General features: G+C 43.5%; 1 protein-coding gene across 1 annotated transcript; it reads right to left on the bottom strand.

Moving 5' to 3' along the window:
* Nucleotides 1–4,885: 4,885 nt before the first annotated feature.
* On the bottom strand, nucleotides 4,886–35,539 carry COL8A1 (collagen type VIII alpha 1 chain). Its single transcript, XM_056858260.1, has 3 exons — nucleotides 35,447–35,539; nucleotides 9,445–9,763; nucleotides 4,886–6,994 (listed from the first exon to the last, which is right to left on the bottom strand). The coding sequence occupies exons 2-3, from the start codon at nucleotides 9,758–9,760 to the stop codon at nucleotides 5,088–5,090; spliced, it is 2,223 nt and encodes a 740-aa protein (XP_056714238.1). The 5' UTR covers nucleotides 9,761–9,763; nucleotides 35,447–35,539; the 3' UTR covers nucleotides 4,886–5,087.
* Between the last annotated feature and the right edge of the window lie 36,550 nt (nucleotides 35,540–72,089).

Here is a 72,089-nt window from a genome sequence, read left to right on the forward strand (position 1 = left end):
ATTAGTCCATGCTTTCAGTTTTATCATGTTTATACTGGCTAAGTGCCACAAATAAATTATACATCTATCTATCTACCTTAAAGGGAAGTAAAATGGAAGGTGCAATGTTTCTTGAGTAATAAAAATTAAAGAGAATTACCAATATTCCTCAATCTTTTAAAAAAGGAAGTTGTTGCTAAAATCCTTCTCTTTTTATAAAGAATGTGGTGTAGTGGTTAGAGTGCCATACTGGGATTCAAAAATCCCCCCTCTGCCATGGAGGCTTGCTGGGTGACCTTGGGCAAGTCACCCAATCTCAGCCTAACCTACCTGGGAGGGACTGTGGCTCAGTGGTAGAGCATCCGCTTGGCATGCAAAAGGTCCCAGTTAAATGGACTAGGCAAGTAGGTGATGTGTAGGTGATGTGAAAGACCTCTGCCTGAGACCCTGGAGAGCCGCTGCTGGTCTGAGTAGACAATACTGACTTTGATAGACCTTGATGGTCTGATTCAGTACAAGGCAGCTTCATGTGTTCATGTGTACCTCACAGGGGCTTTTTTGAGGATAAAGTGGAAGAGAAGAGAATGATGTAAGCTGCTTTGGGTCCCCATTGGAGAGAAAGTCAGGGTATAAATGAAGTTTTTAAAAAGTCAATAAAATCTGTCATTTACTGATAAAGATGATTGAACATGCTGTAGTCGTTTGAGTGCTGGAGTAGGATGAGGAATACCCAGATTTGAATCTGCACTCTACCTTGGAAACTCGCTGGGTGACCCTCACCTTCATCTATCTCACTGGGTTGTTGTGAGGATCAGATGGACGAGAGGAGAACACTGTAAGCCTCTTTGAGTGAAAAGGTGGTGTATAAATGAAATAAACATGCTGCAGTGCAAACAGCCTTATGGCACAAGCATTTTCCACAGGTGCTCCTAAAATCTTAGGAATTACCAATTGATGTCAAGATCTACCAAGTTATTGATATTAACTTTGCCACGTAGTTTCCCTTATTGTCAAGGCAAGTTTAACAAAAGCTCCTCTGTTTATGCTTTCAAAGTGAAAGCAAACAAGATTGAATTCTACCTATCCATTGCTGCTGCTAAGAATGAGTCATCATCACTGTGGGACTTTCTGTGTGAAAACAGGATGTAAGGGAGCCAGCTATGGGTTCCCAAGTGCAAGGGGGTACTTTACTTGAACGCATATCCTGTGGATCTCAAGATGACCAAAAAGAAATTCTTTTTTACACAATGAGTGATTAAAACGTGGAATTCGCTGTTAGAGGATGTAGTGATGGCCACAGGCAGACAGATTCATGGAGGACAAGTCTATCAGTGGCTACTTGTCATGGTGACTCCACATTCACAGGCAGGAAACCTCTCAGTAGCAGTGCCAGGAGGCAAAACCAGTGGAAAACCTTGGCCTCTGTGCCCTGTTGTTGGCCTGCCAGATACTGTATGTGAAGTGTCTTGCCCAATAGTCAAGTGTTTCTGGTATGGTAGATTTTCCTTGCAGTACCCATTATGCTGGGCCTGTTCCCTGTTTGTTCATAAATAGCTGGGAAGCAGTGGCAGCTCCTATACAAGAGATGAGCAGATGGTAGAGAGGGTGTAGCAGTGGAACAACCATCTCGTCCATTCCTTCATCCAATCCCCAACACTGTTTATTCTCACAGGGATACCAGCTCGTCTAGACTTTCACATTTGGCCACCTTGAGCCAAAAAGGGAAAGGTATGGTAGAAATATTGTCGAAGGCTTTCACGGTCAGAGTTCATTGATTCTTGTAGGTTATCCGGGCTGTGTAACCGTGGTCTTGGAATTTTCTTTCCTGACGTTTCGCCAGCAACTGTGGCAGGCATCTTCAGAGGAGTATCACTGAAGGACAGTGTTACTACTCTGAAGATGCCTGCCACAGTTGCTGGCGAAACGTCAGGAAAGAAAATTCCAAGACCACGGTTACACAGCCCGGATAACCTACAAGAATCTATGGTAGAAATATATGGTAGAAATATTTCAATAAATTAAAATAAATTTCTGCTGACCTCCCAGTCCTCTCCAGTAAGGAAAACCCCATTGCCAGAAGTTCCAAGTTCTACAGAGCCTAGCAGAGATTTAATTTCTATCTCCACAGCATCTCAAGAATAGATCAAGCTCTGGAATTGCTCCAAAGAAATCATGAGAAAGCCATGTTGCTGTGTTGCAGCAAAAACAGCCTTAGTGTGACTTAAAGATTAATTATGTAATAGAAGCACAAGCTTTTGTGGATTTAATCCTGTTTTGTTAGATACCATTACATCTGGTGAAGAGGGTTTTAGCCCACAGAAAGCATATTCTTCAATAAACCTTAGTCTTTAAGGTGCCACAAGACTCCTTTCTGTTTTCTTTCATAGTAGTGATGGTCAACAGACCATTCCCTTCATTAAGGGTTAAAATATCCCTGACCATTCTGTGACATCATAGCAACTCTGCCAGTGGTTGCCTTGAGGCATTATTCTAATGTGGGAGAAAACAGTGAGAAACAGCCTTGGATACCCAGATGTTGTTTTTCATAGAATGACAAGAAATAAATATGCTTAAACATTTTAAAAAGACATTTAATAAGTTCTTTTAAAATCAGTACAAAAAATTAAATACAAAAATTATTTGCTATTTTTCATCTCTCTCATATATATCCTAGCAACTGATCCAAGGAAGCCCTGGTTCATAAATGGACCATTGCTCTCAATGCTCTATAAAATATTTGATTCCTAGCACCATATCTCAGGCATTGCAGTCTTCTGCTGATGTTATACTGCGTTAAACTCTGTATTTAAATAAAAGAAATGCAAGTTTCAGTCCATATCGAGGCTGGCTTGAAGAGACTTGAAGTTTCCGTTAAATATGGGAGCCACACTTAAAATGTTTTGGAACTTGTAACAATATCGAAATTAACAAACAAAAAAAAGGTGTGATGTGCAGTATACTGTTGTTTCAAAATAATCTTTGTAACTCCTTTTTCCCTATGACATTAGCAACATTGTTGGAGATAGGCTACAATCCAACAAACAGTAGGACATGCTTAGACCCCTTGATTCAGCTGACTCCAATCTAACTAGGAGGAAAACACGCATAGAAGCAGGCTTTTGTGCAGGTATTAGTACTTGTAAAACTTTTGTGCAAACAGGTACTGCATAGGCAAGAATTGGCTCCCGTTCATTGCTGCTCGGAGCAATGTTGAATCTTATTTTATGGGGCAAGGCATTTACGGGGGGCGTATCCCTTCTCCAGTCTTTTCCCAATGGCCATCCTTTCCCCCTGTTCCGTAAGTGGGAAGGGATTGCCCTTGAGGAAATCACAAGGGTGGGATGTTGGTTTTGCAAGATTCTGGGTGAGTGCTACATTCCTCACTGAGGGTTTCCTGGGTATCCCAGGACTTATGTTGATGTCCTAAGTAGCTACCAGCATTACCCTATTATTTTGGGTCAGCTATGCGCATGTAGAGAAATGATGATAGTGCCAATCAGTCATTTAGTGGGAGGGAACAGAAATGAATTCCTCTGCCATCTGTCAAATGGCAGATCTGCATGGTTATCACTTGTTGGTCAGGGTTATGTTTTCATAGCCATAGCTGTGGTATGTGTATCCATGTTGAATAAGAGCAATGGCTTTAAATAATGCTGGATTTTGGCTGTAGTATTTTGTAACTGCCACATACAGAATAATCTGTAGTCTGCACATGCTCATAGGCAAATGTAATTAGGAATGAAATTTAAATACTAAGGGTTTGAAACTGGTTTCTACACTAACACTGCAATCCTAAACAGAGTTACACCCTTCTACATCCAATCAATTGGAAAGGCATAACTCTGTTTAGGGCTGCACTGTACGGCTGAAGTCCCATGTACACCTGCCTGGGAATAACTTCTCAGTAAGCTTGGGCTATGAATGGTGTTGCATTTATGCAGCTAATTTGCATGGCACTGCAGACAAAACATAGGCAAATGCACCATTATGGATTATTACTAGCCATCTTATCCTTTTCATAAGTGGACATAGAAGATATTAGAGGAATAAGCAGCTTTGGTTTCAAGCATATCAAAGAACCATGGGTGCTTTCTTCTAAATCCAACAAAAAATGACTTATTTCAAGAGCCTGGAGAGTAATGGCCAAGCTATGTCGTAGTGGGGCTCGCAAAGAGAGAGAGAGAGAGCACGCGGTCCAGCCAAAGTTAAGCACTTTTGTATCCCATTGGTTTCAAAGGCAGTTATCCATGCATGGATCTCTCTCCAGTTAAAATCAATGGAACCCAAAAGTTAAAAGAACATAACTGTGGCTAGAACACGCCCAGAATTCAGTGTTTGTTTGGGCCATATCTTGACCCAAATATTATGCCTTAGTTACAGAAGCCTTACTGTTCCCAGTATCCATTTCCAGGGATGGTTACTGCCTTCATATAACTGATTTCATGTGCAATCATAAACTGTGTTATACTAAATCCAGTGTAACACAGTTTAGGATGGCAATGTTAATTACTTTGGCATCAAGGTATCCAAAAAGTTGTTGATTTTCTGTGTACCCATACATCTACCTGGCTGCCTAAAAATATTCCAGAAGCTAGGAAGATGAGCTAGTGCTTGCTGGAAAAAGCTTTGGGAGAGTTTTCCTTTGACCTTAGTACTGTTCTTTATCAACCCGTTGCATGAAAAGAAAATGACTTTTGGCATGGAGAAATTTGTTTTATCTTGCAAGACTGTGGACTGTACTTTTAAGCCTGCATTTTAAAATTATTTCTAGAAAACAGTACTGTAGCACCTTCTCTTGCTTCTTTTTTCAAACCTTCCTAGAAAGCAAACAGTAGAGGGGAAAGATGAAAACCTGCTGTGAACCTTAGCACGGTGTTACCCTTAATGAAATGGAGCAGGCAAATATCAAAATATTCTATGTACAGCAAACAGCTTCCCATTGGGTTTATTACCACCTTTTCGTTTTATCACAAGCTGTACATAATGTTTAAAACTGTAATTTTATTGTACACGATGTTCCCAAACAGTCATTAAATGCGTCTTTCAATGGTATAGATTTGAAGCATGAGAGGGGGAAAAAGAGGTTTCGTTTTGTCTGAAAGTTCAGTTTACATGGGATACAACAAATATCCTGAAAAAGATGAATGAACATATTGCCCAGCATAGAGTCCTGCTGCCTGTTCAGATGGCATTTGGATATACACTCTGTCACCCTGCATCAGCTGAATGACGGCACTCCCTGAAGCTTGGTCCAGGAAGCCTTTCTTGTATTCATCGTAGGTGTACATCAACGGATCGTTGTTTTTGAACAAAGCCACCCAGACATTCCCTCCTTTACAGTGAACATGGTAGGCAAAGTAGTAAATCCCAGGGATTTCACAGGTGAAGATGCCAGTCTGTGGATTATAATTCTGCCTGCCATTATACAGAAGCCTGTCAAACATCACAGGCACCCCAACTCGTGGGAAAGGAGTGGTGAGCTCGGCTGTGAAAGCTGGCATCTCGTAGGCCGCACCACCGTTTTTGCCTTTCTTCCCCATGTAGCCATGTGGAGTCTTTACTCCATCGATGCCTGGGCCCATCTCAGGCAAATATTGTCCAATTGCTGGTGGTGTGGGTTGGATTATTAGTGGGGGGCCAGGGGGACCAGGAGGCCCTGGAGGTCCCTGGGTGCCTGGTTGGCCAGGTAAACCAACCATTCCAGGCTTCCCAGGAGGCCCTTGTACCCCTGCAATACCAGGTTTCCCCATTCCTGGAAACCCTGGCGGACCTTGTACACCTCGTTCACCTTTAGGCCCAGGAAGTCCAGGAGGTCCAATTGGGCCACTGGGTCCTGCTATGCCTGGGATTCCAGAAGGGCCTTGATGCCCTTGAGCTCCTGGGATCCCAGGCTCTCCTTTGGGCCCCATAGGTCCATGAGCACCAGGCAGACCAGGCAAGCCTTTGTGGCCAGCTTCTCCTTTTGGTCCAATTGGGCCTGGTAATCCTCGTAGACCTGGAGGTCCAACCTCCCCAGGAAAGCCGGGTTTTCCTGGGAAACCCTGTAAGCCAAGTTCACCTTTTGGACCAAATGGCCCTTGTGGCCCAACAAGTCCAGCTTCTCCTTTAGGGCCTGGGAACCCCATAGCACCTGGGGGACCCATGAGTCCTGGCAACCCTGGCTGGCCTGGCTCTCCTGGTGGCCCACCCATGCCAGGTGGCCCCATGTGCCCCTTTTCACCCTTAGGCCCAAGTGGCCCTGGAATACCACCCATGCCACGGTCACCTTTAGGTCCAGGGAAACCTGGCTTTCCAATCCCAGGTAGTCCAGGAGGACCCGGTAAACCTGGCAAACCTTGCTCACCTTTCCCACCAGGAAATCCTGGTTGACCTGGGATTCCATCTTGGCCTGGCTTTCCTATACCTGGAAGGCCAGGAGGACCTTGAATTCCAGAGGCTCCACCTAACCCTTGAGGCCCTGGCTTCCCTGGAAGCCCAGGTTTGCCTGCAGGTCCCTGTGGGCCTGGAAAACCAATCAGTCCTGGCTTGCCTATTCCTGGAAGTCCAACAGGACCTGGAGGACCGGGTAAACCAGGTGGACCTTTTAACCCTGGCAGTCCTGGAATCCCAATGCCTTTATCTCCTTTTGGACCAGCGGGACCTTGTAATCCAGGCTGACTTTTCATTCCTGGCTCACCCTTTGGTCCTGGTTGCCCTGGCAAACCTCGATCACCTGGTTTTCCTATTCCAGGTAGTCCATGGGGTCCTGGTGGACCTTGGGGCCCTGGAATACCCATAGGTCCAATCTCTCCCTTTGGCCCCATCTCGCCTCTTGGTCCAGGAGGCCCCATTGATCCTGGTTTTCCGGGCATTCCAGGCATTCCTGGTTTTCCAATCCCTGGATATCCTTGTGGACCTGGTTTTCCTTTGGCTCCTGGCACTCCATGTCCTGGTATCCCTGGAGGTCCAGTAGGCCCTCTTGGTCCAGGCTCCCCAGGAGGACCACGCTCACCTCTCAAACCAGCTGATGGGATTTCTGTTTCAGAAAGGAAAGAGAGAAAGACAGAGAGAGAAATATGTGAGATGTAATTGAAATCACTTGGGTGCTTGCAAACAGAATGGCTTGATTGAGATATTGACTGGGTTTGCTGGAAGTGCAGAAAATGCCAACTGGCGTTTCTGGATAGCAACATATTTCCAAAGCACTGCCACATTGCCATGTCAATAGCTTCACTTCCCATTTCATATCCCAAATATATTTTCCTAACATATTCTTCATATGGGAGGATGCCGCCTTTAAAATGCATGGACCTAACAGTGCAATCCTAAGAACAGCTTCCTGGGCGTGAGCACCATTGAGTAGACTTGAGTAGGATTCTGAGTATACCTGCTTAGCACTGTGAAATGGACTCCTTTACCATTATTGATGACTAAATCTATAAGATGTAAACCTGATTGACAAGTATGATTCCTTGGTAGAAATAGTTATCTAAGGCAAAGAGGCAACATTATTGAATCATGGAAATTCCTTTTATTGCTTATTCCAAGATATTAAAGGCAGGTTCCAAAGAATAAGGAGCCCCGTGGCACAGAGTGGTAAGCTGCAGTACTGCAGTCAAAAGCTCTGCTCACGACCTGAGTTCGATCCCGACGGAAGTTGGTTTCAGGTAGCCGGCTCAAGGTTGACTCAGCCTTCCATCCTTCCGAGGATGGTAAAATGAGTACCCAGCTTGCTGGGGGTAAAGGGAAGATGACTGGGGAAGGCAATGGCAAACCACCTGGTAAACAAAGTCTGCCTAGTAAACGTCAGGATGTGACATCACCCCATGGGTCAGGAATGATCCGGTGCTTGCACAGGGGACCTTTTTCCAAAGCATAAGACAGAAAATAACAGAATTTTTAGGCAGAGTCACACAACAGGCTATTTCAGAAATTTGCAGAGTATGCAGATCATAACTCACATCAAATACAATTTCATATGTTACCACCACCGCCCGGGAGACCTCAACTAGATCTCCGAATTCTAAACAATTCTAGGCTCCTTTTATACATTTTGACATGGGAAAGCTAATCCTGTGGTTGTACTTATGACATCTTCTCAGGGGTCCTTCTTCTTTCCCAAAGCAATGTAATCCTTTCCACCTGTTTCACACTTCCCCAGGCGCCTCTATATAGCCAAAGGCAGAGTTGGCTGATAGGGCATAATCCTATCTTCAATGTCAGACCCATCACTCACAGCAAGGTGAGAGAGGCTTAGAGAAGGTGTTTGAGGCAGCTTGTAAAGGAGTCCAATGCAAGCCAAGCACCCACCCCCCCATCTGGATTTTAAAACGGCCACTTTCTGGCTTTGTAATCAGTATGTTGTTACTTTGGTCAAGGCTATTGGCTTTCAGCCCAGGCTTTTCTCTAACCAGCTCTCGGTGACATTATTGCATAAGGTTTTTTCTACTTGCCATTCACTGAGAGGAAATCTAGCTTTTAATTAACATACATTGCATGAATATAATCTTAATAAGTCTAAAAAATGGCTAAAATGTGGCTAGCCCACTACAACTGCTCTGTATGTTTTTATGTATTTCAAAACCTAGAAAAGTCAACCAAAATCTAAGAAATTGTTGATTGGGTCATGAGAGGAGTTTGGACTCCCTTCTTCGAACTGTGTAGATGGCACAGCCACTTGGGCACGGGGACAGTTATTATTGTGCACCTTCTCCACAAACAGATATGAAAACAGGAATGGCAGAATCAGGCAGCCTCCTCTAGCAATTACCCATAGGGAGGCTGGTTGCAGCAATTATTCTGCTTTGAGAACAATGGTGCAAAATGCTGATAAATCAAACTGACCTATACAAACGTTTAAAGTTTTGGCTTTTGAAGAACAGAGCTATGAATCAATGGTAAGATGTTTCAGCATAGAATTTCCAGTACACTGTGCAGCAGTTCTTAGTAGAGGAGCACGGCTTAAAAGTAACCATGTAGTTCTCTATTAATTCATTCATTTATCCAGTATTGAGTATCCTTCCCCAGTAAAGTTCCGTGAACTCTTTACCTTAGGATTTATTTTAAATGACTGATCCTGACAATCACTGACCTTGATTTTGTAAAACTGAGGGATAAGTAAATATTAGCCTCTTGTTTTTATAGTCTGTGTTTCAAATGCACCTATTTAAAGTACTTGATTAACCAGTCCATCAGCTGGCGAATTAAATGTAAATACATTTAAATGAAAAATTTCCATTAAAAATCTGAAAGGAAGAGAGTGTCCTGAAGGGAAGAAAACGCAGTAAAAGCAATTCCTCACAGTAAGAAAGAAATGTGATCTTTTATCTGTCTGACATATACAAAAGATCGAACCAAACCCAACTGTTTTAAAAAACGAAACCAATTAAAGGCTCATCTAGGTTTTAATAAGATATTTTGACATGGTACATGTATACTGGAGTAGGAGAGGGTGAGAAGGAAGGATGCATTTCTTGGCAATATTACCTTTCTGTTTCTTTAAAATCCTCTCCTTGCCAAGCATAGGTAGTGGTGGGATTTCTTTCAAAAACTGAGGCACATATTCTTTCCCATACGGTATGGGTGGTGGTCCCTCCTTGCCCATGCGCTGCAGTGGAATGCCATCTTTGCCCATTGGCATGTGAGGTACTTGTCCTTGTTGTCCAAGGGCTTGGTACTGTGGGACTTGGGGAGGTAGCTGCTTGATCCCATAATAAGCACCAGCTTGAGTTGATCTCAGTAGCCCAATGTAAATGGTTACAACCACCACCAACAGCCAGGTTGGTGCTAGCAGCACAGCCATATCCTGCAAAAAAAGAAAAGAAAAAAGAACCTATGTTGCAAGAATAAATATGGCATATGCGGTCATCCATGGAACAAATCAGCCAAGAGGAAAACACTAATCTGGTAAATTGATGTTTCTTTCCAGTAAACAGGTGTTTTAAAAGGTAAAGATAGTCCCCTGTGCAAGCACCGGGTCATTACTGACCCATGGGGTGATGTCACATCACAAAATTTACTAGGCAGTGTTTACAGGGTGGTTTGCCATTGCCTTCCCCAGTTATCTAAACTTTACTCCCAGCAAGCTGGGTACTCATTTTACCAACTTTGGAAGGATGGAAGGCTACTTGAACTAGCTACTTGAAACTGACTTCTGTCAGGATCGAACTCAGGTTGTGAGCAGAGCTTGGACTGCAGTACTGCAGCTTACCACTCTGTGTAAGAGGTGTTCTGCAAGAATGGAAATTCTGGAGCGTTGTTATGGTGAGCTATCTTGCCCAAAACTGATACAGCTGTTCCTTTCGGCAACAGATTCTCATTTGTACATCCCAATCTGAATGTGGGAGGGGGTCCTATTTTTCCTTTTATCGGGGGTGGAAATTTTAAAAGATGTATGGTTGCATGCCACCTAATTGTCCTGGCATACATTTCAGGAAAAGCTGGTATAAGTTGCACTACATTTTAAATAGAATCCTATTAAGGACTGGTTGTAAGGAATGGGGATTCTCATTCGACTAACATTTGCTTTCCCATGAACAGACAATGCTAGGACCAGTGAACCTGTTCATGAGTAAGCACTAGCCTGCTACTCACAATGACAACTTGCAGTGCAATTCTAAGCAGAGTTAACCCCTTCTAGACTTCAATGGACTCAGAAGAATGTATCACTGCTTAGGATGGAACTTTTGGCGTGCTTCCTTGAGAGCAAGGAAGGTTTCAGCCCAATGTTTTAAACCAGCGGTTCCCAAACGTTTTGGGCCACCACCTCCTTGGTTCCACAAACTCAACCCCAGCGCCCCCTGCCCTATCCAACAACACAGTTGAAGGGGCCCACCTCTAGTGCCCCCCTGCTGTCCCCTTGCCTCTTAGTGCCCCCCTAGGTAAACCCACCGCCCCCAGGGGGTGGTACTGCCCACTTTGGGAACCACCATTTTAAACCAACCTTTCCCAGTCAATAGATTCCAGCTTTCCATCAGTAACAGGCTTGCGCTGTCATAGAAGGAAATTGCAAGCCCTGTTGGTGTCTTCTATTACTAGTTAAATCTGTATGGCTCCTGCTCTTTCTTGAAGAAGCTCAACATAACACACATTTAGTTACCTCTTTTTAAAATTGTTTTTCTATTGTGTCAATGTTATTTTGCTCATGTGCATTTCCGCGCAGCTCTTTGGGAGGTGAAGCCCCTCCCTCAAATCATTTACTGACACAATCTGACCATCTATGATCCCAGGTAGAATCAACCTCACATATTGTATAGATGCAAAAGCCCCCACAAGACAAAGTAATTAAACCTCACCACTGCAAGGAAACAAAAGTCCACTAACATAGCTACCGTGAAGGTGCAAAGCTGTTTGGTAGCTGTTTGAGGTGGTCAATGGATAGTAGAACAGATTGCATGTTTAACTCACAGGTGATTGTAGATGTCAAGCAAACCATGTTCAACTGTTAAATGTGTTTGCAGCAAAATTTTAGGCAGCCTGAAAAGAAATATTCTTAAAAATCTGCCCCTAAACTGCTGCAAACAAAGCTAGGGAATAAAAAAACCTGGAACTAATTCATGTATGAAAGGTAAATATAAAATAACAAGCAGGAAATCTGCAAGGATTTGCAGGAGTTTCTTCATTTTCTCCTGTATTCTCTTCCTCACTCTATTTCTTATTTCTCTCCTCTGGGCAGAACCCAATCCTCTCTCCCTTTCCTGCTTCCTTTTCTCCTTCCCACTCATCAACCAACCTTTTTTTATCTGCCCCTTCAGTCTTAGCTTTATTATTTATTCATTTATCCCTCACCTTTCTCCTCAATGGGGACCCAAAGCAGCTAACATGATTTCCCTCTCCTCCATTTTATCATCACAACAACCCTGTGAGGTAGGTTAGGTTGAGAGAGTGACTGGCCCAAGGTCACCCAGCAAGTTTGCATGGCAGAGTGGGGATTTGAACCTGGGTCTCCCAGATCCTAATCTGATATTCTCACTACTATACTACACTGTCTCTCAGGTCTTCCTCTTTCCTCTCTCCTGTGTTAGCCGAATTGCTCCTTTAAATGGGGAAATTAGCTGAGCAATCGGTAACTATATATTTTTATAGCAGGGTCGCACTCAACTATAAAGACAGACAATGGATTCCAAATTAAATAATGTTTATGTCTTTCTCATTCAATTAAGTGATGCACACAAACATACAGAGAGTCTAAGAATATCAAGAGAGGAGTACGAGCACAGTTGCCAACGTGACAGGAGATCGTTGGTTGGGTATATTTACCATATCTAGATGAGGTGTTGTCCAAATTCACGTAGACTAAGACAGATTGAAAAGTAAAAGCCGAGATGGGGGCAGGGGATCCCGTAGACTTGACCAGCAAGATGGGAGGGAATGTGGTTAGGCTGCGCAAAACCAAACCAACAGAGTAACGGCAAAGGTGCCAGGAAAGACCTAAGGTTGAGATCCAAGAGAGCGATATGGGCTGGGGGCACCCCAGATATACTATTTTTCTGGGGGAGGGGAGAGGGGTTTCACTCCTCCTAGGTTCCCAGGTGGCAAAAGGTGACAAAGGATTAAGCTGTGGCTACCGGGGTGAGGTAGTGAGAATTTGGAAACCTATTCTAATTCCGATGGCTTCTGCAACCCGTGATGAACTGGAATTTCTCTGCTGATGAGATTAACATACTGGAACAATGAGTGCGATCTGTGCAAACTTTCTGAGATCGCTGCTGCTGAACTGGAGGAACGACTCATCCTGATATCTGGATTGCTGCTGACGGCCCATTAAGCGGTGGATGTTGCAAGAGGGGGGGTGTTTGGCACTGACTACGTGACACACTGCTTCTCATGACATGGCTGTGGCTGGAACAGAGTCTGTACAGGAACATGGCTTCCCTCAGGTTCACCGGAGGCTGCCCCTGCATCTGCTTCCTGGCTGCTAACTGCACAGCGCTCGCAGGAACGGCCGAGTCCCTAACGACGGAGTGCGCAGCGACCGTCCCGTAGCATTTGGGGCGCGCGCGCGGCCAGTACAGTAGTCAAGTGCCTGCATAGCGGGTTGCCAGGTCCCGTCCGGGAGGTTTAGGTAGGCCCGCATGCTATCACCTGGCAACCTCTCCCTGGGAAAAGGCTAGCCAAAGTCATGTAATAGCAAGTTACTCGAGTGAGCTTTGTGGTGGCCACAAGTTACACAAGTTGTATGGAGGCTGCTGCTGAACACAAGCAAGTTGTGTGGCATGAAGCACAGCCATTGCTTCACCTGGATGAGTTGTGCAAATTGTATGGTAGCAAGATGCCCAGTAGTTGCTACTGGAAAGAAGCTGTCCCTTTCCCCTGCTTCTTACTGTCAGAAACCAAGGTTTGAAGGCTGGCAATATTACTGTGGTTCCCTAGCAACCTCCACAATGGCTGCTGAGATCTCTGAGGGCATCAGTTTCTTAAAGGTATTGGTGGTGCTTCTATTCGTTTGGGATGTGTTAACCATCCACGCTTGTTTTGTTGGTTTTTAGATTTCAGATTTTTCTGCAAACTGAGGCAATGTTGAAAATCATCTATATTGATATTGAAACAAATAAACCAGAACTCACAGTATGCTTTGTAGACATTTGAGGAACTTAAGGAATCCTGTAAACTCAAGGTTTCCCTTATTGCTTTCTCTGTTCTGTTTTACATTTACAATCGTTTTTACTCTGAAGAAAAAGTAATCTGGTTTGAATCAGACTATTCAGTGTATTATTTTGTGAAACGCTGACTAAGCCTACTTGCCGAAAGCTACAGTTGACTGCAGGATGGGGATTAACTGTTGTGCTAGTGTTTCAAGTATGTGAACGATCCACTGAAATACCTTGACATTTGAAAGGATAATTAACAATTTCAACAGGAACATTTTCAGATTAACAGAGTAGGTTTAGCTGGACAATCATTTCAAATATGTCAGAAGCACATTTAACCTTTTAACCTGCATTTTATGGGTTTTTTAAAATTTATGTAGTTCATTAATGCCCTGCCTTTTTTTTTTTGGCCAACATTGGCACCTAACACAGTTTACAACGCTGTAACAACAGTTTAAAACAAAATTATTACATTAAAGAGAACAGATTCCTCCCCCTCAAAAAACTGAAATGAGCCCAGGCTGTTCCTCTCCATCTTCACAGCACTGTGGGAGGGCTGTGGGGACAAAGGTGCCTTCCATCATCTGTGCCACTGGTTCTCAAACCATAGCTATCTGAGAACTCCCCATTTAGATTTACTCCCCCCCCCCAGACTCTCCATTCAGATCATACTACAGATTCTGTATTTGGGAACCAATTCCCGAACACAAGAACACAAGCAGGCATTGTTCCTTGTTACTTCTTCCTCAAAATACCTTTCACCTAGGAAAACACCCTGACCCGTATCTTATCCTTAGGACTCCATTCTTAAATCTAACATATATCACGATGTTCTGAAATGCTTAAGTATGGTGCTAGATAAAAGCCATTTAATATTATTCTTGTGCATGATTGTCTGTTGTGGTCCCATGGTTTTATGGGCTGATATCCTGCCATAAAATACTTTCTTACCCACTTCTTTCTAAAGCTAGCAAAACATGGAATTGGCATGTCTTCTGCTCCCTTTGATGCAGCACCCACTGTGTTTTCTTAATCCTCACTTTCATGCTGCTTTATGGCTGATCTTCCTTCAGGAAAGCAAAGCAATTTTGACATTTGCATCTTGCTCCTGAATCTGGGCCATGTACAGTATTTCAGTGCACTGTACTTTGATGGCCATGTCCAAGAGAAGGGAAAGGGCAATGGGCCCTCTTATTTTCTTTGCTTTGTATTAATTTTATAGCTCGTTAGAAAACCCACATCCCAATCCAAGGGGAAATATTCAAGCCATGAAAAATGCCTTTACAATATTTGTTTTGAAAAAGTCTCCAGCCATTTAAGACCATTTTGATGGGAAAGTGGAAGGGTTTTTTTTCCCATTGCAAAGCAGGAATCTGGTCTTGTGCATGTACTCCCTCCAAAACTGGAAGAATGTGTGTGTCATGGGCCCTGCCTTGGGAGCTGAGGAACTGCTTTTAACCACAACACCACACTGGTTCAGTAGAGACTTGGAAGCCCTTCACATATACTATCTCACAAATCTGCTATAAGATAGATCAGTATTATCATCATCCCTGTACTGAAGCTGTGGATGCAGCTGAGAGATGCTGGCTTGCTTACAGCTGTTGCATGGTAGGAACCTCATGAAGCTTCCTTCAAAGTTCAGGTATGACTAAGCCACTCATTTTGACATTTTTTGTCTTGGTCCATGTCTGTGGCTATACTCTGCCCTTCGGTTTCCCCTTTCCCCTTGCTACTCTTACGCTTCAGTTTCCCTGGAGTGGTGAGGAATAAGGACAGGACATCAAAGGTGAAAGACATAGCAGATATGGGCCCAGCAGACACACTGTCCAACCAGAACAACCAGAACAATTTGTGCTATATTGTGTCATAGGTTGCCAACCAGCCTGGATGTCTGGTCCTTTTAATGGAGGTTTCTATTAAAGGCACTTTACATCTCATGTAATGCGGGAATGGGAATACGCCATATTTTTTTTACAGAAATGAAGCAGCAGGCAAAAGGAACATAAGCCCATGCTCTTAGCTCATTGCGTATAGCTTGTAATGTTCTCTAAGCAAGCAAACTTGTCAATTTCTGGGTGGATATCAGTAAGTAAGGTAGAGGCTGGAAGAAAAATGGTGAAATGAATGAACCTAGTACAAGATTCATGTTTGGGTGTGCAAGACAGAGCACTTACTGTTTCTGTTTAAAAACACACACACACACACACCCGCATTAAGGTCCCAGAAGCAGGAAAAGACTTAATGTCACCTAGAGATGCAAAGGCATGCAAAAGAAACATGGGAAAATTAGAGAGGGCTTCCCCCACTTTTTTTCTCCAAGACCTTTTTTCTATTTGTTTCAATAGGAAAAGTGCTGTCCTAAGAAGACTTACATCCTCCTAAATTGATTGAACTCAGTGGGCTTAGAATGGTGTAACATTTTCTTAGGATGGCACCATTACAGCTAGAAATACGTTGGAGGAGCTTTCTCTCCTTTGGTACTGAAATCCATAATGGTTTTGATAAATCCAATGCAGGTTTAACATTGAGGACAATGTGTAAGATCCTGTCGAAAAAATCCATTCACACAAGGGAGGTGGTTTTTGCCAGTTTTCCCCTCCTGCAGCAACCCTCCCCCCTCATGCTGTTCCTGGGGTCCAATGTTCCCCAAGGAGGGCAATTGGTAGGGTTGCCAGCTCCGAGTTGGGCAATACCTGGAGATTTTGGGGGCAGAGCCTAAGGAAGGTGGGGTTTGGAGAGGGAAGGGACTTCAATGCCATAGAGTCCAGTTGCCAAAGTGGCCATTTTCTCTAGGGGCACTGATCTCTGTTGGCTGGAGATCAGTTGTAATAGCAGGAGCTCTCCAGCCACCACCTGGAGGTGGGCGACCCTAGCAATCTGGGTCAATTTTGGGCTGAAGTGGGAGGGGAAGTCACACTTCTGTGGCTGGAAGTTTTAGACAGGATCCAACACAATGTGTTCACTGTTGTCAAATGTACATCAGTGGACATTGTGCATTCCCACATGAGCATCATTTTTGTGATATTTTAACCATTTTGTACTAAATAATTTTATCATTGCAATATTTTTTCTAGAGTCATACTGACACTTGTTCATGTCCAGGATCTTAAATAACAAAATTTGAAAAGAGCACTGCCGAAGTAGTCAACAATATTGTATGGGATAATGGGCTGACACAGTATTTCTCAGTGCAATCCTAAGAACACTTTCCTAGGAGTAAGCCCCATCGATCAGACATATTTGGAACATAGTGTTCCGAGTAAGCCTGTGAAGGATTGCTCTCTCAATTCCTACCTTCATTTTAATCTATGCATACCAAACCATTTCTTGTAATCTCTCAATGAGGTGCTGCTTAAGCAAAATATACCTGACAATGTATACAGGTCTATGAGGCATAAAGACTACAAAACACTGTTGCAGTGTGACCTAGAGTGCAACATGTAGTATACCACGGTGGACTGGCAACAACAAAAACTTATACACAAGAATGACAAAAGTTTTTGATCCTAATTCACGTGAGAGGGTATAAAATATAAACATTGTGCCCGTTCATTACATGCGTCATGCAAAATTTTGTGTCAAATCTGTCCTGTTGAAATCTATTAAAATCTCATTGACTTGGAAAGCACCAGTTTTGTTTTCTGTTCTAACATCAAGTTTTATGAATGAGGAAACCATACAGCGGGTCAAACAGTGACATTTAAAGTAGGGCTGTCTGATTCCTAGTTCCCAGAGAAAGCCAAAAGCACACACACATAGTCCCTGTTTCCTTAGTTTTAATATATTCTCAAAAAGCAGTTGATCACAGTTCAAAGGGATTTCAAATTTATCTGGAAGTGGGAACGTCAAGAAAAACGCCTGTTCGCATCATTCATTGCAATGCAAAGCACAGTTGCCACCACCAGCCGGCCTGATTCATACCTGAAGCACAGCCTGTTTCTCCTTGGCCTTCTAAGAGGCTCTGTCAGCCACGTGTCAACACTACCATCAAGCCTATAAATCTTCGAGATTACTTTTGTTTGGAATTTCTCCTGCCATCCTGATGAGGAAATAATGGGGCTGCAGAATTCCTCTGGTACATGCAAAAGCTAACGGAGTTTTCTTCTCAAGCACTATTATTATTTTATAATTGAAAATAAAGTTGAAATGTAACCAGACACAGATGGTTTTAATATATTTCTGAGAGGTTCAACCAATGTATCGTTCGTTCGCCAAAGAACATGGCTAGGATAAGCTGTATCTTAGGCCATATTACATTTTAACCAAAATGATTCAGGATGTTGTATTGTTGGCAGCATACACTATAATGTTGTGGGTTTTTTTCTTTACCCAGGTACAAGAAACCTTGGCACCGCCTAGTAGTTTTGATTTTTTTCTTTGTGTTGAACTCCTTGAAAGGAGTCTGATACTTCAATAACCGCAACAGTCCAAAAGCGAGGCTTGAATTTCCTAGAAAAGCTTGTTGGCATGAAACTTGTTTCATGTAGGACATTGAGCAGTTGAGGGCCGTGAAAACAAAGCAGACATGCCCATCTGGTATTTCACAGAACTCTCCAGTGCTCTTTCAGCACATATACAGCAGAGGTGAACCAAGGCAGAACTACAAAGAGCCAGGAAAAAGCTGAATATCTAAGTAAGAATGTAAAAGTTAGGTCTTAGAAATAATATTTGACATTCTAAAATGGCCATGTCAAAAAGGGTGGGATTAGGACTTCTTTTTCAGGTATGAGGAAGGATGGAAAAGTCAGGGTACAGGCTAAGGAACACAAGGAGAGCCAGCGTGGTATAGTGGTTAAGAGTGGTGGTTAAGAGTGGTGGTTTGGAGCAGTGGAGACTGATCTGGAGAACCGGGTTTGATTCCCCACTCCTCCACATGAGCTGCAGAGGCAAATCTGGTGAACTGGATTTGTTTCCCCACTCCTACACACAAAGCCAGCTGGGTGACCTTGGGCAAGTTACAACTCTGATAGAGCTCTTTCAGCCCCACCTGCCACACAGGGTGTCTGTTGTGGGGAGGGGAAGGGAAGGTGATTGTAAGCCGGTTTGAGTCTCCCTTAAATGGTAGAGAAAGTCGGCCTATAAAAACCAACTCTTCTTCTTTCTTCTTCTTCTTCTTCTTCTACAACACAACTCACCACTATCTCCTTGAGGCAGCAGCTGTTTTGCTCATGTTGCGCTGTAAAGTGCAATGCTTGCAATCAATCAAACAATCAATCAGTCGTTGGTTCTTGTAGGTTATCCGGGCTGTGTAACCGTGGTCTTGGAATTTTCTTTCCTGACGTTTCGCCAGCAACTGTGGCAGGCATCTTCAGAGTAGTAACACTGAAGGACAGTGTCTCTCAGTGTCAAGGGTGTAGAAAGAGTAATATATAGTCAGAAAGGGGTTGGGTTTGAGCTGAGTATTGTCCTGCAAAAGTATTGTCCTGTAAGTATCAAGATAATGTGCTAATGAGGGTATGGTATGTTAATATGGAACCATTGTATCCTGAAGTGATCTGTTAATGTGTGTAATCCAAAACTAATCTGTATGGCTATTGTTGAATGTTGTCTTTGTCTGGAGGTGTTTCAGGGCAGGAAGCCAAGCCTTATTCATTCTTAAACTCTCCTCTTTTCTGTTAAAGTTGTGCTGATGTTTGTGAATTTCAATGGCTTCTCTGTGCAATCTGACAAAATAGTTGGTAGAATTGTCCAGTCTTTCAGTGTCTTGGAATAAGACCCTGTGTCCTGTTTGTGTCAGTCCATGTTCAGCCACTGCTGATTTCTCAGGTTGGCCAAGTCTGCAGTATCTTTCATGTTCTTTTATCCTTGTTTGTATGCTGCGTTTTGTGGTCCCGATGTAAACTTCTCCACAGCTGCAAGGTATACGATATACTCCTGCAGAGGTGAGGGGGTCTCTTTTGTCTTTTGCTGATCGTAGCATTTGTTGTATTTTCTTGGTGGGTTTAAACACTGTTTGTAGGTTATGTTTTTTCAAAAGTTTCTCCATCCTATCAGTGACTCCTTTAATAAATGGCAAGAATACCTTTCCTATGGGAGACTGTTTTTCTTGAGTTTTCTGATTTTTGTTTGGTTCAATGGCCCTTCTGGACCACATTGGAAAAACCACTTCTTACATCAAAGATTCAACTCACTTCATCAACAAAATCAGTCCGTTAAGACTCAATCCAAAGGATATATTAATCAGTTTTGATGTTGTATCCCTCTTTACCAAGGTTCCAGTTAAAGACACAATCTCATTGATTAACCAGATTTTTCCAGAAGATATAACAGCCTTATTTCACCATTGTTTGACAACAAGTTATTTCCTATGGGATCAAGAATTTTATGAACAGATTGATGGAGTAGCTATGGGAAGTCCACTCAGTCCAGTAATAGCAAACTTTTACATGGAATATTTTGAAAAGACAGCATTAGAATCAGCACCTTACAAACCTACAGTCTGGTTCAGGTTCGTAGATGATACATTTACCATTTGGAGCCATGGTGAAGAAAAATTAATGGACTTTCTAAACCATCTTAATAATATCCATCCAAACATTCAGTTTACCATGGAAAAGGAAATTGAGGGTAAACTCCCATTTCTTGATACCCTTGTCATCCGTAAATCAAACCTTCAGTTAGGTCACAAGGTCTACCGGAAACCAACTCACACAGATCGCTACTTACACAAAAACTCCAACCACCACCCCCGACAGAAAAGAGGAATAATCAAAACATTAATGGACCGTGCAAGACGGATCTGTGAACCACAGTTTCTCAAGGAAGAAACTAACCATCTAAATCACGCACTGCTAGCAAACGGCTACTCCAAGAATGAAATCAGAAGGGCCATTGAACCAAACAAAAATCAGAAAACTCAAGAAAAACAGTCTCCCATAGGAAAGGTATTCTTGCCATTTATTAAAGGAGTCACTGATAGGATGGAGAAACTTTTGAAAAAACATAACCTACAAACAGTGTTTAAACCCACCAAGAAAATACAACAAATGCTACGATCAGCAAAAGACAAAAGAGACCCCCTCACCTCTGCAGGAGTATATCGTATACCTTGCAGCTGTGGAGAAGTTTACATCGGGACCACAAAACGCAGCATACAAACAAGGATAAAAGAACATGAAAGATACTGCAGACTTGGCCAACCTGAGAAATCAGCAGTGGCTGAACATGGACTGACACAAACAGGACACAGGGTCTTATTCCAAGACACTGAAAGACTGGACAATTCTACCAACTATTTTGTCAGATTGCACAGAGAAGCCATTGAAATTCACAAACATCAGCACAACTTTAACAGAAAAGAGGAGAGTTTAAGAATGAATAAGGCTTGGCTTCCTGCCCTGAAACACCTCCAGACAAAGACAACATTCAACAATAGCCATACAGATTAGTTTTGGATTACACACATTAACAGATCACTTCAGGATACAATGGTTCCATATTAACATACCATACCCTCATTAGCACATTATCTTGATACTTACAGGACAATACTTTTGCAGGACAATACTCAGCTCAAACCCAACCCCTTTCTGACTATATATTACTCTTTCTACACCCTTGACACTGAGAGACACTGTCCTTCAGTGTTACTACTCTGAAGATGCCTGCCACAGTTGCTGGCGAAACGTCAGGAAAGAAAATTCCAAGACCACGGTTACACAGCCCGGATAACCTACAAGAACCAATGAACTCTGACCGTGAAAGCCTTCGACAATAATCAATCAGTCATCTAGGTTCATTTAAGAGGCTGTGAATGTACTTCATTGATGAGGTAGCACATCTGGTTGAATTGTCCCAGTGTCCTTAAAGCCCACCCTTGTTGAGACTGTGAGCACTTTTGGAATTTCAAGAACTCTCACAGCCCACACAGAGGCAGGCAATGGCAAACCACCTTTGAACGTCTCTTGCCTTGAAAACCCTATGGGGTGTCCATAAGTGAGCTGTGACTTGACAGCACTTTCCATCACCATTGCCAGTCAGATTAGAATATTCTAGAATCTATAATATTAGACCATAATAGACCAATGGTCTGACTGAGTATAAGGCAGCTTCATGTGATGTCCAAATGCAGACTCTGTTTTGAAAACTGCTATTCCCATTTTGAATAATGAATAATGATTTATTACATGGTGGCTCACTGACCACATCAGTAAATTCAAAATAGATGGGATGAATTGTTTTCCTTTAATCCAAACAAAACAGTCTTGGAAAAGAATGTTAAATTAGCCTGACGTGATGTACCCTTTGTGAACCCTACATCCCCTATGATCTTTTCCTTCTTTTCTTTCTCAGATTTTGTTTTTACTGTTGTTAAAAAACTTCCAGACAAATAAGGCCCGCTGGATTCAAAAAAACTTTCAAGTGAAACCACAAACCAAGCGGAAACTAGTCAATCTTGTAAAAAAAAAGCCATGCCTTTGCAAGTTCTCTTCAACAGCACAAAAGCTCCAGAGAATAAAACATCCTGAAAAAACACATTTATTTGGGAGGAGAACATTTCAGACAAATGGCATTTATTGGGCCAGCAGACTAGAATTTTTAAAGCCCAGCCACACAGGTTAGATATACAATGACAAAGGTTTGGCTTGAGGAAAACTTGCAAAGAATCTATTGTTCTCAGAGCGAATAATGCAGATGTTGAAAAACTGTTGTCACATTTTTTGTTCCGTGTGGATTTCTAGCCCAGGGAACCTTCACTAGGCAATGCACTGCAGGTGAACAAAGACCCGGCTTTCTTTCTTTCTTTCTTTCTTTCTTTCTTTCTTTCTTTCTTTCTTTCTTTCTTTCTTTCTTTCTTTCTTTCTTTCTTGCTTGCTTGCTTGCTTGCTTGCTTGCTTGCTTGCTTGCTTGCTTGCTTGCTTGCTTGCTTGCTTGCTTGCTGTAACACCCTCAGTTCTTTCATCATGGGCCTAACCCAGCTGCTTAAAGTGAACCATGGCCAACGGAGAACCAGTTCCTTTTACGTGACTGTTATATACTCAAACCACAATTAGTGCCCCCCTTTTTGGCATGGAGTCTGTCCCCAGGAAGGCTCCAGTATGTCTGACTGATGAACTGCAGTCCTGCTGCAGAACGTTTGGACTGTTCATGTTCCAGATAGTCAATCTGTGACAGCTTCATCACACAATCTCCATCAAGAAAAATAGGTGCAGATACCGTCTCTGAACTGCATCAAAGCCACATTCACATCCACACATGCTCCCTTTAACACCACAGTGAATATATAACTGCTGACTCTATAAAAACACGATGTTGGAGCTCATGATAATTTCTGCTAGTGGCACATCCCTGACTCCACCCTCCTGCTGCAGCCCCCTGATCTATCCTAAATGGTTCTCTGGGACCATAAGGGACCCAGTCTGCAAGGGACAACACGAGGTAGCAGGAGTGGAGAATCTTTAAAAATCCCAGCCCAGGTAATTCTGCCCACTTCTTGGCACTCAAGGTAATTCTGCCCACTTCTTGCCACTCAAGGAATTAAGGAGTGAATAAAAGCACTACACAGTCTAAAACCAACACAAAAATCCTTTTTTGACCTCTTTAGAATGAAAACCATCAAGCAGGATTGATACCAACCAATATTTCTGATACCTTAAATACGTTTCAAAGGACAACAAAACACTATCAACCTCTCCAATACTAATTTCAAAAATCTGAATTTAGAAACAAGTACTTGTGATCCCGAATGAAAGTTGTTTATAAATAATCTTTCTCTCCATCTCTACATGTAAAACGTACTGCTGTAAGAAGAATACTGTTGAGCTTATGGGCTTGCAACATTAAAAAAAATTGTAATTCTCGACTGTCCAGTGTGACAGTCAGACGTGAGTTGTGGGTTCTCTTCAATGCCTGCAAGTGAGCTGTCCAATTCAGATCAGGAGCACAACACACATGGCTAAGAGGCTTCAGTCTCCTGCTGTGTCCTCCTCCTGACCCCTGTGCTGGGTGCGGCGTCTGTTTGGCCCATGGGGAAATCCATGTGCACCCTGTTTATCCATAATATGTGAATTGGCCCTTATAATTCTCTAGAATGATTATTCACTACAACAAGTTTGTGCAATCCAGTAACAGGGTACAAAATTTCTGAGATTATTCCATTGCATCTGGCATGGACTTATCAGTTGTTCATTAAAAAGGAAAACAATCCCCAAATTAGCAATTGCTAATTGGAGTGTTCTCATTTTCTTAAGCAGAGAAAGTGACATTAATGCAATTCTACCATCAGTTAATTTCACCAATTCCCTTGATTGGTTGCAGGGACACACATACCTTTCCTAGGGTTAGGATAAAGTTAGCTACTCTAGTATTCAGTCGTGCAGCTGCAGGGTGGTTTGCCAGAGGATAACAGGCTTCTGCTACTGAGCAGAAACGGAGGCGGAATGGGGACTCAATGCCCTTATCAAAGGGTGCCCAAGATGGCAGCACAGGCTTGGGGCCTTACAGGGCAGCATCCTGCAGGCACATAGTTGCTGAACTAGCCTACGCTGGACACTTGAACAGTTATGTGCCTGCATGGTGCTGCACTAGAAACTGCCTTCCCTCCGGTGCCATCTCACTATTCCAGGATGGGAAGGCACTGTGGCTCAGTGGAAGAGTACCTGCTTTGCATGTCAAAGATCCCAGGTTCAATCCCAGGCATCTCCCTTTAAAAGAATCCAATATGAAAGATTTCTACCAAAGAGTCTCTTTCTGACTGAGACAGGCTGATGATCGGACTTAGTTTAAGGCCACTTCAGATGTTAATACACACTCAGCAAAAACACCTCATAAGCTGCTGCTGTTATAAAATCCTTGGCAATGAAAAGCAACAAAGGAAACTGAATAAACCCCCAACATAGATTTTGTGGTACCCAGAGAGAAACCACATCAATGTTCTACAAACTGTGCTGGACATACAACCTGTTATCATCCTCTAAGCCATCAAGCGACTCTTATTTCGGCCTTTTCTGAAGGATGATTGGAGCCCACAATCCACAAGGCTGCAACATGAGTAAACAGGATTGAATTACTTCCACGTTCCAGTCACCAAGAATGCTTCTTGGAAGGGGAACTCCAGCTAAACCAAGCCAAAGGGGAGAAAGAGATGAGATACAAAGGAGTTTTCTTAATTAATGACACTGAATCCCAGGGTTTCAGACTCCGTGCTGTTTTATAGGCATGTATAAAAAGGGTTTACAGTCTTCTGGCCATCTGATTGACACCACATGTCACAGGGGAAAAAAAAATCTAAATATACCACAGATTACTGCAGTTGTAAAAGATACCTTGCAGTTTCAGAATGAATGCTGGGAAAAGAATACCTAACATGTCCAATTACACATCCTGCCAATCTATAAATGTAGGTGAGAACACGAAGCTGAAGAGACAAGAACATTTGTTTAAACTTTGACTGCTGTTATGGAAGGTTACTGACAAATGCCCGTGCAGAGCAAGGCTGTTTTCTGAAAGGTATTCGATCAGTCTGATTTGAGTCTTTTAACTTGATAAATTCACAACTGGGACTAGAACTGACCACTAGATGGCACCACTATTCCACACAGGTCCCCCAAACGGCTGAACCACACTTACCAAACAGGTGCATTATTGGCATACAGTAAGCTGCCGGATTTGAGGCTCCCGAGAGGACGTTTACACATTGTGCAGTACAAAATGCCTATGCTGAAGGCAAACATGTGAATTGCATTTTTAGAATGCCACGTGAAAAGGTAATAGGGCTACAGTATAATGGAATGGTTCAGGATGGCATCTTATAAAGACAACAGGAAGGTAGTCTTTGCCAATGTGAATGCGATATATTTTCTATATGTTGGATTTGTTATCCTGCTGTAACTGCACTGGTTTCTACTTCTGTAATTCCATTTTCTGCCTTGCTTGACGTATAATGTCTGATATTTTTTTGTGCTGTTTCTAATCCTTGTGGAGATGGATCACAATGGGTAGCTGTGTTAGTCTGTCCGTAGCTGTAGAAAAGACTCTTGCTCGTTTCTAATTTTTGTTGTCCTAGTCCTCTTGCACTGCTTATTAGATCCCTCATTCCATTTGGTTACCTTGGTAATCGGCACTCCTCCACATGAAGCCTGCTGGGTGACCTTGGGCCATTCACAGTTCTCTCAGAACTCCCTCAGCCCACGTGGAGGCGGACAATGGCAAACCACCTGTGAACCCCAAGGGTTGCCTTGAAAACCCCAAGGGGTTGCTATAAGTCAGCTGTGACTTGACGGCACACACACACACAATCTGCCTTGAGTTTTAATGGGAAAGAAAGAAAGAAAGGAAGGAAGGAAGGAAGGAAGGAAGGAAGGAAGGAGGAAGGAAAGAAGGAAGGAAGGAAGGAAGGAAGGAGGGAAGGAAGGAAGGAAGGAAGGAAGGAAGGAAGGAAGGAAGACAGACAGACAGACAGACAGACAGACAGACTCACATAGATGGGTCAGAAAACCATTTTTCTTCTGTTCTGTGTACATCCCATCTATAGTTACCTCCTAGCATGTACACAAAGAGAACCCTATATGCAATCATCACATATGACAAATCTACACACACGATTAACATTATTTTCTACCAAATGAGACACTTAATAGTAGCTACATTAGTGTATAGCAAAATAATAATAATCCCCAAACAAAACAACAACAAAAAGACTTCTAGCATTCTAAAGACCATTAAAAACCCATAGTTTATAAGCTTTCATGGATAGCAGTCTACTTTGTCAGAGCCTAAGAATTTTGTAATGTGTGAGGCACCCCTAATGGTCAATTCAAATGAGTTTTTTTAAAATGTGATCGCTGTTGAGTTGAATTCCCATGAACTGATCTCCTGGGCCTGGTGACCAGCTTCATGAATGCTCCCCCAAACATGTCATGCTGGCAGCTTGTGGTGGAAACATTCTGATGATCTCATATTTTGTGGAACTCATGTTGCTTGACATAAACTGAATGTCATAGCCTTAATCCTGCATAGTGTCAGTTGAGACGGGCAGCAGCCTCCTCTGGATTGATTCAGAGAGCTATTGGGTCCACAAGGAGTTTGTGTGACTGGCACCTCTACACAGTTTGCCTATAAACACTGCCCCGATTCCTGTGATGTCAACAACACCATTTCAGGTCTTAGCTCTCTGAGACCGGAGGCTTTTAAGTGTTAGGAGAGGGAATGAATAGGAAACAGTCGGTAAAGCCTGCTAAAAGTGCCATGCAAATAAACGAAATGAATGCTTGTCCTGATGAAAGGTAGCAAGCCTTTAATACTACAGGCACACCTCATTTTATTGTGCTTTGCTTTATTGCATTTCACAGATATTGTGTTTTCGAGCAAGTCTATCGGTGCTGCTTTTCTAACAGCGTGTGCTCGCATTTTGTGTCACCTTTTGGTAATTCTCACAATATTTCAAACTTTTTCATTGTTATTACAGTACGTTTTTAAAGACACGATGCAATTGCATTATAGACTACAGTATAGTGTAAACATAATTTTTATATGCACTGGGAAACCAAAAAAATTCGTGTGACTTGCTTTATTGCGATATTTGCTTTATTGTGGGGGTCTGGAACCGACCCCCACAATATTCCCGAGGTCTGCTTGTATCAATCTTTCCTGATAATGTCATGGTGAATTTTGTGATCATTTGATTGATCACAGTAACAAAGCCACGATGGCAATAAAGCATCTGTTCTGTTTTCCCCCTTCTCTTATTTCCCCCATGTATATTTTCATATGACCTTGGAAAGGAGCAACCTTGAAATACTAAGCAGCAAGTGTGGTACATTCCTTCAGACAAAGTGAGGGAGCCAAGAATGCCTGAATGCCTGGTGACCTTTTGCTGCACACTGTGAACTTTGCTCACTAAATGTAAGGCATACTTAGGCACCATTTCTCAGGCCCTTAAACCAGCCCTTTCTGTTTTCTTTCTATCTGTCATTCTGTGACAGTTCACCAAACAAAGGGAGGACTGGGAGAATTTGTCTCAGTAAATTCTAAAAACCAATCTAAGCTTAAACGTGCAGGTTCAAATGTGTCACTTCTAAGTCCATGGCACCTTCCCAAAAGGTGGAAAGCTCAGGAAGAATAAGGCTGCTGTTCACATCTAAGAGAAGGGACAACATTTTCTGTTCGCACCTGTCTAGACGGTCACCCCAGGGTTGCAGCTTTTGCAAAGTCCCCTTTTGATCTTCCATCAGACTCTTAGGTATAGCCAAACACAGCATGACCACAAGCTCAGACACACCTCTAGGCTTACAGAACAGGATGCTGACAGTTTATGCCACATCTGGCATCTAACGCCGAGTTCCCACCTGCATGTCTTGTCCTGGCCCCAGAATTTCCTGCCCTCTTCTCCACTCTAAATTTGACCCATGGACTTTCACCACTCACAGGATGTGATGTGAAGTGTGGCCAGGCCTAAGAGGAGTCATACTAGGTGAGGAACTCAAGTTCAATTCGACATGGTGGTCAATGCAATGGATAGCCTCACCCAATGTATGTTTACTCAGAAACATGCCACTAAATTCCATGTGACCTGCTCGTTAAGATTTCTGTTGAGAAGGCACCCACAATGTAGTCAAATTCCTGTGCTCCAGCATGTACAAAGTTAAAACTACAAATCATTAGAAAAAGGCAAGAGCATCAGTGCTATCCATTTCCATTCCACAGAATGCCTGGTGGTGTACTGACACTTTCTGTAGTGGAATGGCACTTCTATTCATGGAGGAGAGGGTGATTTTTTTCTCATTGCCCCCTCCTACCCTACTTCCTCTCCATGTTGTTCACAAGAGTGAACTCCTAAAACCCTGGAGAAAATTATTGTTGGATTCAGAGGACTGCCTCAGGAGGAGGAAGCCAAGAAAGTCCTATTCCACTCACTTTGCCCCACTTGTTGTACTTTGGATCCAATCCAGTGTTGTGTACTGATGTCTGCACATTAGCCACAGTGAAGGTTACCAATGGCGATGGCAGGAACACCAAGATGGCGACATGTAAGTCATTCCTTGCCCTGTCTTACACACAATGCATCAGCAGGCTCCCAGGAAAAGCCCACCACATCTTTCCCATCTACGCCTCCCTAACCCAGAGGCCTGCATGTAGAACCTCTAGATAACAGGCTTCCCTCAAGAATGATTTCAGTCCCACTGCGGCTTCAGTGCTTCCTCACAACTCATGCCTATAACACACACATGTGTGTAAAGTGCCATCAAGTTGCAGCTGACTTATGGCAACCCAGTAGGGTTTTCAAGACAAGAGATGAACAGGAGCTCTTTCTTCTGTCTCTTTTGCAATGCAGAGATTAAAAGCATTGGATATGTCCTGGCCCAGCTTGGAGGAGAGGGAAGAGAAATGAGCTCTTTGTAGCCTCTCTTTTGTAATGCAGGCATTAAAAGAATTGTTTCTGCTACTGCAAACCTTGGATGGGAGGGAAAATGTCCCTTTTGCAACTTCACTATGTGAAGAGCGGGGTGATAAGAATTTGACTCCCAGATGATCCCCTGCTCAGCTGTGATGGGGCTTCTGACCAACAGGCAGCTTCAGACTTGTTTGGCAGTGGCTTGAGTTGTTTGATACAATCCAAACTTACCCTGATCAACTCACAGTCTGATAATGTTTGTCGAACAAGGTAAATTTGTCAGCCTAACAGCTTTGTTGAGCAATTCACAGCATCCCTACTTTAAGATTGCCCTAATATAGTTCTCTTCCACTTTGTGGTTTAAATGAAGGAATTCATTACATACAGCTGTCTTTCTTTGGGACATTTTTGGAAGTTTTCTCTATTTTAGTGATGTTTTTAAATGCATTATTTTCCTCAGGTACTTTATGCAGCCACTTGGTGATGGTAAAGTTAGGCCAATATTACACTCGGTTAAAGGAATGGAATCCAAGAAAGACTGGAACAACTGAGATTACTGTGAGTGAATTCTTAAAATACCGGTACTTTGTTACAGAAAATCTAAATCCTTACATTTCACCACTGTTTTCACATGCTTTTTTAAAAAAGCTGGCTTCTAAAACTGCCAATGGACACTGTTTTGCTGTACCTTAGGTTATATAAGAGAATCCTTTTCCTAACATATTTTTTAGACCTGCGTTAATTTAATGCATTCCTTTTGGCATTTAATAAAACACGCAGCAATACCATTTGGGAGTGAAATGAGGAGTGGGTGGGATTTAGACGCAGGAAATCAAAAAGAGGACCTCCTGTTTTTGGTGGAGACAATTAGAGTGTTGGTCTTGGGCAGAGACCAGAATTTCTATTGGATACAAATGTCTTTGGCAACTGACATTAAGCCTGGAAGCTCACAGAACTCTGTAAGATTTTGAAGCATATAACGTTAATAATTTTGAATGTGGAATAAGCTGCTGTCTACAATGTGAACTAATTTTGTGCACCAGGTTAGTCTTCATAGACAACTGCCCCTACTTACCAAGGACAGTCCCTAGTTTTTGCCTGATAAAACAACGTCTGGTTGAATACCTGTGTTTCCCTTTTTCTCAGTCATTTGAGTTCAATGGGACTGACGCCAAAATAAGGGAGCACACAATCTGCAATAGTTATCCAGGGATGAAAGAGAGATAAGACAATATCTCACGTGTTGCCAAAGGCTGCAAAACACTGTCCTATGTTTCACAGATGCTTGACTGGGTGTGACTATGGGTGGGGCCTGCATACCTAGTAGCGTGATCTGGTGGACAATAGAGGAGCCAAATACAGTCTAGACACAAATCTGCCACGAGCGGGTTCAAATACAACAACATACAACAAAACTCATGAGGCAAATCAAATACATGTATCACATTTAAGCCTATGAGAAAACACTTGTCCCATTTTACAGCTGAGGAACACTGAGGCATAAGTGGCCAGCTGAGGATCAGTCAGAGCTTCCATAGCATAGAACACTTAAGCACAAATAACACTTAAGTAATCAAAATGTGGGAGGGAAGGCAGCATGGTATAGCCAGATCTTGTCAGATCTTGGACGCTAAGTAGGGTCAGCCCAGCCTCTGTTATTCTCTTGCCTTGAAAACCCCAGAGGTTGCCATGAGTTGGCTGTGACTTGACGGCACTTTAAATACACACAATAGAAATTGTCCTGGACTGCCCAATCTCATCAGATCTCAGAAGCTAAGGAGGGTCAGCCCTGGTTAGTATTTGGATGAGAGACCACCAAGGAATACCAGGGTCGCTATGCAGAGGTAGGCAATGGCAAATCACCTCTGAATGTCTCTTGCCTTGAAAACCCTTCAGGGTTGCCATAAATTGATTGTGACCTGAAGGCAAAAAGAGAGAGAAAAAAAGAAAGAAACAGAAATATCTTAGGAAACATGCAGAGGTTCCCCCCCCCCCACTGCACTTAACAACTGCAGCATTCTTGGCATACCCCTGGGCAATTTGAGACTGTGAAATCATTGTGTGAGGAATAGACTTAAGATCCCCTTATGCTGCAAACCTCATCAGAATGGATTCCCCAGTGACCAGAAGATCATTAAAGCAAGAAAACTTGAAGCTCAATTCACATAACTCCAGCATCATGTGTAGTTACAGATAAGTCCCCCCTGAGAATGATTAGGATGCCTGTCCCACATTGCAGAATTGACTGCAGCCTCCTGCCTCCCTTCACACTTGGAGCACAGGAACTAGCCAATAGCAAAAACACATCTTATTTAACACTAAGGCTGTCAGTAGGAAAAATCACAGGCTGAAAATATCAGCAAGTGCATTGAAGAAGATACATTTTATGCCAGTTTTTTTGTGCTCTCTCAGTAAGAATGTGTACAGTTAAGTTCTGTGATCCACAGTTTGCAGTTTCTGGCATCACCATAACCCACACAGCTTCAAACATACATCTCTCTCCCCCCCTTATGCACACACCGAGGGGTACATATATGAATTTGGCATCATATGTATTTTCTTAAGCTGCCATTGGAATGTATAGTGAAAATAAACAAACTATGTGGTGCTCTAGCTTGAAAATTGGGACGGTTGGAATGCAGCCTTTTCCCTGGGGTGGGGTTCTAAACGGAGCTGAAACAGAACAGTTGGAGGACGTGCTGCAATCCTATGCTTAGTTCTGAGTAAACATGAAAAGAACCAGGTGGCAATCAACATAATTTCATCATTTTTATTCTTACTATGGGTTGCATCCAGTAGAAAACGCTGTGAAAGGAGGTGGCAGACCAGATCTTTCCCAATTTCCACTTCTTCCAGCAGCCTGCTTCTTGTCCCACAAACTGTTCTGAAGAATATAGGGACATCCTTGACCAAATCTATCACAGTATGGGAGAATGCAGTGTGTGCATGGGGGTGGGGACTGCCTCCTTTCTCTACCAGCACAAGTCACCAGTAGAAGAAGATCCTTCAGGGAGGATTTCTGGGTCAAGCAGCAGGCTGAGGGGGGAAGTTGGGGGAAAATTGCTCCACCAGCTCCTTCTGCAAGCTTCTACACTGGACCCATTCATATATCTAACGGTAAAGTGAGTGTCCCATTCCAATCAATGAAGTAGCAAAATGGGGCCACTCACAGACAAGGTAGGGATTTTTGTACTAAGTATGCAGAAAAATAAAAAGATAAAGGTAAAAGTAGTTCCCTGTGCAAGCACCGGGCCGTTACTGACCCATGGGGTGACATCACATCCCAACATTTACTAGGTAGACTTTGCTTACAGGATGGTTTGCCATTGCCTTCCTCAGTCGTTCTCATTTTACCGACTTTGGAAGGATGGAAGGCTGAGTCAACCTTGAGCCAACTACCTGAAACCAACTTCCATTGGGATTGAACTCAGGTCATGAGCACAGCTTGGACTGCAATACTGTAGTTTACCACTCTGCACCATGGGGCTCTTATGCAGAAAAATAGGTCTTTATAAATTAACCAAAATAAATAAAACCAAAAAATCCTGATGAGGACTGGGAGAACCCAGGATGCATTGAATGTTATGAAACGTTGGATGGGATGTAAGGAAATGGAATTTTTCAGGCCTTTTAGAATCTTGGATGGGAAGATTTGGGTTGAAGGGTGAATTTCCAAATAATTAGTCTCCTTGTCCCCACAGCTAGTTTGTTCTCTCTAATAGTAAATTTCATGGTAGAAAGTTGTGGTAAGCGGCCCACTCACTGGATAGGTTCCAATCCTATGTCTCCTTTCTGCTTGTGCTCCTCTTCAGGCCATGATTCTTGGTGGTGAGGGACCGGGTCTCCCTATACAATGGGAGACCTCCTGCTAGAGTTGCCAGGTCCCTCTTTGCCACAGGCGGGAGGTTTTTGGGGCGGAGTCTGAGGAGGGCAGGGTTTGGAGAGGGGAGGGACTTCAATGCCATAGAGTCCAATTGCCAAAGCGGCCATTTTCTCCAGGGGAACTGATCTCTATCGGCTGGAGATAAGCTGTAATAGCGGGAGATCTCCAGCTAGTACCTGAAGGTTGGCAACCCTACCTCCTGCCCTGTGCCACTGCAGCCTGCTTCTTCTCAGTGCAGCAGCAGGAGAAATATTCAGGGAGGGAAGTGTTGCCATGGCAATGCCATGATGTCAGTTGTATTTGTATAACTGGAAGTGACATCACATCACCACAATGCAGTAGCTATCCCTAATATTTGTACAGTTTCACCATTAAAATGTGGGGGATTGTGACAGTGTCATGTCAGCGCATGACATCATTTCTAGTTATGTGATCGGAAGTGACGTCGCAGTGTCACTTGACACCAAGCCTTGCCCCAAAAAGCTTCCTACTTGGTGAGGATGTTTCAATACAAAAAATTGGAGAGTATGTGTAGATAGTGATTGTAGTGAAATATTTGCAAACGTTTTACTGTCACTGCATTCTGGATTATTTTGACCCGCTGTGACCTCTTGTGGAAAGGGAATCACCATGTGTCTCAAAGGAACAGCATACAAATCAGAATCCAATTGTGTTCCTTCCTTTAACTTGCTGCAATAAATTCTTGAAGTCCCTATATGCAGCATAAGGATTACAGTATATCAGTGATGGCAAACCTTTTAGAGACCGAGTGCCCAAACCGCAACCCAAAACCTACTTATTTATCGGAAAGTGCCAACACGGCAATTTAACCTGAATACTGAGGTTTTAGTTTAGAAAAAACAACTCATACATTAACATCCCCACTTCATCCCATGCTAGCGGAATTGCTCTGCACAGGATCGTGCGGCCGGACGGTCTCCGGGGGGCACGCCCCTGACCTTATAGAGCACATAGTGAAGGTACAAATAAGGGGTGCGTCGCTGGAAGTCGCGCAGGGTCTCGGCCAGCAGGTAGTGGAGCTGGAAGATGGGCAGGCCGCGCTTGCAGCGCCGCAGGCAGGAGGCACGCCACAGGACGCGCCCAAAGAGATCCAGCTCAGCCAGCCCCTCGTCCGGAGTGGCACTGGGGCCCGGCTCTCCAAAGGCTGGCTCCCTGAGCCAGGGCTCCCCTGGCGCCTTGCTGCCGCTGCCGCACTCCTGGTGGCAGTGCACCTCGCTGTCGTGCAGCAGGTGGTGGAGGCGCAGACTGGCCTCCAGGACATGGACGCTCTCCTTCCAGCTCTTGTCCTCGTACTGTTCCAGTGCATAGGCGTAGGCACGCTGCAGCGGGAGCAGCTCGGCCGCCGGGAAGCGGTGGAAGCAGTACTTCTCCTACTCTGCTCCGGCCAGGGCGGCCAGCAGCAGCAGAAGCAGCAGCCCCCAGCTTCACCACTTCATGCCCGCCCCGCCACCGCCTGATGCTGCTCTGGAGCCCTCGGCCGCTTGGAGGCCCATCGGGAGGCTCCGGGAAGCAGGGGGAAAGGAAGGTGGGAGGCAGGCCCGGGCGGATCCCGCAGGGTCTCAGCGCGGCCAGCGGGTGAGGGGAGGGACCAAATGGCCAAAACGCACAAGAGGTTTTGCCTTGGATTTGCAACTCTCTAGATGTGCTGGGGCAACGGCGCGTGTGCCCACAAAGAGGGCTCTGTGTGCCGCCTCTGGCACGTGTGCCATAGGTTTGCCACCACTGCAGTATATACTAGTTATCATCTATATAGCCCTTGTTAAGCACTTCACAGATTTAAAACTTCAGGTATCCATCTAGGCCATTTCTTCGTAAGCTGTCAGAAAAACATCATAAGCTATCCCCTTTCACATCAATAGGGAAGTACATTTTTTGACATGGTAATTGTACTAAAAGAATCCAAAGAAAGTATTTGCTGAACTTAAGGATTAATACTCTGTTTAAAAGCTATCCACCCCTAAAACTAGAATGCAGGAAATGTCTTGCTAAGCAAAGGGATTTTTCTTCCAAAAGTCACACTTGAGAACAGACAATAGTCATAGGCTTAGGATGACTGTGGATACAATGAGCTAATGTCTACTCATCAGAAGTATTTCCATTGTAGAGTCAGAGTACTGGTTATATTGAGATATAATAAACACAAAGAGTGATACTGTTTTTCTGTTCTGTTCTGGATATCACCAACATGATAACAATAATGACACATTATATCCCCTCCCACACAAGAACTGGTTTTTCTAAGAAAAAGTGGATGAGAGAATAATTCTATATTTCATTGCAAAGAATTGCTTTCTACCTGAATACTGTCACAGAGGCTCTGAAAGAAAGCTTTATCGTCAGAAATCTTTGACCAAACAAAGGGAAATGTATAAATATGTCCAAATGTTACATAAACATTACCACCCCTTTGCCCATTCTACAGTACGGTTTGCTTTTGTGACGTATTTTCTTTAACACTCAGCGTAAACATACTGGCAGTTTCTGCAAATCATTTTGTAGGGCAAGCTTGAAATTGAAGTACTAAGCATGTGGCAAACTGTCAAATAACTTGTTGAGTTCTGGAGCCTTGGTTGTTTTGAAAAAGCCTGACCTAATAATCAGTTATGTTCAAGCTTAGCACTTGTAAGTTGAAGATTTGGATTTCCATGTGGATACACTTACATTAAGACTTTGGGGAAAAGATTAGAGTTGTGGATCGGTGCGCTGGGGCTTTCAGAGGCCGTAGTTTTTCATCATTTTACAGCGAGCAGGAAAATATATCTTTATTGCCAGCTCCTGGGGGGCGGGGGGGAAAGGAGATGTAAAGTTACACCTTGGGCTGCAACATAAGGAAATTGCACATTTTCACAATAAACAGAGACATTTTGTTAAACAACCACCACAAACCAAACGTGTGAATAAAAATTTCAAACAGAAATGCTAAAAGTAAGGATTTATATCCAAATTTTGGGTCCAGTTCTATGAACGGCTGTTTCAGCAAAGCAATATAGTGGGTTCACATAATCTTTGCTCAAGTAAAGTTCACCTATGATCAGAGAACAGGATGGTGCCTTCCTGTCCAGCTCACAGCATTTGCCAGTCCTGCCTCTGGGCTTTTACGGTTGCCAACCTCCAGGTGGTGGCTGGAGACCTCTTGCTATTACAACTGATCTCCAGGCGACAGAAGTCAGTTCACCTGGAGAAAATGGCCACTTTGGCAATTGGACTCTATGGTATTGAAATCCCTCCCCACCCCAAACCCCACCCTCTTCAGGCTCCACCCCAAAAACCTCCCGCCAGTGGCAAAGAGAGACCTGGCAACCCTAGCAGAAGGTCTCCCATTGTATAGGGAGACCCCGTCTCTCACCACCAAAAATCATGGCTTGAAGAGGAGCACAAGCAGAAAGGAGACATAGGATTGGAGCCTATCCAGTGGGTGGGCCACTTATACCCCATTGAAGTCCCTCCCCTCCCGAAATCCTCCTCTCTTCAGGCTCCACCCCCAAACTCTCCAGGTATTTCCCAACCCAGAGCTGGCAACCCTAGCTTTTATGCACACAGTTCAATGAACAGAGATCAAAACTGTGTAAATAAATTTCCCATACACATTCTAGGAGTCAACTGTGTGCACTTATGCAAATACTATATCCACACATGGTCATTCAATGCTGGGCCACCATTCTGGTGGCCAAGATGGCAAGGAATAATTTCAGCCCCACAGTAATTCCAAACAATTGATGTGATGTTACCTGAGGGAGCCTCAGCTTCATATGATCACCCTCCCCATGCCATGTTCAGACTCCATCCCTTCCTTCCCCTTTTGTGGCAAGACACAGTTTGCTATTACTTTCAAACCCGCAAAGTATGGTTTGCCTAAAAACCAGAAACAGAAATCACAGTCAGGTCATGATTTATATAACCCATAATTGACCTGGCTTGACTGTGTTTGTGATCTTCATGGAAAGGGGAAGAGAGGGAGGCAATACAGGTGCAAAAAGGAGAGTGGACAGGAGCAGCGCATAACCCCCAAGTAGGGTTGCCAATCTTCAGGTGGTGGCTGGAGATCTCCTAGGATTACAACTGATCTCCAAGTAATAGAGATTAGTTCACCAGGAGAAAATGGCCACTTTGGAAGATGGCCTCTATGGCATTATACCCCACTGAAGTTCCTCTCTCTCTTCAAACCCCACCCTCCTCAGGCTCCACCTCCAAGATCTCCAGGTATTTCCCAACCCTGATTTTGCAGCCCTACCCCCCAAAGCTGAACCACAAGTGTAGTTTGCTAAGACATGAGTTTTAGTGTGTCATCTCTATCTGGGGAGATGATCATCCACACCAGCACACAATTATGTTGGGATTAGGTTTGCCAGTCCCCCCAGTGGGGGCAGAAATTCCCTTCCCCTGGCACTTGTTTCCTACCACTGCTTGGAACAGCAGTAGGGGAAAAATGGCTGTCGGGCTGAAAATATGACACCCCTTCCAGGGAAAACCCAGAAGTACCATTAGTTTTCTCTAGGAATCTCCAGAAACGTGATGGAAAAATGGATTTTCCTGGAAAATGGAGTTTCATGCTGTTGCTAACAGTTGCCCCCCCATGTTTCCTCCCATATCTCCCACTGGTTGCCATGCAACGCTGGTTGGGATACCCAGTGAATGGGTATATTATGACTGTAATCAGTCATGTATATTCCCTTGTGACTGCTTCTTCCTGATTAGGAGCAAAGATATATCAATAATGTTCAGTGTGCTGTGATCTGCCTCCTACATATGCTGACAACTGGGAGGGAAATTCTAATCCTTTCCCAAATATTGGATGTGAAATTTTTGACAGCATTAAAAAATAATCACAAAGTGACTTTTGACTCACAAAAACTTACACCCTGGGAAAATCTGTGGGTTTTTAAGGTGCGGATGGACTCAGATTTTGTTTAAAACACTGTGGCTGATTTAAATGTCTATTTAAACAGTCGCCTGATTCGTGGCACAAGTGGGGGCAGGTAGAGTTGAACTCCATTAGGAGCAGTGTGAGAAATCATATGTGGAAAAGAGCTGTCCTGGATTGTTAGGAAGGAAACAATCTGCTGAACAGATCGATGACAGTCCACTGTTTGCAACTGGCGAACAACATGAGGCGAACGTGAGAGTATTCTAGCATTGCTCTTGACGATTAAAATATCTTTAGTGTTTTATGCATGGGCTGGATTTCCATGGTCTGACCTTGGTTCGGCCCACATTTATATAATCCGAGTTGGTGTATCCTGTATGCATTGGCTCGTATGATGAGAGACCAAACTGTGCTCTAATTGAGCCATGAATAGTGGCCACCGGGAAAATGTGAAAAAGGTGGAGTTCCTTGTCCATTCCCCCACCCACCCACCGGCTCGCCAGCTCTTTGTGATTGGCGGTTCCTCTTGGGCGCATGGATGCCCCGCCCTCTTTTCGGCTTAATGTCAATAATTCATTAGTTCCACATTAAAAAATAAATAAATCTTGTTTATCTGATATACTGATTATTTAATAATTTGATAATCTTATCTGGCCCCGAACACATTCGAGAGGGCTCATGGCGATTATATTATATTTGTAGGAAAGCAACGTTGCACACAGAGCAAAGCAAAACGTGTACAATGCGTGGAGCCCAGGACAAAATTTCCTCGTCATTTCATCACTTTCTAATGGAGGAACTACATTACATTGCGGCGATGTCTTTCGCATTATCTTTCGACTGCATTTTTTGATATATCAAAGTATCGAAAATCTAATTTAAAAAGGAAAAAAATGGTGAACAAGTTGCACTGATAACTCAGAGGGAGCCACAGATGGAGGAGGGGTTTGGGGAGGAGTGGGGTGTGATAGTGCAAGGAAGATCAACCCTAGAATGGAGTCTACATGATCGGTGAATCCTGAATGAGCAAGGATCAAATCTTTGATGTGGGCTAAAAGAGGAACAGGAAAAGCCAGGTTGGTCACAAACTGGAACAGCATCAAGCTACCAAGGAATGGGATATTATGCATACCTCATAAGGAGATCTAGGGAATAAAGGGTTTGTGGGAATAAAGGGTGACCATGCATAAATGACCCATATTGTTTTAAAATATGTGACTATTACGAGACAGTATCTGACCTGGCAATTGATCAAATCCTTTTCAACTGGTCAAATGCCCAGCCCTATACCACGATGGTTGAATGGGACCATCACATTCATTGGCTGTGTATCTCCCAGTGCCAACTGCTGGGTGCAGCAGCAGAGGAAGTCTTCTGGGCATCTGTTTGCCCACATTATGGACCCAATCCTATGGCTAACAATAAAGAGGATGAACACATTTTGAACATATGCAAAATTTCAGATCTCAGGCTTTTAAACTGATTCTAGACTTATGACAGAAGGACAATGCATTTGAAAACATAGTCCTAATTCTTCTGCCAATTTCTAGCTAGCTAATTCATAATTTGTTAAAACATTATCTCATACCTGATTGCTATTCCAGACCATTGTTCCCCCAACTGTCTATGACATTTTAGTGGCGCGCATTAATCTGTCAATATGTTAGATAACTTTTTTGTGTCTGCTGTCTGCTCATGATACACCATATACACTTTCTTATATAATGGGCGAAGTTTCTCTGTAGTCATACAGCAAATTCTAGGAAAGCAACAAGAACAGCTTCTGACAGATGAGTCACATTGCATTTTGTTTATGTTTCAAACCAGGAGGAAAAAGAAGGCAAGAGGAAGTGACATCAGCGTATAACAAGACCTTCAGCACAGCAGGAACCCAAAATATAAACATCTCTCCAGGTGCAAAAATGATATAACTGTTAAAATATATAACATGTGAACAAAATACACCAAAGATTGCATTAGCAAATACTGGCAGAACACAGGGAAGCAGTTATTGTCAGGATTAATGTTACTGAAAGTAGTCCCAGAAGTAAAAGTAGCAAGCTGAGAAACCTTGTCGTATTCTGTAAAGGAAAGTATTGATGGTGTTTATCCCATCTGTGTCTATTTTGTATTCTGTTGGTTGAAATCTAATTGTATCAGACACTCATTCTGGCTTTTCATTGTATTTTGAGCCTATTCACTCATATATGGTTTATTCAATTTTAGATTACAAAAAAGAAAATAAATCAATCAGCAAATAGCTATTCACGGTTTACACAAAAGAGCTACGTTAGTGAAGTAGCAAGAGTCAGAAATAAAACAGCAGCAGCACCAACAAAATCTCTCTCCAGTCCTGCAAAGGTTTGGTTAAACAGGGCAGAGTCTGACCACTTCTTAAAAGATAGCATAGTACTAAGCAAGCTTGCTTCTGAGAGAATTCTGTAAACAGGGCATTGCCACCTTGACTCATAGCCACCCACCTAACTTTAAAAGGCAGGAGTAACTGGAGGAGGGCTTCTAGACAAGATCTCAACGGATAGGAAAGTTTATATCAGAGAAGGAGATATTGCAGATACAATGACTATTGCTGTTACTGATATTATTATGAAGGTGGATCCTGTGAACTATGTGTGGAAAGTTCTTCTGGATGTGGATCTTCCCTACCCACCTCCAGAAACCCTTTGTGACCCTAAAAATTCTGGTGTCCAGGATCAGGGAGCCTCACTGTCAAAATGCACAGAGGCTGCACTGAGGAGGAATTAAACAAAGCCAGCATGGTGTGAGAGCCAGCGTGGTGTAGTGGTTAATCTGGAGAACCGGGTTTGATTCCTCACTCCTCCACATGAGCAGCGAATGCTAATCTGGTGAACAGGGTTGGTTTCCCCACTCCTACACATGAAGCCAGCTCGGTGACCTTGGGCTAGTCACAGCTCTCTCAGCTCCACCTACCTCACAGGGTGTCTGTTGTGGTGAGGGGAAGGGAGGGTGATTGTAAGCCGGTTTGATTCTCCCTTAAGTGGTAGAGAAAGTGGGCATATAAAACCAGCTCTTCTTATTCTTATTCTTCTCTTCTGCTAGTGAAGCCTCTTGGGCCAGTAGTTATATATAAATAATAATAAAAAATGTTAGTTTCCCTATGGGATGGCTTACCATTTATTTAGGGTGTTTATGTTATATCCTGTTTTTTGACGTTAAGTTCTCAAGGTGACTTACAAAAATTATAAAAAACACAAAACATAACAAAGAAGAACATCAACCATACAAGCAAAGAAAACTAGTAATCAGTAAGATTAAAACATTTTAAAAGCAGCAAAATCAAGATGAAATAAATAATATTAAAAATGAGAAAACAGGGTGGAGGTCATGTGACGTAAATATTTTCAAGCAAACATGGCTAGGGAGAAAGTTTCACAGTTTAGGCATCACCACAAAAAAGGACCTCTATCCCACCTTACCCCCAAGGGCAAAAGAAAACCCTGCCGGAGGGGGAGGCACAGTCCAAAGCAAAGTTGCTGCACACAATCCATATGCCTCTTTCCCTCTGGCAAGCAGATCCAGCTGTGTGCAGGGCTTTTTGCTTTCCTAGGCTTCATCCCCTGCATGCAGGGGATTGAAAAGGGCTGTGGCTCAGTGGGAGAGCCTCTGCTAGGAATGCAGAAGGTCCCCAGTTCAATCCCTGGCATCTCCAGCTAAAGGACCAGGTGATGCGAAAGACCTCAGTTAAGTCCCTGGAGAGCGGCTGCCGGTCTGAGTAGACAATACTGACTTTGATGGACCAAGGGTCCGATTCAGTAGAAGGCAGCTTCATGTGTTCATGTGTTCAAAAGAATACAGAGTACAGCCTCAGATGAAGATCTTAACTGACAAGCCATGTCATGTGGCAGAGAAAGTGGACAGTTAGATACCTGGGCTAAAGGCAGTTTGGGGGTTTGGAAGTTTAAAACCATAACTTTGAATTAAGCTCAGAAATAAACTGGAAGCTAATGACGATATTTTAATATTGAAGACTTTTTAATATTGGAGTGTTAGGCTCGGTATTAATACCCATTAATCTGGCCACTGCATTCTGCATCCCTTCACATTACAGTGATCTTGTCTGGAAGTTACTAGCACATGAACAACTCCCCCCAACAAGGGCAATCTGACCTATGGATGCCCCTAGGACTCCCAACAACACTGGGTGTAAAAATTCCTCCAAGCTACCCAGCTACTTTTTCAGGGTCAATTCAGCTCCAGAAGAAGCAGAGTGTTACTTCCATGACTTGATAATCCTTTAACCAACAGTACCTGAATCTTGTCAGGCCTCTTTCAATTAGTGCACTGGGGAAAGGTATCCAAACGGAAGTTAGGTCTATGATGATTTTCTAATCCTGTTATGTTTGGCACTCATTGCCTCTTCAGGTTTTATACACATGGCTGCTGTTGTTTTTTGCCCCAGAGCCTTCTTAGCATGAAAACTCTAGGGAAGGGTCCCTTGGCTGCTAGGCAACAGTTTGAATTAATCTAGTAGCTACGTGTCAGTTTGGGATGATGTTGTAAACATGCAGGTAAGTGTGAAATGTGGGAAGAAACTGATCTCTTGTTTGCTGAGGATACAAAGACACTCTGGTTTGCATACTCTGACTGTGCTGCTGTGGCTTTCTCTATTGCAATTCCTGTGGGGTAGAGACATTTGGAGAAAGGTTGTTCCCTAAATCCAACCCATTACCTTTTGCCAGGAGTTTTGGGTTGGCTAACGTAGTTAGTAGGGTTGCCAACCTCCAGGTACTAGCTGGAGATCTCCTGCTATTACAACTGATCTCCAGCAGATCGAGATCAGTTCCCCTGGAGAAAATGGCCACTTTGGCCATTGGACTCTATGGCATTGAAGCCCCTCCCCGAACCCCACCCTCCTCAGGCTCCGCCCCGAAAACCTCCCGCTGGTGGCGAAGAGGGACCTGGCAACCCTAGTAGTTAGGCCTTAGGCGCTTGCTTCCCAAGTAAAAGAACAACTCTTTTCAGTTCTTTAATATTTAATAGCAACAATAGGAACAATAGAATAATGCAGAACTGGATACAGGAGTACTGTCTTTGTTCTTATTGTATATGAATTCCAATTTACAACCTTCTGAGGCCTTTTCTCATGGGGAGGGGAATCTCCTGTTCCCTGGACTTCGATGTAGCCTGACTGTAGACAGGCTGCTGGGGCCTAGCTCTCTCCGAGCTATTCAGCTCTTCCTCCGCTCTCAGGTTCCTTCCACCTCCTGAGGGAATTCTCTGCTGAGGACTTCAGTTCTATCCCTTTTTTCTGAAGTCCTTCAAAACTCTTCTCTAGGGTTACCAACCTCCAGGTGATGGTTGGAGATCTTCCCCCGTTACAACGGATCTCCAGGCAACGGGGATAAGTTCAACTGGATAAAAATGGCTGCTTTGGAAGGTGGAGTCTATCGCATTGTACCCCACTGAAGTCTCTCACTTCCCCAAACCCTGCCCACCTCAGGCTCTACCCCCCAAAATCTCCAGGTATTTCCCAACCCAGAGCTGGCAGCACTACTCACTAAGCTAGTTCTACTTATAGTTTGAAGGGGGATTGAAAAGTCTAACTAGTGATTGACTCTTATCACAGTTTGCTAAAAGGGGCAATATGATTGCTACATTCTCCCTGCTGCCTGATTGGTTCTTTTCATACCAGGCTAAGGGACCAATACAACAGCTGTGTTTCCCCTCCTTCCCTAATAGGTTACCTTTGCAAACCCTGATTTGCATGATTGTTCAGCTTTCCACTACACATAGGGTTGCCAGGTCCCTCTTTGCCACTGACGGGAGGTTTTGGGGGTGGAGCCTGAGGAGGGCGGGGTTTGGGGTGGGGAGGGACTTCAGTGCCATAGAGTCCAATTGCCAAAGCGGCCCTTTTCTCCAGGTGAACTGATCTCTATCCGCTGGAGATCAGTTGTAATAGCAGGAGATCTCCACCTGGTACCTAGAGTTTGGCAACTCTACACATAGACCTTAAATTCTTTCTAATACTTATACATTTTTATTTACAATTATAAATATACAAATATATATATGGTTGTTTTAAACTTCCTCATACCTTCCTTTCACTCCCAGCAACCCAGCAGAACCTCTGGTCTCATCAATACTAGCAAAAGAGCTCAGGAGTAAAAGAAGAACAAACAAAGACAGAGGATATTAAGGATTAAGGATATTATATGCTTATGTAGAAGAAGCTACTCCCTAAATTATGATCCAACAACACATGAGTATTCTGTGTCTACACAAGCTTTATCTGAGGATTGATTTATATTTACTGTGTGAAGCCAGCATGATATATTATTGGAATTAAACTATGGTGCTGTTTCCATTAAGGGTACAATTTTTAAAAACAACAGTTTGCAAGCCAGCCCAGATTTTCTAGAGGCTAGCATGGATTGGGAGACCCGAATGTACCAAAGTAGAAGCAAATTATGTCCCTGTGCCTGATCTAGCTCTCCTTTGAACATATCAAACGTTCCAGCCAGCCTAAAGCTTTTACACATCACTGTATACTGCATGGTTGTTATCATTTTGGTTTTTGGGGAGAGTGCTCACCAGTACCAAGTACCAGCACCTTTGGTGGGGGGGAACTCTCCCAAGTGCTGAGGGGGGAATTGGTGGAAATCAGTGCAATCTTATATATAAGTGCTGGCACTTCTTTTTTAAACCAACCAACCAACCAGCCAACCAGCCAACCAGCCAACCAACCAACCAACCAACCAACCAACCAACCAACCAACCAACCAACAAGAGCACTACATTTACCTCGTGGATTTTCCTGTCTGGGCAATTTCTGACTTGGGAGATCTTCCTTCATTGTGTGACTTCTGTTTGCAGTTTCTTCCTGGCGGGGACTGAGGATAGGACTTTACAAGCCTGGGAGGTCAGGGGGCCTGGCCCAGGCTGCAAGCCCATGGCTATGAAATAGTGTGTTTATGATACTTCAGAAATCAAATTAAAATGACAGAGGCTGTATCTATGGGTCTGGGGGGAGGCATTGTACAGGTTTGTACTGGGCCCAAAGAAATAGTTCTTGGGTCTTGTTCCTGAGTGAGAGAAATGCCCTAATGTGCATATAACTACTCCTCTTAGCATCATTGCCTCAGATCTTCCAAAGCTCTGGCGCTCAGCAACTTGGACACCAGTCGCCAGGCCCAACATGTAACTCACAAGTGGCAACCACTTGTCCAGATGTTTGCACTCTGGGTGTCTCTACCACTGCTGTAGGGTTGCCAGGTGCCCGCTGGTGGTGGGCAAATCTCTGGAAATTGCCCCCTCTGCCTGCCAACCACCTGAGGTTTAGAACCGGATGTTCCGCCTCACGAGGGGCCTTTACCACTTAGTTTGAGTGGTGAAGGGCCACTTTACTACTCAAACTAAGAGGTAAAGGCCCTTTGCGAGGCAGTACTTCTGGTTTTAAACAGGAAGTGCCGCGCGTGCACTTAAACGCAAAAGCCTCCAGCCGGAGGAAAAGAGGGACCTGGCAACCCTACACTGCTGTAATGTGTTATGTGTAGGGTTGCCAACTGCCAGGTAGTAGCAGGAGATCTCCTGCTAACTCAACTGATCTCCAGCAGATAGAGATGAGATCACCTGGAGAAAAATGGCCGCTTTGGCAATTGAACTCTATGGCATTTAAGTCCCTCCCCTCCCCAAACCCCACTCTCTTCAGGCTCCGCCCGCAAAATCTCCTGCTGGTTGCGACGAGGGACCTGGCAACCCTAGTTCTGTGCCTTATCAAAGAGTCAATGGACCAGCAGAACTGCACACTCCTCGTGGCAGCTGGTGTTGGAGTGGAAACTGTCCATGCAATTTGGGCAGACCTGTTTGTGAACTATATTATACATTATGACAGCCATGCATAGGGTTGCCAGCTCCAGGTTGGGAAACACCTGGAGATCTTGGAGGTGGAGTCTAAGGAGGGTGGGGTTTGAGGAGGGGGAAGAACTTCAATGGGGCATAATACCATAGAGTTCACCTTCCAAAGTGGCCACTTTCCCCAGGTGAACTGATCTCTATCTCCTGGAGATCAGTTGTAATAAGCGGGAGATCTCCAGCTACCACCTGGAGGTTGGCAACCTTAGCCATGCAGAGAAGACATTACTTCCAGATGGATCGCCTTGTAGAATGGCCCCTTGTAAAAATGAGATGAGAACATAAGGCTGTAATTACACTTTGCCCTATTTTAGACCAGAATGTAGTACAATTTTTAAAGAAATGTATACAAAGGAACTTAAACATGTGAATTGACCACAAAACGTATGCTAAAGCAATGAAGAAGATTAAGGATTAACATTTCAGAACTGAATGGGTGGTCGCAGACATATAAGCACTACTGATTTTTAAATAATTAGAAATCTGCCCAATTCTAGGCATAACTTGCTGTAAAACTCTTAGTTTAAGCCAGAAGACAGCAAGGCGTTCCTTTCCCTTCATCCGTTGCTTTGCATCACTATGTGTTACCATTTTCTCAGTGTCTCAGATGAGAATTTCTCAGATTTTTCTTGTGTTCTTGGGCAATTGAGGCAGTATTTCAGGCCCATTTTAAAAACTACATTTTATTTCATTGAATTTCCAGGGTCTTAATTCTTCATGACAACAAAGCAGCTGGGAAAACCAGCAGCAATCTTGGCAAGGCTGTGATTGCTTTGACTTGCTGACATAGAGACATAGATGCTACATTTCCTGGAGGCTGTTGGCCTCTGTAAGCATCCAACAAAAAGATTTAGTATTATTGCACACTGCCAGTTGCTAAATACCTAGATAGAAGTGACATTTATTAAGCCCTGATTGACAATCCAGTGGTGATAGAATATTTTAATTTAGAATACTTACAGACTAACCCTAAACATATCTCTCCTCAGAAGTAAATCCTTCTGGAATAAATAGTATTTACTTCCTAGTAAGTATACATAGTTGAATTCATGCAGTGATGACTTGCATGTCTGATATGGCTATCAAAGATCAGATGCCACAAACAGCTTTTTACTTATCGTCTCAAACACAATGAATAGGGTCAAATCATGGGGTTGGATGGGTGCCTACTGCTTATGGAAGGTGTCTTTCTGCTCACAGGAGGATATATTTAGATTAGACTCAATGGTTTCGATGGTTTCTGTATCTCACTGGTTCTCTCCCTTCCACCAGGTTTCAGTAATGCTCACTATATATATGTTTTCCCTTAAACCAAGCACTCTGACTCCCATTTTCACTTGGAGGCTTATGGCATTAGCATAGAAACACCTTCACACTGTTTCTCTCTTTCGACTTGCCTGGCATGTGCCCTTGGGCCTCCTTGAGTGGCTATCCTGCTTCACTTTATCATCCCCTTTCATTGCCCACTAAGGCTTTTTGAAAAGAAGACCAAAGCTGTTCAACACAGCGCTTGTTAGTAGGCTGAGTGAAAGCATTTAAAGGAAACCAAGGAAGGCCAGTTTCTAGGGTTGCCAGATCCAGGTTGGGAAATACCTGGAGATTTTGGGGGTAGAGCCTGAGGAGGGTGGGATTTGGAGGGGGGGGGGACTTTAATGCCCTAGAGTCCAGTTGTCAAAGCAGTCATTTTCTCCAGGGGAACTGATTTCTGAGGCCTGGAGATCAGTTGTAATAGCGGGGGATCTCCAGCCACCACCTGGAGGTTGGCAACCCCACCAATTTCTTACGCCTGGAGAATCGATATCCCTAGCAGGGGCAGCCCTGGTTAGTATTTGGATGGGAGACCACCAAGGAATACCAGGGTTGCTGTGCAGAGGAAGGAAGGCAGTGGCAAACCACCTCTGTTAGTCTCTTGCCATGAAAACTCCAAAAGGGGTCACCATAAGTCGGCTGCGATTTGAAGGCACTTTACACACATCCTGGGCCAGTGTCTTCAGTCCCTCTCATGACAGGCAAGACCACCTGATCAGCTTCCCAACTATGCAGTTTCTGGACCCTTCTTGCTGGATCTTAATGCAGAACAAAAGAAAATTGGGCATTATGTAATGGGGAACCCAAAATGGCTTACAACATAGTTTTCCTCACAAGAACAACTCTGTGAGATAGATTAAGATGGCGGAGAGTCAGTTGCCCAAGGTCACCCAGAAAGGCTCCATAGGATATTGGGGATTCAACTCTAAGCAGCCCAGATTCTAGTCTGACATTTTTACCACTACACCGCATTCCATCATCAAAATATAAAATATATAATCTAAAACTTCAGGTTGGTTGCAAGGAAAGTCTGAATGGTGATCAAAATGAAACAAAAGTTCAACAGGAGTATCTTGCCGTTGCAAAATACTATAATGGTAGTAATAACGGCACCGTTCTAAATTTCAGGTTCTTTCAAAAACTAATAACCAGATGGCAGGACAGGGGATCCAAGTGTATAGGGACATAGTAACATCTTTTACTGTTAATGGCATATTCCATCACTTCAGTAGCTGTAATTGATACATAGTTCAAATGCTACACTGTAGGATGTACAGGCTGAAAAAGACAGAAGCTCTACAATTATATGTATTATACACAGCTATACTATGCAATTTAGTAATAAAATACACAAATTATATTGGCCATGTACACAATTAATAAAATAGTCTGGCAAAAAGGAGAATGTTAGCAAATGTCTCCAAGTGAAGCATTTAAGGACTTCCCAAATATTTACCAAGAGAGAGACAGCTCTAATGAGGCAGAGTACAATAGGTTCTTTGTCTAGTCCGAAGTTGCACAGACAGCCTAGGAACTGAAAGTATGTTTGCATGGGATCACATCTAGCAGGCAATTTTGGAAGCCATTCAGGCTATAAAGAGCTAGCAAGAATATGCAATACTCGATGGACAATTCTACAAAATATGTCCTGGTGTGAATGTTGATTCCCAAGGAAAATGGCTGAACCTACTACAAACAGCAAGGTTTTGAAAGTCTTAGGGCTGGAACTAGATATGATGTTTGTCCTGGATCTCCACGGGAACTGGCAGCCATACCTCAGCTGCTTGTCCCCATGGAGAACTCCTTCTAAAAGTGCCATGGGGCCCTGATTCTGTTCTGGACCACGGTGCAAGGGAAGAGGGGTTCTTGCCTCCTCCCAGCACCATTTTTGTGACCTTAAACGGTGCTGGGCAACTGCATGGGTGCTTGAGTGTTTAAGCTGCCAGATGGGGGAAATAATGCCCCCCCACACACCATTTCAGGATGGGAAAACAGTGTGAGGGAGGCAGAATCCCCTTCTCCCCTGCACTGTGGTCCCAACCAGAATCAGGGCCCCATAGCACTTTTAGAAGTTTTCCCCAGGGACTGGGAGCTGGCGTATGGTTGTCAGCCCCCTGGAGAACATGCACAAACAATATTGTTTTATGGATAGGGTTGCCAGCGTCCAGGTGGTGGCTGGAGATCTCCTGCTATTACAGTGGATCTCCGGGCGACAGAGACCTCGAAAAATGCCCCCCCTCCCCCGGGAGAATTTGAAAAGTACTTATTTTTCACAGTCTGTAATGGCTGCATCTGTACCCAAGAGTCATGGGAAAACTCAGTTTCCCATGAATGCTTGCAATGGGCCTGTGCAAAGCTATTGTACCCATAGCTTTTTGTGGGCTACCTGAAACCGACTTCCGTTGGGATCGAACTCAGGTCTTGAGCAGAGCTTGGGCTGCAGTACTGCAGCTTACCACTCTGCGCCACGGGGATTAGAAGGTCCCAACATTTGGTGACTGGCCCCAGCACTCCATAGCTGTCATTTTGGGATTGCTGGTGTAGCAGCCATTTTGTTGTGGTTCCCACTGCTGGTTCTCAAAATTCCAAAAGTGCTCATTTCTCAAGATTGGGGACCTCTGATTTAGGTCTTTGAAGGTAAAGACCAGCACTTTGAACTGTACCCAGAAATGAACTGGGGGCCAGTGTTTCCCTGATGAGATGTGTTTGAATTAATTGACATTTCTGGGTGGTCTTTAAAGGTAATCCCATATCAAGCACATGAATTTGATCAAAACGTGTGTAACAGTGGCCGGATCTCACTTTTCAAGGAAAAAAGAAGAAGAGTTGGGCTTTATATGCTGACTTTCTCTACCTTTTAAGGAGAATCAAACCAGTATACAATCTCCTTCCCTTCCTCTCCACGCAACAGACACCTTGTGAGGTAGATGGGACTGAGACATTTCAGAGAGAACCGTGACTAGCCCAAGGTCACCCAGCTGGCTTCATGGGTAGGAGTGGAGAAACCAACCTGGTTCACTAGATTAGAGTCTGCTGCTCATGGGGAGGAGTGGGGAATCAAACCCGGTTCTCCAGATTAGAGTCTACCGCTCTTAACTACTATACCAAGCTGGTTCTCAGGCCAAGGCTGGTGTGCTAACCATAACTGCTTACAGGTGACATTTGCTACAGATGCCACTCTAGCATCCATCCAGAATCTAAAAACACCTCCCAAAAGTGTGACTCTGTTCCTAAGGAAGAGTTCAATCCTGTGCAGAACTACCTGATTCCTCACTTCACTCCCTGATTAGTCAAAATAAATAGACCAACAGCAGACCTCAATCTTGTCTGGGCTGAACTTCAGTTTATTGACTTTCATCTAGTCTATTACTGCCTCTGGAAACCTGTACTGAACGGCATTCACTTTCTCATCTTACTTTCATGTCTTATGCTACGTGGCCTGATTCCTTGATTACTGGGAATCTCTTTAGAGAAATGAGTAAAACAGAGTATACTACGGGTTACTGTAAACCACAATGCACTGTGGGGTTCTCCAAGAAACTGAATTACTAGAGTAACTGTTTAAGGTACTCAGTCTGGACTGTGAAATGGTATCCACTTGTTATTAACTGTATTGCTATTAACTGTATTGGGGACTGAGTGCAGTTGAATCTGCCAATTTTCAGCAATTGCTTTTCCTGCATACTGATCTTTCCATACAATTCAGGAATGAGACTGTAGGGAAGCACTTTTAGGGAACGCTACCAGAGCACTGAACTGAAATGTTGGGCAGCAGCTCCATCCAGAAATCAGTTGCTCTACAAAGTGTTAAATAGAGTTGTTTGTCCCACTCTTCAGCCTTTCATGACATCATTTTATAAAGTCTACAGCACAAACTATTACACCGCCTTTGATTAACTATAAATATAAAAACACCTTACAAAGACAGAACTTTCCTTTACAGTTTTACACTAGATAGATGTTTTAAACAGAGCCAGATTGTGTTCTTTGTTTTTCAGCTTTATGTTAGATTTCTGTAAGAGTTGACAGTCTGGTAGCCTGAAGAAAATCAGCTAAAGCAAACTTTTAAACAGGAGAACTGCAGCCAAGACTCTGAAAAAATATCCTTGTTGTCTAGAGGGAATTGTTTAGCATTGATGTTCTGAATAAGCCGATGCAATGTCTGTGTGGAAGCCTGGGGGAGCTATTTCCCAGAAAATTCCCTGGATGCTAATTCAAGATTCTCGTTTGATAGATGATCTCTTACATGTTGTAAGAACACTGCTGAGTCTTCTGATTCCAGTTTTACAGCTCATGAACTAGCAGACAAACAGAAGGCATCTGTGGGTTTCTCTTATTTGATCACCACCAATCAGGGTGAACTTACAATAAAACAGTATTTGTGGTGATCAGAAGCTAAAGAGTTCCAGAAGCAAAAAAACTACATGGATCGTTTTTCAACACATTGTGGGTGTGGCTGCCTATCGTATATGACAAAAAAAATATGAATATAATGTAAATGTAATATAATGCAAATAGATTTACAGGGCCAGTGTGCATAGTGGTGACCGTGTTGTAGGGTTTAGGGCTGCCAGGTCCCTCCTCTCCTCCGGCGGGAGGCTTTTGGGGCAGAGCTGAAGTGGATCGCGCACAACCGGAAGTGCCACCTTGCGAGGGGCCAGTTTGAGTGGTAAAGGGCCGCTTGTGATGTGACCCTTCCGGGTGTAAATGCACTGCAAGGGGCCTTTTACCACTCAAACTGGGAGTTTGAGTGGTAAAAGGCCCCTTGCAGTGTGTTTACACCCGGAAGGGCCGCATCGCAAGCGCCCCATTACCACTGAAACTGGGAGTTTGAATGGTATAAGGCCCCTCGCGAGGCAGCACTTCCAGTTGTAAACCGGAAGTGACATACCACGGTGTGTATGCACACGTGCATGTTTGCCTGCCAACCCTCACCTGGTCAACGGGCAGAGGGGTGAAAGGCGGGGGTTTGCCAGCCACCACCGGGCTCCTGGCAACCCTAGTAGGGTTGTTAACTCTAGGGTGGGAAATTCTTGGAGGTGGAACCTGGAGAGGGACTTCAGCAGGATATAACACCATACACTGCGCTCCCCAAAGCAGCCATTTCCTCCAAGCAACAGATCTCTGTGGTCTGGAGGTAAGTTATAATTCCTGGACATCTCCAGGCCCCACCTGGAGGCTGGCAACACTCCTGGACTAGAATCTGAGAGACCCAGTCCAGAATCACGCCAGACTCTCTCTTTACCTTGTTTGGGTACTAACAACCCATTCCTGAGCTGGTGGCGGCTGGGGACGGTTAGTAGGAGGCGCTGCCACGTTGCCTCCTAAGCTGTTCCATGGCTGCTGAAAGACCAAAAAAGGCCTTTAAGAGGCTTTTTGGGTCAAACAGGGCCTTTTCGCCCCATTGAGAAAAGCGAGGCTGCACCAGTAAAAAGCTGGTGCAGCGTCGCTCGTCTCGCCGCTGGTGTACCTGGGGCAAACGGGGACAGGAGGCTGCCTAATGGCAGCTCCTTCCCCCGGAACGCCCCAGGAACACCTCTCCGGATGCCGGAACGCCTCCTGGGATTCTAGTGCAGGCCTTTACACCATTGGAACGTCAGCGGAAGGCCCCGCAGGCATCCTGAGGCGGTGCTGCCATGGCAGCGCCCAGCAACCAGCATCTGGCCCTCCCCGCCAGCGTTGAGGCCACTTACAGCAGCGTAAGTAGCCCGGACACAGGCATGGAGGGCCCCAACACCGGTGTAGCACCTTCCTGGTCTCCTAAGGGCTTTCGCCCTTAAAGGTCAGGAATGCGCTGTTAGTTTCCTATCTACCAATTGACAGGGAGCTACTAGTTAGGGCTGCAAGCTGAGAATGGATTCTCACTCCAGTCTGTTCAATGGCCAGCCAATTAATCACTGTCTATATTGTTAACTCAATACCTATAAGGCCCTAAGTGTTCCTTCCTCATATCATTGTTTTTCCAAAGCATACACATCCCAAGATCCTTTTACCTATTAAAGAGCTCTATTTTTTCTCCTAATTTTAACTCTTTTTTTTAAAGCTGCTTCCTTATATCCTAAAATAACATTAATGTTATTGAAGCTATTGGGTATCTTAATGCCCAAGTCTATACATGTATACTTGGAAATACGTCCTATGATTTTCACTGAGTCTTATTTTTAGGTAAGCATGCACACAATTGTACCCTTAGTGAAAAGAATAAAAATCAACTTTTAAAAAAATCTAATGAACTAATTAATGACAAACATATTCCACCTTCCCAGCCAGCTGATACACTGCTTGTTCCTTTCTCTAGAATAGTTTCTACTTTTATTTACCAACTACGGAAACAGAACTTTCTAAAAAAGTACCCAGTGAAGTAATAATATAGGCTCCTGGGCATTTCATTTTTGTATAAATCCAGATAAAACCACTCTCTTGCTTCAGTTTTGCAAATGTTATCAGACTTTAGTCACATTTTCTTTCTATCAGAAATGCTCCCAATGGTATCAGTCTTTTTAACTGTCGGCAATGTTTTTGATTAACTGGTGTATCAGGGCATCAGCTCCCTGATTCCATTTCTTGAAATGCCTAATTCATTGTTATACTTTCTAAAAGTATAATAAATATAAGAACAGGATTCCAGGCATCCTTGTGTAGTTAATTCTTCTGTTCGTCCCTCATTTAACAAAGCTTGCCTTTCAGCAAAATATGCAATATTTTGTTCTTAAGTGGGTTAGACTGCGTTTTTCTATCATGGCTACTGTAAAGGGATATTCTGTTCTATCAAAATCCTTTTCATTGATATAGCAGCAGTCAAGGCCAGTGAATGATCAAGGAGGCCTATGGTGAATTTTCGCTCACTTAAGGGTGAAACGCTGTTGGGAGTACAAAATTATCTCCTAAATCCGTAGAAATATTTTTTCACAGCTGTTCACAGTTCATTGTTTTCTCTCTCTTTCAATGTCATTCTGTCCCTGGAATTTCCCCCGGAGATCCCAACCAATAAGGAATCACACAACGAATGTGATGACATCATGGCGTAATACACCCAATCAGATCTGGATATCTAACAACATCACAGAGATCAAACAAAGGTAACATGTTGCCTCACTTTACATAGATACGTGCTGGCAAGTAAAAGGAATGTCCCCATCACTGTGGCAATTGTGTGGCATTGCCAAAAGAGACAGTGTCAGCCTGGTTTCCTAAGTAATGGGGACACCTTGTGAAATGTGAAGTCCTCCCCTGAATAATCGTCAAGAGGAGGGCACTTCTTTCACTGACCAAAAGCACTTGTGAAAAACGTACACCTGCACATTTTAATTCAGTGCTAGAACCCATGTAAAATGTTCTAAGCTTTCTAAAAAGAACATCAGGGTACAAAATAGCAAGCAAGCATTAGGCCTTTCCCCCCTACATCAGCGATATTCAAGTTTTTCTAACCAAACTAATCTTACAGTAAGTGTAAAATTGCTATCCCACTGTTCCAACCAAACACCACTCTGTTATTTCTACCAAATATGAATACAGATATGGGAATAACAACATATAGGTAACCACAAAGTCCTGGATGCCTATGCAGTCTTAGAAACGAAGCTAATTGCACAGTATCCTATCTCTCATGTTAACTCAGTAGAACACCAACTATACAATCCATTGAGCAGTTTGATTATTTATAATATGGTTTTCTTCTCTGTTGGAAATCCAGCAGAGGAAATTTTCCACGGGTTATAAAAGTATATTCTACACAATAAACTTTTATTATTTTTATATTGCCATATAAAATATGTACTTCATAGTCATTTTTCAGTGTTCACATAAAGATCGCACTTTGGAGGGGCTCTGCATCCTTCGCTGTCCTGATGCCAAAATCTTGGGAAAAGTTTAGAACTTGTACTTAGCAGGGAAGTGGAAGAACAGGAGCAGCCCTCGCTTACTGGTTGCCCTTGCTTCCAGATGAGTGTCATATTCTCCTGAGAAGAAAGGAGAGTACCTCATTTGTGGCTGTGTGCATGCCTTGCTCTGAATTTGATCTTCTGGAGAGGGGCGAAACATATGCATAAGCCTGACGCTTTGCTTTACAGAACTTTAGTCTTCAAGGACAGATGTGCACAACCCCTGCCAAGAATGTATCAGTCAGACTGCCTGCAGGTAGGGAATGGGAAGCCGAAGCGTTTTCTCTGAAAACCATGAGCTATGGTAGCCTGGGAAGGGATCCCACCCTAATACTGAGACCGCCCTTCCTATTACAGCATTTTGGTTTATACAAATGGCCATGCAGCCAAGACTCACTGTGGTTTGTTGACATATGGAAACTGAGAAGTGGAGAAGCAGCAGCCTGCTGAGGGCTTGTTCATGTTACATTTTGGCATTGGAGAGGGATATTGAACCCACTGGACTGTTGGTTTCTTAAATCGTGTGAGCGTGTAGTTAGTTAACATACAGTCCAGTCTTTACTGGCAACCTGTGGCCTGCCATCATGAGTAACAGAGGAACTAAATGAGTAGAGATCTGTCCCAAGTTATTCCAACATCCTGCCTTTAACACTCCTGAATTCTCCTACATTCTTAGAAACCAAAATAACTGCATGGTATCCTATGCCATGGGAACAAAGTCTGTGGCACACAGACTACACAATGGACATTAAAAAATTATAAAAAGATTTACTTGAAATCCAGTAAGAAAATCTTCCATGGGTGGTAAAATTACATTGACTCGAAATGAGGACAGCAGCAATCGGAACAGTGTGCTGTTTTAATGACAGTTGCGGTTGTAACAGGTGGATTTTGTCGGGTATTACTGACAGATTATTAACATTGTCAGGGTTCGAACCAGAAACCCTGGGCTCTAGCCTGATAACTTATTAAGGGCTGTATATGCAGAGATGCATCCTGAGTCTCAAGCTAGAGAGCATATCCTCTAGGACAGGGGTGGGGAACCGTTTTTCTGCCAAGGGCCATTTGGATATTTGTAACATCATTCGCGGGCCATACAAAAATTATCAACTTAAAAATTAGCCACTAAGCCCCAAGCAGGCAGCTGCCCCAGATGACACCCCCCGCACATTATGGCCCTGCCCCCTTTAACCCCTCCATTGTCGCCACTTCCGCCCCCAGCCATCTTGTAGTACAGAGGGAATACATTTCTCCACGGCCCGGGTGGGAAAGGGTTAACACAGTTTCTTGGGCTGTCTTAGCAGCTCCATAGCTAACGACTCTTCTGCAAGGGGGGAAAAGGGTTCCTTTTCTAGGCAAAACAAACTCACATCTGCCTTGAATAGAGGCTATTCCTGTCCGCAGGAGGGGGCGGATTACCAGTCTTAGATCCTTCTGAGCTCGAGATCTGCCTGGACCCACGAAGGGCCAGACCAAATGCTGGCCTTGAATGGCCCCCAGGCCTGACGTTTCCCATCCCTGCTCTAGGACTAAAATCAAGCCTGTCTTAACACAGGAATAGAAGAGAGGTTTTGTGTGCACTTTTAGAGAAGAACGTTTATGGAAATTGTATAATTTTAAACATTGTTCCTTCGAGCTGCATAAGGGCTGATTTTGTGTATTTATTACTCATACACCAAAAAAGGGGGGAAAAAAAGAAAAGGAATGGTTAGTGGCTACATGTATGGAGTGATCACTATGCAGAATTCTAAACTGGCCTCCTGTAACCTGATATTCAGCCTCCTTAGGTAACCTGATATTCTACCAAATGGAGACACCTGAATTTCATTTTAGTAGGCAGACCTTGTGTACTAGGTATTATGAAAACAACAATGGGTTTTAATGTCAGTGTTTCTGGCCCCATGTCATAGATCCTAGATTATGGATAGTTAACTGGCATCCCCTGGCCACTGGTGGGGGATGAGGGTAGGGTTTCCAGATCCAGATTGGGAAACTCTTGGAGATTTGGGGATGGAGCCTGGGAGGACAGGAACCTCGGTGGCTATACAGTCCACACACACCCAAAGCATTCATTTTCTCCCGAAGAACTGATCTCTGTAGTCTGGAGATAAGCTCTAATTCCAGGGGATCCCCAGGTCCCACCTGGAGGCTGGCATCCCTATGCTTGGTTGGCCCCAAAGCTGGAGATTTAGCTTCAGATCCCATCTCTGCTGTAGAAGCTTGTTGGGTCACCTTGGGCTAGTCTCTCTCTGTCTCTCGCTTAGGGTTGCCAACCTTCAGGTACTAACTGGAGATCTCCTGCTATTACAACTGATCTCCAGCCGATACAGATCAGTTCACCTGGAGAAAATGGCCATTTTGGAAATTGGACTCTATGGCATTGAAGTCCCTTCCCTCCTTAAACCCCACCCTCCTCAGGCTCCACCCCAAAAACCTCCCACCGATGGGAGGGACCTCTCTCTCTCTCAGCTTAATCAACCTTACAGGCTTATTGTGAGGATAAAATAGAGGAGAGGAGAATGATGTGAGCAGCTTTGGGTTCTCATTGAGGAGAAAGGTCAGATACAAATAAAGTAAATAAAAATAAAGCTGAAGGTTGGGGGAAGGGCAGATAAAAGAACAGTTGTTGGCTGGTTGGTGGATGGGAAAGAGAGAAGGAAGCAGGAAAAGGGGAGAGGATATGAGGGGCTGCCATGAGGAGAGAAAGAAGAAATAGTGTAGGGGAGGGGATATAAGGTTTGGGGTCCAGGAAAAGTGGGAACCACTGGAGGGGAGGGGAGGAAAGAACTAGTAGGGGGGTGGGATTCTCGAGGGTCCCTGCTTTTTACAGTATAATACTGCTAGTATAATTCACCCTGGCACAAAATTGTAAAGGTGTGCCTTGTGTCTCCTAATAAACTCCACAGTGGAAAAGATTTAAAACTGAATAATTAAGCCCACAGAAAGGACATTTTGGATGCATACAGAAATTGCCTACATTACAAAACATTCTAATTCAGTACAGTGTACCTTCAGCTAACGTTTTAATCACATAATCTTGCTTCTACTCCTGTGTACAAGTTGCATCACTTTTTGATGTTTTCGGCATTCGTTGCAGTTCGCCGCTTAAAAATTCCCCCGCGTTTTACAAGGTTTGCTTTCCAAAGCTAACTTTAGATCCTGTAATGCTCTTAACTTACCAGCAAATCTATTACAGTAGCTACTTTATTTAAACAACAACACTTCTTCTTTATGAGGAATTAAGCAATCCCCACTTCCATGAGTCGGCCAGGGTGCTTAACTCTGAAAGAGTTGTACAGAACCCAGGATCAATGGCTGAAAGAATGTTTGAAACGTTACAGCAGTAAGGGTTTCTCTCCCTTCTTCTGCACCATTTGAAACCAATGCACGTGAACTGCTCAAAGGAAAAAAACAGCACAATGGCAACGTCTGCTGTTAGCAACTGGACTGGCAGAGATGTTAGAGAGATGTTAATTCCACTTGTGTCAGCATCTGATAATCACCGCATACTTCAACATTGTTCTAAATGGAAGGTCCGCAGTACATGCGGGGCTGCCAATTGTCCGACTGTAGTGAAAAGGATTCGTTCTTCCAAGTTGAGTTGAGGTTAAGTCATTACATCACCAGCAAGTTTAACCAAGCTTAAAAAGAACCAGGATTTTTTTTTTAAAAAAAACTCAATTTTTGTTAATGCTTTCAGAATTTTCTGCAAATCTGAGGGGTCCAAGTTCACAAGAAAATCTGTTTCCTTTTTTCCACAGCCCCGATCTGCGGAGTTATGTATTTGCAGATGGGGCCTCAGTTGACTATTAGAACATATGATATGAATATATGAAGCTGCCTTATACCAAGCTAGATCACTGATCCATAGGGTTGCCAACTTCCAGGTAATAGCTGGAGGTCTCCTGCTATTACAGCTGATCTCCAGCTGATAGAGATCAGATCACCTGGAGGAAATGGCTGCTTTGGCGATTGGACTCTATGGCATTGAAGTCCCTCCCCTCCCCAAACCCCTCAGGCTCCACCCCAAAAACCTCCCATGCATGGCAAAGAGGGACCTGGCAACCCTACTGATGCATCTAACTCAGTACTACCTGCTCTGACTGGCAGCAGCTATCCAGGGTCTCCAGCAGAGGTAATTCCTCGCACCTGTTACCTGAGCTCTTTTAACAGGAGAAGCCAGGGTTTAAGACTGGAACCAGGGCTGAAATCAGCAAACCCTGAGGTGGGGCAGCTGCTAGGGCCCAGAATTTCTGTAAGGGTCCACTGTCACAGAGCCCCTCAACCACATGCTGCCAGGTGATGTACAATGGTAGCATTTCTGGTGGGCCCAGTGGTGATATTCCTATCTGCACATACCACCCAGCACTGGGGAAATGCCATACAGTCAGTGGGAAGGCTCATGAACAGGTGAGGGGAGGAAGGACACACAGACAAGTGGGGATGTGTGGGCTGGAAAGATGAATGGGGGTCCTGGTAGCGGTTAGAACAGGATAGGGGGCCCCTAAGCACTTTTTGCCCAAAGCCCCCTGAAACCTGGAACCAACCCTGACTGGGATTGTCCATATGACAGTTACAAACTCTGCTCCCACCAGGTTCTGCACAGTAAACTTGTCATAACTTTTCTTAGTGTCAGCATGCGGAAATGTACAAAACCATTTTGGAATTTAGTTAAAAGTTATGTGGACCTAATAAACTTTGCTGCATCCAGTGAGCGTATGAAAAAGATTAGCCATAATTTGTGTCTATGATCCTTCCTTTTATGTTATAAGATAGTTGAGAGACAAAAGATTTCATGTCACCTGTGTAATGATGATGCTAATCTTGGGGTGAGAAAAAGGAGTAAAAATAATCAGGCTGCTGAAATGTTACCATGAGGGGGCTTAGAAGAGCATGCATGACTGTCTACCTCTGTTTTCCACTGAAGTCATTAGTTAAAACTTCCAGGAATTTCATTATGAGATGAGGAAGGAAAATGTTTACTGTCTCACTCAAATACCTAGATATGTGCTTTGGTACTTAAAGGTCATATATGACTTAGCCAGACCCGGGGGTGGGGTCTGCCATAGAAAGGTGAAATGAGTGGAAATGGTCAATTTAGTCTGGATGCAACCCATAAACTGGTTTTGTAGCTATTCCTTTTGCCCGGAAGTTGTAGTTCAGTGAAAGGATGGAGTCGAAGTCCCCAAAATCTCTAATTGATAATTATCAACATCTCTTCAAAGTAGAATTCTCTAGATTCTTTGAGAGAAACCATTACAGTTAAGTTGATATTAGGGAAAGAGGCTGTGGCTCAGTGATAGAGCATCTGCTTGGCATGCAGAAGGTCCCAGGCTCAATCCCTGGCATCTCCAGTTAAAGGGACTAGGCAAGTAGATGATGTGAAAGACCTCTACCTGAGACCATGGAGAGCCGCTGCCAGTCTGAGTAGACAATACTGACTTTGATGGACCAAGGGTCTGATTCAGTATAAGGCAGCTTCATGTGTTCATGAATCTGTAAGGGATGCCAGCCTTCAGGTAGGACCTGGGGATCCTCTGGAATTACCTCTCTCCAGACTGCAGAGATTAGTTCTCCATTCCTGGAGAAAATGGATGCTTTGGAGAGTGGACTCAATGGGAATTGTATCCCACTGAGGTCCCTATCCGCCCTATCCTCCATTCCCAAATCTCCAAGAGTTTCCCAACCTGGGTCAGGCAACCCTACCCCCCACCCCTACCCCTCACCAGTGGACAGGGGGACCTGGCAACCCTAATCGATATTGAACTGATATACATTTGTAATATAGACAGTGTCTTTCTCTTGATGAAGATAACCCTTTAGCTACAACTCAAGATTTTGACTTTGTTGCTGCAGTTGAAGAAGAGGAGGGTATTATCAAGCTACACAGTTAACCAATTATGAAAAATACCAGAGGTCTCTGAACACTTCTGCTACCAACTTTATAACATTATGCATACAGGAAAATGCAGAATGAAACAAGATATTCAACTCTGTTTAACACTCACTAATCTACATATCTTAAAATAAACCGATTTGCAGATATGTATAATAACATTCCTGGGACATTATAAAAATAAGCTTCCTTTCTTTGGGAACTGCGTCTCCCTAGACAATAGCTCGAAACACCTACATTTTTGCTTTGTAGTGCTGCTGTCACTGTTTTTACACACCATTCCATGAAAGATGCATCAGTTGGACACTACATTTAACAAACAATCATGGTTTCAAAGTATACCTTTTCATTTCAGCTACAGAACCTTAACCTTAATTTATTAGCCCTACCTTTATTTTTATATTCCCACGCTTTTCTTGGATGCTCAGCAGGTAACCTTCTCAGTTTTGTGGCCGCCTGAGTTTGTTCGAGCACCTCCTCATCCCATTCAGAGCTAAAGCTCCGTGTTGGTATTGAGGGCAGAAACTGCTCAGCCTGGGATTTTCCTGCTCTCTGAAATTGTTCAGAATCTTATGTTTTAACCCTGCATGCAATGGATTTTCTTGGGAGGGTGGGGACACATGAGATCAGGGTATATTCCAGACCTAAAGAAGTGGAGACCGTCATAATTTTGCAGTGATTGTCTTTGTCTCGTTTTATTTTAAAGTTTATTTTAAAACCAGTTTCCTTTACTGGTCAGTTCCAGCCACTTCACTTTGAAGTTGTATTTTTAGAAAGTGTCTGTTGCTGAATTGTGGTGCTTGCTGTTCTGATGACGCCCAAAAATTTAAAGACTGTCTGACAAGAAGGACACAGTTTAGATCTACTGATGAGGAAAATCTCCTGGTTTAAAAAATCCCTTGCGGTGAATATTGTAGAATGTATCTGTACTTCATTTTTAAATTCTTTAATTCTTGTCCCAATTTTTCCAACACTTTCCCATTTACAAGCAGTATCCTGAAATATCCTCTCCCCAGTGTCATTTAAGCAGTTACCGAAAGCGAATAAATGTGCCATTTCTCGCTCTATGAAATCCCATGAATGTGAGGTCACCTCAGTTGGTTTGGCAAGGCTAAGCCCCTTGCTAGGAAAGCTCCGGCCAATTTGGTTCAAGACCAGACTGGGAACCTGGAACTGACAATAGTTTTGCAGATGTGTGTAATAGTGGTCCTGGGAGGGTTTTTTTTTAAAATAACCAACAACAACAGTTGACTTTCTTTGGGAAACAGGAGGGGGAATGGGGGCACGGTTGCATCCTTCTCTGCTGTACAATCAAATGTGCTTTGCCTTGTTGAATTCCTCCTGCTCCATGTTGCAGCTGTGAAACTTTACCTTGGTTTGGCTTTGGGTGTTTTTGTATGCACAGAAGGTATCCCCGTGGGGATTTACTCAGGAGTCAGTATCTTGCTTTTGAACTGGTTGTACTTTAGTACAATGTCACGCTCTCCACTATTTTCTTTAGAAGGATCATCAGGAAAGAAGGGCCAAATTAGACATTCTCGGTTATGATGGGCATCAAAAAGCTCTTGCCTGGGCTGGTGATTAGGGTTGCCGACTGCCAGGTAGTAGCAGGAGATCTCCTGCTAATTCAACTGATCTCCAGCCGATAGAGATCAGATCACCTGGTGAAAAATGGCCGCTTTGGCAATTGAACTCTATGGCATTGAAGTCCCTCCCCTCCCCAACCCCTGCCCTCTTCAGGCTCCGCCCCCAAAATCTCCCGTCGGTTGTGAGGAGGGACCTTGCAATGCTACTGGTGATGTATATGGCAGAGACTAGCAATGGCTTCAGCACACACATCAGTCCAAACATTTTCTATATGTACATGATAGCCCATCACTTGCCCCAGGGCTAGGCTAGCATTTTATGAGCAGCTTTTGCTTCTTTCTAATCCATTTCAGGTAGCCAGCTCAAGGTTGACTCAGCCTTCCATCCTTCTGAGGTCGGTAAAATGAGTATCCAGCTTGCTGGGGGTAAAGTGTAGATGACTGGGGAAGGCAATGGCAAACCACCCCATCAAAAAAACACAGTCTGCTTAGTAAATGTTGGGATGTGACATCACCCATGGGTTATGAATGACCAGGTGCTTGCACTGGGGACTACCTTTACCTTTCTAATTTTTATATGCAACTCTTTAAAGTTCCTCCAGCCTGTGAATGCACATCTCCTACTCAGTCAATGACCATGAAGATGTAGGATTTTGATCTTATGCTTCCATTCTAGTAATAGAGGCCTGTACCTCCAGTGCAAGAAGCTTCTGGTGGAAGAAGCCTGTTCCACCAAAGGAAGGGTCTGCATTAGTGGGACAGAATCTTAGAACTTAATCTAAAGTGTTACTAATGCTGGATCATGACTAGTGCGAATGTAGCACTACGGGGAAAATTTTTTCTGTCATTTGAGAAGGCCCTGACATTCTTGCTAAACTATCTCTGCCCATGATTTCTGAATTCTCCTGGCGCTTGTAAGAAGGAAACAGTGGCATCCAGGGTATTAACAGGGCCTCGGGACATTTGATTATATCTGTCTAGAAGGATAAATTTTGTATTGTGACAGCCTATGGTTATACACAATAGGCCTGAACCACATATATTTGGGGAAAATCAATGCAAACCTCCAAAGATGCAATGAATTTATCATCCAGCAGTGAATGCTAAAAAACCCCAAACATGTTGTGTTTAAAAACAAAACAAAGCAAAAAAACCTTTTTACATTTACTGTCCAGAAAAAAAAAGATTCCATAACGTTAATAAATTTTAGCTCCTGGAGGTGATCTGAAAAGCAGCACTGTAGCTGAGAGGAAGACAATGCCCCCCTTTCTTCCCTCCTCGCTTATGTAGGCCATCATCCAAAGCTGTCAAAGAATCAAGCCCTTTCGGCAGAGTGTTCCCAGGTGCTTGCTGTCTACTGGAACGCAGCAGAGAGCCTGAGCCAAAGGAAGGGTGACTACAGCAGCCCCATGAAAGGGATGACGTGGAGAGCTTTTCCTTTCCCTGTTCTTCAGACTGAGGAATGCGACATTCGTTTCAGTCACAAAACATCTTTCAGGCCATTCATTCCTGTCTGACCTTCAAACTGGAGTTTCCTTTTTTTTAACATGTCAACATAAACTTACTTAGCTGGCTTCACTAGACTTCTCAGCACTTGGAATCACTTTACATAAAATAAAATCAATGCCATTTCTATGCTTGGCTTCCATTTGGAGACCCACCCTTTGATGCCTTGTGGAAAACTTCGAAAACACCCTAGCTAGAGAGGAAGCTGCTAGCAAAATAGGGATTGTCTGCATTTCCCTGCTTAAAGCTGCCCTCCTAAGCCCTTTGCCTGGAAGCGGAGCTCAACTCATCCCTCCGGTTCCGTCCCCCAACCACAAGTCTATGTAACTGCATTGGCTTATGTCCTTCTCTGGTTACTCCCATCTTCCAGTTCTCAAATGTTAGACTGTAGGCTCTTTGGGACTTGTCTGGGTTTCCGTTTTCATGGGTGTTGTTGAAGTGCCAGGTACACAGATGGTGCATCAGTTTAACATGAAATAAAATGGCAGCAGCCATAGATGCAGCCTACCAGAACTTATTCTCGGAGATCTTGAACCAGCTTAAGCTGAAGACTGACCAATGTCAGGCAAAGTGCTCACCTGTCAGATGTAGCCCTTGCACGCACCCACACAAAGCAGCTACATGGACTTTAGTTAGCACACCCAGGATCTGTAGCCCAGTGGGTATTGTGCTGGCATGCAAATGAAGCATATGCTTGGCTTCATTGTAAATACGATACAAAGTCACATGGGTAAGCCCTTTTGCTTCACCAGCATCATATTTAAATGAGGCTTTAGGCTTGGATCAGAAGGAGTAATATCCAAAAGGGAACTGTAAGCATGTATAAGGAAACCATCTAAAAATTATGTCATGCCCTTAAATGTCTTTTTAATCTCTCTTTTCTCCCTTGCCACACTTTGCCCCATTTTATTTATCTAATTAATTTCTTTAAACTCATTTAGACATCACCGCATAACCATATTTGCCAGTCACATGAACCTGTGAAGCTGCCTACTGAGTCAGACTATTGGCCCATCAAGGTCAGTATTTTCTATTCTGACTGGCAGTGGCCCTCCAGCACCTCAGGAAGTCTTTCACATCATCTACACATGAAGACATGAAGCTGTCTTATACTGAATCAGACCCTTGGTCCACCAAAGTCAGTATTGTCTACTCAGACCGGCAGCGACTCTCCAGGGTCTCAGGTAGAGGTGTTTCACATCACCTCCTTGCTTAGTCTGTTTAACTGGAGATGCCGGGGATTGAACAAGGGACCTTCTGCATGTCAAACAGATGCTCTACCACTGAGCCACAGCCCCTCCACTACTACCTGATTCTTTTAACTGGAGATGGGAAAGATTAAATGTGGGAACTTCTGCATGCCAAGATGGCACTATACGTTTGAATCACAGCAACCCCTTCCCCAATACAATGATGAACGACATACTTTATGGATAATTGCAGGGCCTTTCCCACATCAAAGAGTTACCCAAAGAGCTGGCATGGTACTTCCCATCTCACTTGGGACTTCCATATGTTGGAACTTGACATTCTGAAAATGTTGATGTCTTACAAGTGGATGTTGGGGTGACAGTAAAAATGTACCCCTTAGGCCATCTAAACAGTGAACTGCAGTTTCTGAATTATGGGGAAATCCATATTCTCCAATTAGTATTGCAGATGTTCTCTGGCAGGGCATGTGATTGGAGCCCACAGAAATGTTCACTTGTGGTTTGGCTTGTTCCCTGCCATATCAACATCCTTTTGTTCGTGCGATGTAGAGCAAGTATACCAACTTTTCTCCCTCAAGATATTAGAAGGAATGAGAAACCTTATGGGAAACTGGCTGTCCTTTCACCTTACAGCACAAATTTAATCATTTCCAGAGGCAAATGACAAAATTTGAACAAATGTGCTTCCAGATCCCTAAGAGACAATCCCAGTCATTTAAAATTTTTAACAGGATGATTTGATAGGATCGGATTCAAATTATTTGGAGTCTGGTGCTGTACTTACTAAGTATTGAAACTTGCCGGGTGACCTTGAAGAAATCACACTTTCTCAGCATCACCTAACTCACAGGGATGTTGTGAAGATAAGATGGGGAAAGCAAAAGCGTGTATGCTGTCCCGAGCTCCATGGAAGAAGAGTGGGATACAACGGGACTAGATAGATAGATGTTGCACAGGACTTTGGAGCAATTATTCATTTCCACACAGGGATGGGGCATTTGGAAGAGGCAGCAAAGCAGAGCTCTGTTTCCCCTGCTGCCTCCTGTCGCTTTTCCTATCAGGAGATAGGCAAAGAGCCTGTTCTGTGCCTTCTGCTGGGCTGTGGGCCTGATTCTGAATATGCATAAAATGGCAAATAAATAAATAAAATGGCCAATCCTGAGCAAACTCCAAGAGGAGAATGATGAGGGGATAGGGTTGCCAACTCCAGGTCGGGAAATACCTGGAGATTTTGGGGTGGAGCCTTAGGAGGGCAGGGTTTGGAGACGGGAAGGGACGTCAATGCCATAGAGGCCAATTGCCAAAGCGGCCGTTTTCTTCAGGGGAACTGATCTCTGTTACCTGGCGATCAGTTGTAATAGCGTGAGATCTCCTGCCGCCACCTGGAGGTTGGCAACCCTCAGAGGGGAGGAGGGGTTCTTCAGTCCTTTCCTGTTTTCTCACTGAGAAAAGCCACCCTGAGCTGCCATCTCCTTTGCTAAGCAAAAATTAGGGTTTTCAGCGAGAAAATGGCAGGGGAGGAAAGGGTTGAAGAATCCGGCTCCCTCCCCATATCCTTTGCTTTTTGAAAAGAAATCTCAGTGGCTGCATTTAGAAAAGAAAGACCAACACCAGGTTATTTAGTGGGGTGGGGAATAGCAGTTCAACCTGGAAAGCCTAAATAGAAGCATTAAGAGGTAACAGATCATGAACATTTGAGCTCATGGCATAACTCACGGCTCGCCAAGTCAAGTGTTTAGAGACTGTTGCACCAGAGTTGCTTGTTTTCCCCATGCACAAGAGGGATGTGAGAGAGTGAAACCTACCATAACGGTGACTGGATAAGAAGAGCGAACGGCAGCTATGAGCATGACTCCAGCTTACACACAACTTCTATTTACATTTTTAAAGTCCAGATTGGAATTTGAGAAATCGGAACTATCAGGATATCCTCTGAATACCTCTCAGACCTAGTTAATGCATATATGTGTGAAAGCATCATATCCTGGAACATCGCAGTAGCGAAGTATGAATGCTGTATATATGGCAGTAGGGAATTTCACACATGTGTGGGGTGATGAGGAGCAAAACCCAAAGGGTATGCTCTCCTGTGCTATTCTTTTCTTCCAGGCTGTGGCTGAATGTGGTAGTGATTTGACTGCTTCCAGATTCCTGGAGCAGCATTTCAAAGAATGTGTTGCTCTAGCGGAGGACACACCCCTACTACTAACATTTCTTGTTCATTTCCTACAGTGAAGGAAAGAATTCCAGATGGAATGGAGCAAACAGGATGTCCTAAAATGACTCCTCCCCCACCACACCACAGATTAGCTTCAATAACAGCAATTCTTCTGCTGATACTTCTTGGATCTGTTTCTGGCGCTCGTAACACACATATTTCTGTGGCTATTTTAACTGTAATATTCAGCTATAAATTGAGTTTTCCTAGCGTATACAAAGGATTGATACTGGTCCTGTTGATAAGAGAAAATGTTCTGGATCAATTACAGCCAGAACCTGTAAATGTCATTATAGCGATGACTATGATGGGCTGATTTAGAATAGGACTATGGTCACATTCTAGAACCTACTGAACTTTTTGTATTACCTGCTGAAGAAAAATAAAGAATTCTGTGCTTAATTTATATAAATCGTCAGAATTCCAACTACAGAAAAGTGACACCCAGGTGGAATTATTGTACAGCTCACCTTCTAGTCCCATTATCAAAAATCTGTCCCATTGCTAAAAAGGTAACGAATGCCATTGAGATGCAACCGGCTTATGGCAACTGCAGGAAGTTCCACGTCCTGAGGTTTTCAAGGCAACAGATGAGCAGAGGTGGTTTGCCTTTGCCTTCCTCCGCATAGCAGCCCCAGTCTTCCTTGGTGGTCTCCCATCCAAGTACCAGCCATGCATAGCTTTCAAACTCTGACAAGACTGGGCTAGTCTGGGCTTTTAGTAGCCGCAACCTGGATCTGTCAAGCTCAACAGCCGCAGGGGAAGAAACTAGATAATACAAAGTAGATAAGCATGGTTAATTCTGAGCTTTTTTGCCCCTGCTACACAAGCAGTCCGTGAAGCACCCTGCAGTCTGTGAGCCCACACACTAGAAGAAAGTTAGGTAAGTTTTTTTTAAAATTATTTTTATTATTTTCTACAATTCAACAAAAATAAACATATCTCAACAATATATTCAGTTGTAACTGCTTGTAACAAAAAAAGTTCATTGCTATTACTGAGAATATGTTATCTATAATATTCAATGCTATCTGCTATATGTGACTTCCCCGCATCTTCTTCAGTCACTAATTCTACTGGTTAACACTTTTGCATTTCAAATTAATTTCTAATCCTTATTTTCTCTCATACAGACTTGCTTTAAGCTATCTATATTACTTCTATAAGCAATTTCAAGTCCTACCTAGTTATAATATTATCATCATTGTCTCTATATAACATTCTATTATTCTATAATAAAGGGATTAGATCAATACATAAACAAATTTTTCCATTAGAAATTCATCAAAGTAAATCCACCGTGCCTCCCTTACACCCCAAAAATAAGCATCATCTTAGCCATTATCTTGTTTTGGGAGGGGATCTGCCAGTCCTTCTTTATTTCCCAATCCCCACCCCCCGTTTTTCAGTATAGTAGCTGCAATTCTGGCCTCTGAAAATGTAAAAGAAGATCCCAGTGATTGTATCCATTGGCTTCTTGTTAAAATTTCCAGCAGCTTCTTGGTAAAATCCTTCATCATGTCTCCCTCCATCGCTGGCTGCCAGGAAGTGTTTTCTTGGGATAATAATGTTCCTCCTGTCAGCAGTAACTCAGACAAGTAGATTGTAGAGGTATTGAATTCTCTCATGTTGCTCTCTCTCATTGCCAGCTGGTCACTTGCAGCTACCTCTTTAAAAATAAATTGTTCTAATTCATTGTCATTTTTTCCAGATTTTATCACCATTTCCACATAGCATTCAATCGTCATCTCCTTAGTAGAATCTTTTTTTCCCATTGACATAATTGTTGTCATATCTTGGGTCTTCATATCGTGGATCTCCTCAATAATTGTGTCCAGTTTTCCATTAATTGATTTAAATAGGATATTCATCACCTCAGCTAGTTGAAATACTTGATGTGAGAGCACTTGTTTTTCAAAGACTAAATCTTGTTGCACTGCAAACATGTCCATTCGTTTGAGTAACATCTCTTCCATCCTCTTGTTTGACATATCTGCTTGTATTCTTATATAGAAGCAGCTTTGTAATTTTCAAGATATCCTCAATTACGCTTCAAAGCGGCACAGATAAAGAAAAGAAAGTAGACAGGAAACTGCAGTATCATAGACCCTGCGTCGTCTCCTCTCGGTGGTTAAGTGGTAGGAACGATTTGATGGTTACACCGGGGAGATTCACTTCAAGTCTTCCAATCTGCCCTGTCTTTTCGATGGTAACAAAGCCCTTCTTATTATCTTCCGGTCTTAAGAGGCGACGTGGCTGGACATTGAATCAAAGAGAGCCGGAAGTGGGGGGGGGGAGGTTTTCGTCTCCCTCCCTCCCCTCAAAGCATTTAATTGGTAGTTGTAAAGTCATTCAGAAGTCCCTTTTATTGCGTCTACTCACTGATCAAGTTGATAAGGTCTTAGTCAGTTCATTTAATGGCATTTGTTTATTTTAAAAGTCTCGTTACGCTGGGCAGGGAGTCGCCGGTTTTCGTAGGTGTTTTTATCGTCATTCAGGTCTTCTCAATCAAGATAAAGGCAAAAAGTGTCTTTTTACTCACTCTGACTTCCAAAGGTGAGGCTTCTTGTTCTTTTCATAGATTATTTGATGTTAATGTATAGAGGAGGTCAAAGCCTATAATCCAAAGAGTCGTCTGTGGCAATGGTAGCCCCTATGTGCCGGTGGGGACAACTTCCAAATCTACGAGAGGCTTAATAAAAGCTCTCTCAGAGAATATGGGAGTCCAAACCGCTCTTGAAGGCTGCAGGGGAATTTCCTGCTTCCCGATCCACTATTTAGGACCGAGTTGGAGTGCTTTTTGCACTCCAAATCTAAACGACTCTTGGTGTCTCCTGGGAGCCCCCAGGAAACAATGGCACTCGGACCAAACGCTCTACAGGAAGTCAAGAAAGTTAGGTAAGTTGACAAAGAAAGGCAATATTTGACTTCTGCTTCTTTTAATTTTATTGTTCTCATTTTTTTAAAAAAAGAAATACACTCATCTCACATGCCTTGTGGAGGAGAGAATAATGATGTAAGCAGCTTTGGGTCCCCTATGGGGAGAAAGGTGGAGCATAAATGAAGAAAATATAAACAAACAAACAAACAAACAAATATTATGGGAGAGAGCATTAAGACTGAGGACCTGAGCCAAATCTCTCTGTGTTAAGTACTGTCAAGTCGCTTCCGACTCATGGCGACCTTATGAATCAATGTCCTCCAAAACGTACTATCTTTAACAGCCTTGCTCAGGTCTTGCAAACTGACGGCTGTGGCTTCCTTTATAGAATCAATCCATCTTTTGTTGGGTCTTCCTCTTTCCCTGCTGCCTTCCACTTTTCTTAGCATGATTGTCTTTTCCATTGACTCTTGTCCTCTCATAATGTGACCAAAGTACAACAGCTTCAGTTTAGTCATTTTAGCTTCTAAGGTCAGTTCAGGCTTGATTTGATCTACAACCCACTGTTTTTTTTTTTTTTGGGCAGTCCATGACTACACCAGGCTAAAATTAATTCCCAGTTTCTTATTCACAAACCTCAAAAATTGAGAATGGTTTGAGCCCCAAAATAAGCTTTGAACCACCACATCTCATACACCTGCACATTCAGGGACTCTGCCCTGCAAGTAGACCTATGTTGTTTCCAGGTCCAAAGCCTAGTTTTTGTGCTAATTGCTCCGAAGTGGGGTGCTGCCAGTACAAACATAGATTCAGAAACTGTGGGAGACTGCACCCCAAAATAATCTTTGGACCACTCCAAATTACACACCCCCAGACTCCAGAGACTGTCCCTGGCATGAGGGCATGTGTGGGTGCCTGCCCAGTCCCAATGTTGGCTCTGGCACCAACAGCTTCTATTTGGCTTCAAGAAGCTTACATCGAGAAGAAGATTAGAAGAAGGGATGTGAACGGCTGCCCCCCTCTGCCCCCCAAAATAAGCTTTGGACCACCACATCCCTCAGTCAGTCTGACTAGCAGCAGGAGAGAGAAGGCACTGGCATTTCTGATGTGATGGTGAGGAATTACGGGTCTTGATGCTGGAAGTGTGTGTACACTGATTGAAATAACACCCAGGCGAGAAAACGTACTGGACTGACTTCAGTAGTTCTCAGATTTTATCACCTTTTTCAGAGAGTGTGTAGCATTTCCCATTCATCTTTTATGAAGTAAGCTTTTGTCTCAGTTCATCTGGGCAAGATCCAGGTCGCAGCATCAGCAATACCAGAGCTGGCCTTCTGGTCACTACAAGAACTCTTTTCAGCAGTAGCAGAAGCAACCCCCCCAAAAAAAACACCCCCCCAAAAAACCCCACTTCATTTCTAAACAAGGTGATAGTTTTGACACAGTCCTACAGAGGACAATTTCAGCTGTAAATCAACGCACTGTCGTACATCTTTGTCAAAGAAAATGTCTGGAGCTTTGAGTGATAATAATCTAACTACATATGACAGTGGCAGTTCCCTCTATATGGAAATATGGTAAAAGGTAAAGGTAGTTCTCTGTGCAAGCACCAGGTCATTGCTGACCCATGGGGTGACATCACAACACAAAGTTTACTAGGCAGACTATGTTTATGGGGTGGTTGCCATTGCCTTCCCCAGTCACCTACACTTTACCACCAGCAAGCTGGGTACTCATTTTACTGACTTCGGAAGGATGGAAGGCTGAGTCAATCTTGAGCCGACTACCTGAAACATGGATATGCTGCAATTCAGTCATGTGGAGTCTAGTTTTAAATCTAAAAGGGATATGCAGGTAAGGAGTACAGAAACCTCTCCAACCATGGAATTTTCGTCCCAGCTGGTATTTTGATGCAGTAAATGACTCTGGGGAGGGACTAAGTCAGTGGATCCCTAACTTACCCTTCTTTTTTCAGATCCCTCACCTTCCTCTTTCTACGTGATTGAGACTGACTGATCAATGTTTAAACACACGCATAGCAGAGGGAAAAAATTCTTTAATAAT

Source organism: Euleptes europaea, chromosome 12 (genome assembly GCF_029931775.1).
Source record: "Euleptes europaea isolate rEulEur1 chromosome 12, rEulEur1.hap1, whole genome shotgun sequence".
Taxonomy (NCBI): domain Eukaryota; kingdom Metazoa; phylum Chordata; class Lepidosauria; order Squamata; family Sphaerodactylidae; genus Euleptes; species Euleptes europaea.

Bases quoted from the DNA above. Each gene is read 5' to 3' on its own strand.
- COL8A1 (XM_056858260.1), bottom strand. From the start codon at position 9,760: ATGGCTGTGCTGCTAGCACCAACCTGGCTGTTGGTGGTGGTTGTAACC. The intron at 6,995-9,444 runs GTAATATTGCCA...TTTCTGAAACAG, and splicing joins GATTTTAAAGAAACAGAAAG to AAATCCCATCAGCTGGTTTG.